This window comes from Silene latifolia, chromosome Y (genome assembly GCF_048544455.1).
Source record: "Silene latifolia isolate original U9 population chromosome Y, ASM4854445v1, whole genome shotgun sequence".
NCBI lineage: Eukaryota > Viridiplantae > Streptophyta > Magnoliopsida > Caryophyllales > Caryophyllaceae > Silene > Silene latifolia.
In genome coordinates, this window is record NC_133538.1 from 246350200 (window position 1) to 246422288 (window position 72089).

General features: G+C 39.6%; 3 protein-coding genes and 2 non-coding genes across 5 annotated transcripts in view; all 5 read right to left on the minus strand.

The window, feature by feature from the left end:
• Window positions 1-741, minus strand: part of LOC141630394 (uncharacterized) — a 786-nt gene extending 45 nt beyond the window's left edge. The window contains exon 1 of the mRNA XM_074443223.1: window positions 1-741. This exon is cut by the window's left edge and continues 45 nt beyond it. Within this exon, the coding sequence (XP_074299324.1) occupies window positions 1-741 (741 nt within the window).
• An 8991-nt stretch (window positions 742-9732) lies between these two features.
• On the minus strand, window positions 9733-11137 carry LOC141630395 (uncharacterized). Its single transcript, XM_074443224.1, has 2 exons — window positions 9919-11137; window positions 9733-9767 (listed from the first exon to the last, which is right to left on the minus strand). The coding sequence occupies exons 1-2, from the start codon at window positions 11135-11137 to the stop codon at window positions 9733-9735; spliced, it is 1254 nt and encodes a 417-aa protein (XP_074299325.1).
• Window positions 11138-13694: 2557 nt separating this feature from the next.
• On the minus strand, window positions 13695-24447 carry LOC141633118 (importin subunit alpha-2-like). The gene is made up of 11 exons (XM_074445600.1): window positions 24096-24447; window positions 18408-18504; window positions 18220-18311; window positions 17998-18129; window positions 17693-17878; window positions 17442-17605; window positions 17277-17355; window positions 15590-15718; window positions 15237-15364; window positions 14348-14707; window positions 13695-14201 (listed from the first exon to the last, which is right to left on the minus strand). The coding sequence occupies exons 1-10, from the start codon at window positions 24306-24308 to the stop codon at window positions 14350-14352; spliced, it is 1578 nt and encodes a 525-aa protein (XP_074301701.1). The 5' UTR covers window positions 24309-24447; the 3' UTR covers window positions 13695-14201; window positions 14348-14349.
• Window positions 24448-42181: 17734 nt separating this feature from the next.
• On the minus strand, window positions 42182-42288 carry LOC141636676 (small nucleolar RNA R71). Its single transcript, XR_012541274.1, has one exon. It is a non-coding gene; the product is annotated as a small nucleolar RNA R71 (small nucleolar RNA).
• Window positions 42289-48678: 6390 nt separating this feature from the next.
• Window positions 48679-48785, minus strand: LOC141636688 (small nucleolar RNA R71). The gene has a single exon (XR_012541285.1). It is a non-coding gene; the product is annotated as a small nucleolar RNA R71 (small nucleolar RNA).
• Between the last annotated feature and the right edge of the window lie 23304 nt (window positions 48786-72089).

Genomic DNA, 72089 nt, shown 5'->3' on the forward strand with positions numbered 1-72089 from the left:
AAGACCTGGACATTTATCTGCAGCTAAACTAAACACAGTTTGTTTAACCTCTTCCCTACTAATATTACCTATAAGAAATCTGTTATCTTCATCTGTAATTAAGCCACTAATAGACTTAAAATCTTCATTCTTGTTGAAATTACAAAGTTGATTTTTTGTAAACCTAAGTTTAAACTCATCAGAAATTTCTTGTTTAATAAGTTCTTGATCAGTAATACAAGCACCATTTTTATTAATTTTCTGCTTAATACCATTTCTACTACGTCTAATCGTGGCATAACTTTGCAAAAACTTGGTATTGTTATCTCCAAAATTCGCTTTGTTTATACGAGATTTTTGTTGCCAATAGACACGTTTATAGTCAAGTAGTGCATCACGTTTTTTCAGCCATCTCAATTGGGCTTTTTCTAAAACGGAAATATGAGAAGAGCCTAATTGTTTTTGTATATTTTCCAACTTTTTTTCAGCAAAAGAAAGTTGTCTAAAGATATTACCAAACGTATACTGATTCCATTTCTTAGCCTTTTGTTTTAAAAATTTGCATTTTTGAGAAAGACAGAACATATACGATTCTTTAAACTGGTATTGCCAACAACTTTTGACCATTCTACTGAAGTCATTCCGGAGAGTCCACATAAGTTCAAAACGGAAAGGGGGGGCTTTCTTGTGAATGTTGTCATGAAACTTCACAGAGATAGGACAATGGTCTGAGCTAGTAAAAGCATGGTGCACAAATTGCATATTTGGATAGATACTAATCCAATTAGGGGATGCTAATGCTCTATCAAGGATTTCAAAAACATTTTCAGAGCCAATTTTCTTTTTTCTCCAAGTAAAAAAATTACCGGAAAAAGGGAGATTTACACAATTAGTATTACTTAAGAAGAAACTATTTAATCTTAAACAACGCGCATTGGTAACTTTTGCACCCCCTCTTTTTCACTAGGACTCTTAATCTCGTTAAGATCCCCTAGTACTAAGAAAGACAAATCAAGATTGAGGACAAAATTTTGAAATTCATTCCAAAAGTCCGACTTTTCAGCCGGTTGCGCGGGAGCATAAACAAATATAAGACAAAACGATATTGTTCGTTAAATCACACATATCACAAACAATGAATCTATTCGACTTAAATGTGACATTTAACGAAAAAGTCATAGAGATAGTTTCTTTCCAAAATAACCAAATCCCACCTGAAAAACCAGCACTAGGAATGAAGTCGCAATTATTAAACCCAAAACTAGTTAGGGCCGTTTGTTTCGTGCACGGGTATGGGGTTGGAATCAGGAATCATACCCGGGTGGTATGAGTTTGGAACTTGATTCCGCATACCTTGTGTTTGGTTCATTTTTGAGTGGTATGAGTTTGAACATCAATTAAGGTTAAAATGCGTAAATTAAAGTATTATAAATAATAATTTTCAATATTATAAAATCATGAAAATGATTAGTTAACCAAATAAGTATATAAAAAATTGGATTTAAAATATGCTATAATTTGTTTTTTCATATTTTTGATCAATTTAGTTTGATACCCGTGGGTATCAATCTCATACCCACCTCCCTCCTTGGGTATGAGAAACCCATACCTCATGGGTTTGAGGTATGGGTATGAAACCCTTGTATTTGCCAAACAAACACTTGGTATGGGTTTGGCTCATTCCAAACCCATACCTCATACCTTTTTTGGGTGAACCAAACTATAAGATAAGGGTCGGGCTTAGTAGCAGGGGCGAAGGTAGTGAGTAGCAGCGGGTAGCAGCTGCCACCCCATCCAAAAATTTCTCTCTGAAAAACAGAGTATTTGCTACCCCCAATAGAAAAATTCGGTGGTCCAATTATACTACTCCGTATTATTTATTAACAAGGGAAGTAAAATCTCCATAAAAATAGTTGTTTCCTAAATAAACTCTTTTATTTTTTGCGACCATATAGAAAAATTCCTAAATAAACTCAACCATATAGAAAAATTCCAAATTTCTATTGAAAACGTGTTCTCACACAAATATATTCTTTGTTGTACTTATTCTAAAAAAAAAGCTGCTTGAGTAAGAATTCTTCTTCTTCTTTCCTAAATCCCGCCGTCAAATCACTAATAATGTGTCATTATAGATGATAAACAGAGTTTCCTTTGTTTTGAGGTAATTATGAACTCTTTTAGATTTTAATGTTGTGATTTGATTGAGAGTAGTACTTAGTAGTTATTGATAAATGATTGATAAATATGACAAATTTTTATAGATTGAATGCTTGGATGAAGAATTTAATCTAATTTGTGATAGATAATTATTTGGTAATTTGGGAAGTAGACAAGTAGTTTGGTGAGTTGAATGGAAGATAAAGAAGGGTGAATTGAATAAATGAAGCAGTGAATTCCTTGGATAATAAGGGAAAATGGAAATAGGGAGATATACAGATAAAGTCATAAAGGTTGGCTATAAAAAATGTTTATGATTTCTTTAAGAAGAAAAAAAAATGTTACAATGGTTAAAGTTAGCTATGAAAACAAGGTAACAGATTATAGATGGTATTACAAAGTAGGACCGGCTCAAATCTCACAGAGTAATTACTGAAACGAGATAAAGCATATGAAATATAAGGTTGTTTTTGTGACATTTCTAGTTTTTTTATTTTTTTTATTTTTTTATTTTTTTTCGCATTAGATTTGTAGTTTAGAATTTATGACTTGTCTTAATTTTCTGGCAGTATAATTTTTTTTAGACTATGATGTATATTTTTTCGCTACCCCATATTTAGAATCCTGGCTTCGCCCCTGCTTAGTAGACGATTTAGTGTCACATATAGCTAAAATTTTAATTCCATTCGACGAGCAAAAGAAATTAAGTTTTTCGGCAAAATTCTTTCTTTTGTTACCCCTAACATTCCAAAAGGCAATATTCACAGAAAAATCACTAAGTCAAAATGGTGAACCAATGACTATAATGTCACGATAAACTCACAATAGTAAAAAATTTTTTTTGCATAAGCGACTTTATAATGTCACAAGGTGTTAAAAGCAGCCATATAACCTACAAAGTTTATGTGCTATGTTACATATACAAAGGATTGTAAGAACAATATGACAAGATCCAAAACTATAATTGATTCTAATTAAGGCGATAAATTCCCGTTCAATCTGCCTTGCTCAAATCCTATTTATTAAAGGAACAACCACAGAGCATAGGTGTCGCTCTGTGGTTGAAAGTCAATAATTCAAAAGAGTCTTTATTTTTGCTAATTTTAAGGAGCCACGTTCATAGCAAGATTTAATTACCATTTGAGTTGTTGCTTACCCAATATAAATCAGTTCAAATAATCAATAACAATTACAATACAAAAAATTACAACAACTTAACTAATCAATGCAATTATATTAACTATAGTTTAATTATACAAATTACATCATACTACAAATATATAAAATAAAAAAATTAATTACTACTCCGTATTAAACAACTGTCGGCAGTGTGACATACAGTTTATTATGTAATTGCGTTTTAATAAAAATAATAATAATCTGTATGATAATATTAATAGTAGTAATAATAATAATGAAAATATATGAAATATTAGTACGCAAAAACAGTAAAATATCACAAAATAAGCCGTATTGATACACCTTAAATAAATATAGGAAAACTATTCTGTAAATGGCAAATTCAATTTTTTAAAAAAAATAATTAAGAATAATCATTAAAAAAAATCCTTAACACGGAAATGTTATAGATCAATAATTTGAAAATTAGAAATTATGCTAATACTATATTAACTCACAATGAAACTTTACAAAAGAAAAAAATCGAAAATTAATATTACTGACCAAAAAGTTTGTATTAGAAACATGCAAACACGGTTCTAGCCTTTTTTCGCTAACCAATATCAATTTCATAAAAATTCCGTCACGAGTTGCAAAATAATTTAATGGAGATACGGTAATTTATTTTTGATTTTAATAATGAAGCTGATAAGGGTATGTATGAGAGAAAGAGTGGTTAGGGATGCATTTGGTAATGAGAGAAGAGGAGGTGAGTTATGGACTTATGGGGTAATTACAAGGGTGGGTTTGAGGATGAAGGTGATTGAACTATAAGGTTTAGGTTTATTTACGGAGGATTGGTTTAGTATTTGTTTAGGTTTTGGGTTGTTTGGCTTTGTTAAACATATAATATCATCCATAAAAGTTGTTAATAAATTAGGATTATTTGATGTTATTAAGATTGAGGAAGATAGGGAAAACTAAATGAAAGTTGTATTGTATTACTGTGTGTGGGATGTGGGAATGATGGAAGACCATCGTAGAGGGTGGGTTAATTAGGGTTTTAGGCTATTAATGGCAATTAATTGGGCTTATCAACACAAGTAAGTAATCATTGGGCCACTTTAAAAAATGAAATATACAAATTACTCCTCTGTTTGATTGATAATTTACACGTACTTTATTTTTTCGAAAAGAAAATAAAATTACTATAAACTATTAACGGAACGGAAGAAGTAATATCTTATTTGATGTTCTATGCTAAGGTAAAAAAGTTGTAAACTTTGTCATAATATATCGCATAATAGTGCATCTTATATTTTACTAGAGTTGTTTAAGTTAATCATTATCACTTACTTATAAATTATTACTTTGTATATTAATAAGCTAATATCACGGGTATGATTGTATGAATATTTAACAAATCGACGTAGCCGCTTTAAACGTGCATGGGTCGCAATGTTCATTTTGTCCTGTTTCACTAATTAACAATAAGAACACAAGTCAAAATTTTCATTTAAAACTTGCATAGGTCAAAATTTTCATTTTCTCAAGCACGATATTGACAAAATGAAAAACATGTTCAACAATTTATACGGATCGCTACAATTCAAACCCGTGCAAATTACTAATTTGGTGTTATTTTACATCCGAATAATTTTGTTTCATATACATGCCAGGTTTTTTATAAAACTGCCCAAGTAATAAGATAAAGTGAAAACTTAAATTTAGCTTATAAGAGGAATATCGTGCAACAACAACTACTCGGCCAATTGACCCTTAATAAATCGTTTACGCTCATTAAAAAATAAACTTTTTTAAAATAACAACTACACGTGCTATAATTATTATAATTTTAATACACTGGCCCAAATTACAAATTTACACATATGTATAATATGTGCAAATTGCGTATTTTGAATTTATAATGCGGATGTGTACACGGGCCAGATTACAAATATCCTGATTAATTTCGTGCAATTTACACAATAAGTTTAAATGCACGGGCCCTGATTAACAGTCAACACGTATAAAGCAATCCCGTACAATTTGCACAGATTCATTTTGTCATATGCAGACATTACTTTTATATTTACACGGGAGTAATGTCTCCCATTTTAATTTTGTTAATATAATCTAAGTTTTAAACGTGTTGAAATGACTAAGGTTGAATATACGAATCTGTCAATCATTTAAATTGAAATTCTTAAATACGACTTTATACAAAATTCAACCAACATTTTAACATTATTTTAGACAACAAATTTGAACTATACCGTGCAATTTGCACGGGTTTAAAACTAGTTATGAAAGCAAATTCTAGACCAACAAGTAAAAATAACTTGGTGGTCACACTCAGCAATCATGGTAAACCTCGCTAAAAAAGGCCAACAATAATGCATAAGATTATCAAAGTGAAAAATACCATCCTCAATAAAGAACAATCTCTTTTCCTTGATACCTTTAGAATAGCTACACAATAAAAATGTGCCAAAAACTTGAGACAACATGAATTTCACAGTAGCATAAAAAAACGACAATTTTTCTGTCGAGGCTAAAATAAACACTCTTAGCTGAATACATACTAGCATTAGAACTTTGAACTTGGGGAGAGTCTAAAACCAAAGTTTCTTGAATGTAGACAAAATACTGATAAAAGCTCTCCGATTCTAAGTTGGAGAGCAAATCAATATCCACAAACAAAGAAACTGAAGAATTAGGGGAAAAAAGAGATTCCTAGTAAATGAAAACCTTAAAAATGGACAAATCGAAGGGGTAATGGCAACTTACTTCAGAAAGAGGTGACCTAATTGAAGATCCAGAACCCAAAAACAAAGACAAGATTGTCTCTCGGGAAACGAATCTCACCTCTACTTCACTAAACAACAAAGACTCAGCAACAATGACTACACAGGCCTCGGAAATCACCAAGCTATAATCCTCGCCATCGATGCGAACCAGTGACGACCTACAACCGGAAAAAAAGGGACACGAGCAGCCCAAAAAGACGCAGGTGACCAGACTTCCCGAATCTACGATTCTGAAAACCCCCAATATTGGCTTGAATCCGACAAAGGAAAAGCAAGATCTCTAAATCGACTCTCTCATTAGCGAGAAGCAAATAGGCTCTAGAAGGTAACGAGATGATGTTATTCAAAGAAAAGATCTTTGAAAGTGACGAAAGATGTTCATGAATCTTTTAATATTAATACTAAGTTTTGAGGAAATTGACAATGACGATGGGGATAAGAAAGAAAGGATAAGGGTTGGAGTTCTGTTTTCATCTTTGCATTTTTTTGGTTTTCTTTTTTTTTGGTTTTTTCATAATTAGAGAGAAAATTCTCTCTATGACTAAGATTTTTTTCTACTTCACCGTACTCCTATAAGTTCCCAACTTGTTTATGCAAATATTTGAACCCATCTTAATAGTACGTTTCATTGCATTGTTGTTGTAAGTTAACGTAATCCCCTAATTAGGGTGATCTCATATCATTAATATATATAGGAAAATACAAGATACACAATATTCACAATCTTAAATATTTACATATTTACAACTAATACACCCCCGCAGTTGGAGCGGGAGGAGGCCGGACGCTCAAGCTGGAACGAAACCGATCAAATAAATAACGTGGCAGCCCTTTCGTAAATATGCCAGCATATTGATAAGCAGCAGGGACATGTAACACACGAACGGTTCCAACTTGGACTTTCTCGCGAACAAAATGAATATCAAGCTCAATATGCTTGGTTCGCTGATGTTGGACGGGGTTGCTAGATAAATAGACGGCAGAAACATTATCACAAAAAACAAGAGTGGCGCGACGGATCGGAACGTGAAGTTCAAATAATAAATTACGGAGCCAGCTCGTTTCAGCAACAGCATTAGCAACACCACGATATTCGGCCTCAGCACTGGACCGGGAAAGGGTGGCTTGGCGTTTAGAGGACCAAGACACGAGATTGTCGCCCAAGAAAACACAATAGCCAGAGGTGGAGCGACGAGAATCCGGGCACCCACCCCAATCAGCATCCGAGTAAGCAGTGATAGATAATGAACGGGATGCGGTAAGAGTGATACCATAAGCAAGCGTACCTTTAAGATAACGAAGGATGCGTTTCAAGAAGTGCAAGTGCGGTTCACGAGGAGCACGCATAAAGAGGCAAACCTGCTGAACAGCGTAAGAAATATCCGGACGGGTAATAGTAAGATATTGAAGCGCCCCAGCCAGACTGCGGTAAAGTGACGGGTTGGAAATTAACGGACCAGCAGTAGCACTCAGTTTGGCACCAACATCTACAGGAGTAGAGGTGGCATTGCAAGAAGACATGGAGGCACGGCTGAGGATGTCCTCGGCATATTGACGCTGAGATAGAAATAACCCGGAACCAGTGCGGGTAACAGTAATACCCATAAAATGATGTAGGGCACCTAAATCTGTCATAGCAAATTCCTGGGATAGAGAAGCAATAATACGACGCAACAATGAGGTGCTAGAGGCAGTAAGAATGATATCGTCTACATACAATAATAAATAAGCAGTGTCAGTACCCGATTTATAAATAAAGAGGGAGGAGTCACAAGTACTGCTGCGAAAACCCTGTGAGAGCACAAATGTCGCAAACCGCTGAAACCAGGCACGAGGGGCCTGCTTAAGACCATACAAAGATTTGCGGAGGCGGCATACATGACTAGGTGCGGTGGCGTCAACAAAACCCGGAGGCTGATGCATGTAGACGGTCTCAACCAAATCACCATGAAGAAATGCGTTTTTGACATCAAGCTGGTGAATGGGCCAAGAGCGAGAAACAGCAAGACTGACTACAGTACGGATTGTCGTGGGCTTAACAACAGGGCTAAAAGTTTCATCACAATCAACACCAACCTGTTGAGATTTACCATTAACCACAAGACGGGCTTTGTACACATTCGTAAAGTACCATCATTTGTTAAATTTATGACGATATAACCACAAGCAACGAATGATATTAGCATAAGGAGGACGGGGCACTAAATCCCACGTATGATTCGCCTGTAAGGCGCGAAATTCATCCTGCATGGCGGCATTCCAGTTCGGGTCTTGGAGGGCTTGGCGGGGTGATTTGGGCAGTGGGGAAAGGTCGGGTTTAGGAGCTGTAGCGAGGAAGTTGGGGTCACGAGGTTTGAAAATACCATTCATAGCTCGTGTGGACATTGTGTGGGCGCGGAAGGGAGGGGGTGGCGGAGGTGGGGGAGGTGGTGTAGGCGTGGAGACGGCAGGTGTGGTATCTGGTGGAAGGGGGGAAGTTGGGCTTGCAGCGTTGGGAATAATGGGCGAGGCAGGGGTTGTTGGTGTCGATGTGAGGAGTGGAGTTGTGGGAGAGGTCTGGTGGGGTGAGGTAGGCGACGTAGGGGTAGCAGGGGGTTGTGTGGGTGAGGAAGGGGCTGGTCCGAGGTGTTGGTAAAGGAGGGGGTTGGAGGGAGTGAAGTCAGGGTCAAGGAAAGTGTAAGAGGCATGGTTAGCTTGTGAATTTTCCGCAAACGGGAATACCGATTCATCAAAAGTGACATGACGAGAAATATGAACTTTACCACTGACAGGATCAAGACACCGATACCCGCGTTGTTGTGACGGGTAACCGAGGAAGACACACCTAATAGACCGAGGGGCAAGCTTATGAGGACGTTTGGCAGACATGTTTGGATAGCAAGCACAACCAAAAACTCGTAAATGATCATAAGACGGATGTTTAGAGAAAAGAGCGGAAGTGGGGGACGCGAAATGGAGGAGTTTTGTGGGCAAAATATTGTGGAGGTAGACGGCAGCGTTAAGCGCTTCAACTCAAAACTCAGGAGGCATGGAGGCATGGGAGAGAAGAGTGAGAACTATTTCATTAATGCGTCGGATCATGCGCTCCGCTTTGCCATTTTGAGGGGATGTTTGAGGGCAAGAAAACCGGAAAACAAGACCGTTATCACTAGCAAATTTTTGAAACGAAGTGTTGTCGAATTCTCGGCCTAAATCACATTGAAAGGATTTAATTTTACATTGAAATTGTGTTTGTATATAGGCAGTAAACGAGATAAAGCGGGCAAACACATCAGACTTATTTTTGATAGGGTAAACCCAAACGAAATTGGAAAAATTATCAATGAGTAAAAGATAATACTTATAACCACTTTTGCTCAAAATAGGACTAGTCCATAAATCACTGTGTATAATGTCAAACGGAGCAACAGTAGCGGAAGTAGAATCGGAAAAAGGCAATCGTTTGTGTTTACTAACTTGACATGAATGACATAAATGAGAATTTGTCTCCTTATTACAACTAATAAGAGAATGACTCCGTAAGTCTTTGTAAAATATTGGACCCGGGATGTCCGAGGCGGGTACATGCCATACGTCGGACGACATGGAGACTAAGTGTGACCGGTGTAGGAAAAAGAGGACTCGACGAGAAGATGTGGAAGACACTGGATAAAGTTCGCCATTACTATCACTCCTCAGAATCGTCATCCCAGTCTGAAGGTCCTTCACAGAAAAACCAAGGGGGTCAAATTCAACAGATACATTATTATCCCGAGTAAATTGACTATTTAAATCAGGTTTTTAATGATACGAGGTGTATGCAAAGCGTTGGTTAAATGCAGGGTACGAGAGGGAGTTTTAATGGTTGAGTTACCACAACCCTGAACCGGAATACTATGGCCATTACCGACAAGTATAGAATGAATGTTACGCGCATTAGAGGGAGAATCAAACGTACCTGCATCAGCCGTGAGATGTGAGGAAGCACCCGTATCCATAAACCACGGAGCATTTATGGACATTGCCTGGAAAGCCTGCGCAAGATCAGTAGGCTGCACTGGTTCTGTGTCGACCAGGTTTGCTTGTCCAAAGCGAGGAGCAGTAGCATTAAAGCGGGCAGTACTGCGGGAGACAGAGGGAGCCCATTGCTGCCACGGTTGAACCCAACCCGGATAGGTGGGATAGGGGCAGGGGGGTGGCGACCACGGGTAGGGCATGCCCATTGTGGGCCACGAAACAGGGGCAGCAGCAGGTTGTGTTGCTGCGGTCTGAGAGGAGGAAGACGACCGCTTCTGATTGCTGCGATTATCGCGACGGCGGTTCCCATTACCACGATTAGAGGAACGATTCTGATTGGACGTCGGGTTGGGGGTGGAAGTGTCACCCCAACCGGAGTTGTCAGAGGGCGGGGCAGGAGCCGCAACCAGAGCAGCAGGAGGCTCTTCCCGAGCAGAGGTACGATGTTTCTCCAATTCGAGCATGCTCCGGGCAGTTTCAAACGGTGGGAGAGTTTGATTTATATAAGCAGCCACTGTATCATAACTGGGCGGAAGACCACGCACTAATTGAAGCACCAACCTCTGATTGTCAACGGCAGAACCGACATCTTTCATTTGTCCGGCAAGATCGCGTAACCGTTGACAATAAGCTTCAAGGGAAGGCATACTCTCGAGTTTTAGATTGTTGAACTCGTGTTCAAGGGCCGCTGCACGAGCCCCCTTGTTGTTGAGAAAAATATTCTCAACACGTTTCCACGCTGCATAGGCCGTCGATTCATCTTCAAGGATGCGAGGGAGAAGATCGTCACTCAGGGTGCCATAAATCCATTGGAGGACATGAGCATCGACTTCGCACCATTCACTATAGTTTTCCGCAGTAGGTGACGGTGGAGGTGTGCCGTCAATGTGCGAGAGAACTTTGTAACCACGAGCGTGAAGGGTGAAGAGTCGGACCCACGAGGCATAAGTGACTTTCGTCCCGTCAAGAACGCGAACCTTGTTGGTGATGTTGGAGACGGTATACACGGGGTGGAGGAAGGATTTGGCAGGCGAGATAGATTGGGAGGAGGCAGAGTCAGTCCCGCCGTTAGCCATTTGGAGAGATTTGTGTGGTGGCGGTGGGGAGGACGGCCGAGAGAAGGTATTTGCTAGGGTTAGAGAGAAAAACCTAGGCTAATGATACCATGTAAGTTAACGTAATCCCCTAATTAGGGTGATCTCATATCATTAATATATATAGGAAAATACAAGATACACATTATTCACAATCTTAAATATTTACATATTTACAACTAATAGTTGTAAACAAACCGGGGTTTCATATGTCCATGCATTGCGGTCGGTTTTAACTAAATTTTGTAAGTTGAGTTTGACTGCATTGTTGTTAGATTGGATTATCTGCTAGGCGTAGTATGTGTTTAGACAAAGGGTGGCAGTTGGCCACCGGCATAGTATGACGCAAGCACGGACACGAACAGATACGACTTAGTGCCAGACTAGGCTGGCTCATGGCACGACAGACTGCCGACTGCACTTGGTTACCATTTTTGTAAAAAAGAAAGGCTAGACACAGGTTGGCTGGTAGCCCAGTCAACGGCCAATTCATATGCCCGGTTAGCACGGCATGGGTGGCACAGCTAATTGTGACCTTGATGGCACTAATAATGATAATTGAGAAATGCAATGACCCATTATGATTAGATACATGTTTATATAACTGGGCATCTTTCATCTTTCATTGTTTAATTTTGGTCATATACTTTCCAATTTCCAATATTGGAGATCATTCTTCACAGATGATATACTACATAGAATCGCACTAATATACTACTCTTGTCATGTGCCGACCTAGGATCACAACTCACAAGTTCTCCAAGTAGCAAACAAATATTGCAGACTAGTTGCTGAATCTGTTCGATCACCCAAGTAGCAGTACCTAAAACTTCAACAGTGCTTTTAAGGTTTCGTAACAAACATACGACTCTTGTCCACACCATGCTAAAATCTTGCAAACTTCGTTCCACCATAGTTGCACCGCCTGACAAAAGTAGAAAACAAGGACGCACGTCCCTAGTACCTGAGCAAAATTATTGACTGCCTGACTTGTTATAGAAACTAGGTTTGCGCGGTATTTATAAATTTTTTATTTTGTATTACTTAATAATTCTAAATTAAAACCTTATTAATTTTTAATATTTCACGTTATTATATTTTGATATGCAAAAAAAAATTGAACTTTAAAGTTATTCAAGAAAATTAAGTAAAATTGAACCGTAAAATAATAGTGGTATCTCATTAATTGTTCATTTTTCTCGTTAATGTATTTTTCTTCGAGAAAGAAAAAATTAAAATTGAAAAATAATCCAAGAGAATTGAGTAATGTCTTGAATTATATTTTCTTTAAAAGTATTTTTTATACCACAAAGCTGATAATTTCAATAAAATATTTAATAGTTTTTAAATTTATATTATTTATATTTGAATTAAAATATTATAGTTTAGTGTTTAGTGTTTAGTGAAAATTATATAATTTGATAAAAAAGTTTAATTTTAATGAAATACATTATAATTATTAATTTCTTTATTTAGTGAAAACAATTAAATAACGTAATTTATTTTCGCAGTACGATTTTTACTCATTACAGTACTTTTTGTACATAAATTTCCATTTCTCTACCCTCGACTAAGAAACACATCAAACTTCTCCCTTCCTTCTCTCTTGTTGCAACCTTAATCTTCTTCAACCTCCTTAAAAAATTTCAATTATGAACGATTATTTGAATAGTAGGTATTTAATTCGTTAATCCCATATTAATAATTTAATTGATTCTTCCTTACAATTTTATTCTTTCTTTAATTAGGGTTTATGTCTGAATTAGTTAACGGCTAATTAGTGGGGTCGACTGTGGTCAGCGTCTATGGTGGGGTCGGCGGCGGTCAACGACAGGGTGTGGTTGGACAGTGGTCCGTTGGCGGCGTTTTAATGGGCGTTCGAACTGTGGTGCGGTGGTAGGAGAAAAAAATCGTGGTGGGGATGGTTCGGCCAGATGGCTATCCCTCCGATCAGTAGCCGGCACAGGTGACGTAGGTTGTGTCATTGGCGGTGTTGTTGGTTGATACCGCAGTAGTATGGAAAGTAGCAGTACGAGATACGGGTTTTGGTGTTTTTCTATGTACGGAGTATGTATAATGGAGGTAGTATGTATGCAGAAAAAGTAATAAGGGGGTTGTAGAGTAATTGCTTTTTTCCTTTTAATGTACCACTCCATTGTACTGGAACTCTGGAAATAAAGCCAAACTGTAACGCATCTAAGTTAAAGAAAATTGAAATATGACATAGTCATAATGTCGTTGAAAATTGTAATACATTGAAACTTGTATGGAGGAATGATTATAGATTATAGGTGTTTAATTTATAAACAAAAAAGAGTATGTTTGTGCAGTACATGTGTAATTTATGAACGAAGTGCGTAAATTAAAGAATAATGGATGTTTTAAATTAGAGAGAATATCTTAGAGAGAGACTAGAGAGGGAAAATGGGAGGATAAATAAAAGGGGTATAATTGTCAACAGCGTACTGCAATGAGTAAAGCGTACTGCGAAAATCAATAACTTCCTTATTTAAAAAGATTTTTTTTGGAGAGAGAATTCATGAATTCACCTATTTATTTAGTAAATAGGGGATTGGACACTCATCATAGTTCATTCTGACACGAAAAAAATATCATGATATTGTTTTTACAGTCAAACTTGTCCGAGGACGATGCAAACATGCAATTGTAACTCAACTTAAGCTGTATCTTAAAGTGAAAAATAATGATTAAAAGGGTATGACAGCTACAAGACCCTTCTTCCCCCAGACATATAAATATTGACACAAAAAACAACTGAAGGGTGCAGCGGACTCAAGAAGCTGCAAAGCAGACCATCATCATCGAATCAACTTATGCTCTTCAATCCAACTGTTCACCCTTGACCGACCCACTGGAGCAATCCCTAGACCACAAAGACACCAAACCCTACTATGGACTCCTTTAGAGTTGCTGTGACCTGACCCAACTGACCCGAATGGGTCCTTAACTTCAACCTGCGATCACCTGGACCCAAAACTCCATCTCACTGATTTTGATTTCTGCAACCTCAACATGTTTCAAAGTACTGCATCCAATTATATATTCAGATCAAGATTGTCATTGGCTGACTACTAAAATCAAATGGTAAAAATATACTTGGGGATGAGGGGAGTACTAAAAATGATGGAACAAAAATCATCCAGATCAAGATTGCATCCAGAGTAAATATACCTTTAGCCAAACTTAAATCCCCCAGATGGTGCTTCAACTCCCCAATTTTGAGAATCATCGGCAGATGGTGGTGCAGTTTCTTCCTCTTCCTCCAACCAGTAAGTTTCTAAAATTTTCACAGCCTTTTCATAGATCTCATTATTATCATGACTTTGAAGATTTTCAATTTTCTCCAATCCCTCGGCTTCATCTATCAACTGGGCATAATAATTAACTTCCCCTGTGTTGCCGATATTCTTCTCTGCTTCACCTACTTTCAAGATGTTTTCCAGGCCTTCTAGGCATACGGTAATGACCCTTGGGTCAGGGCACACAAGCAAGTCACATAATGGTTTAATGCAACCTTGACTAACAAGGTACCTAAAACAAAGAAAAGGCACGTTTAATAATCACCGAGCTGAAAAAAGATGAGATCAAATAGTACTACTCCCTCCATCCCGCTATTATCTTGCTATTATCTTCTTACTGTGAGTGTTAGTTTGTCTTCACTCTATTATCCTTCTTGAGTGTTAGTTTGTCTTCACTCTCTTCTGTTTACTTCACTACCTTCATCTTATTACTAATATATTGTGAAGTGGCAGTCATTCAATGCAGTTCTCAACGCAATTTTCAATTTTCATTCCAGGTCATTCGGAAACAGCCTATTGGATACCCTAGAAGGTTTTCGATGATAAATCATGTCAGCCGGCCCCAAATCTTTTTGAGGCTAAGGCTCTGATGTTGTTGGTGGTCATACGGAAACAGCTTATTTGAGTCACCAACACGGGTAAAGCTGGCTACATCGACATCCCACCCCCGCGCCCACCCCCTTATGCCGCAATTTGCGGGGCCTTTAAGTCGTTGGGCTAATGTTGTTGGAGGGAGTATAATGAAACAGTATGATGCATACTTTATTTGATCAGGAGAACCACCAGATGTGGCATTAGATATTGTCCAAGCAGCCTCTTTCTTTATGTCAAATTCAGCAGTTTGAAGCAAGTTGACGAGTGGGCCGATCAAATCAGCTTCAATGACAGCCTAAACATTAACCAATATTAGCCAGGAAGATATTCAATCATTGAGTCAGTAATCAAGCATAAATAGGGACTTCATTATGCAAGCAGTAAACCCTTAGTTCGTTAGAAAATAAGTTGACAATAAAATGGAATTCAGTAGATAAGAGTGAAAAGAGCAGAAGGTTTTCTTTTATTCTTGACATGCTCATGAAGCATTGGCAAAAACTAGGGGTTTGAAATGTATTACCTGAATCTGTTCTCTATTACCAGCCGTAATATTCGATATCGTCCAGCAAGCCTCTTTTTTAATGCTCTTCTTGTGATTATGAGTCAAGAGGTTCAAAAGGCATGGCAGTGAGCCACTGTTGATTATGAACTGAAACATCACAGAAATGCAATTTATAATAAAAGTTTTTCATCTAATAACAACGCCTACTTTACAAATTACACACTCCATATAATATTCTTAGCAACAACAATATAGAAGACAGAACAACAACAAATCATCCACTCGGCATGGCAACTACATACAAACAATATGTTACTAGTTCAGTTCATCGTCCATCACTCAAAAGGTAAAATGTTTACAGAGTATCACTAATCAAACCCTGCTAGTTATGAGGTTTAAATCCCTTAACTATGTGTGTTCCCATGTCACAAAATTACGCAAAACTCTGACATTATGGCAAACTAATACATGAAAACTAAACTATAATGCAACCTAGGTTCATTGAAGGGAAATTGGGAATATATAAATTTGACCGTCATTTTTCGATGCAGCCCGACAGTAGAAGAGTCTCCAATGTCAAGATGTTTTAGAGTAGCTTCACAGCTTCAAGCCTTCAACTTTATATTCCTTAGAAATGGAAGGGTTGGAAACAGGTTCTTATACATACAAAAATAAATCGATTTTTTGCTCGAAGAGAAGTGTATTGTTTGACAAGGCATTGGATATGATTGCGCAAATATGTGGGGGAAATGATATAGTTCGAGAACATAGATTCTACTTCTAAAGAGTGAAAGGAACAGGAATTTTCCTTAAGGAGTATAGAAGTTCCGCAAATAGTTTCAAAGAAAAACAATATTTTTCTTCTTACTCCTTATGTCATTTGTGTAACCGGGAATTAAGGATTCTCCTTCATTTATCATAGCCACGATCATGAAATGAAGTCTTAATTTCTAGATGTTACAACAACAACAAAGCCTTAGTCCCAACACAGTTTGGGGTCGGCTAGCATGAATCATCATCCGAATCCGCCGAGGTTTGAATCCGCCAATACGGTCAAAGGTAAATAAACAAAGTACGAAAAAATAAAATGATAAACGAAAGTAGTGTGTTTGTAAAAAAATTAAAGCATAAGAAAAGTGTGAAAATTGAGATTAAAGTGGCACAATGGGTTTGTAAAACAAAAGGAGTATAAGTCATTTTTTAAAAAAAAAAAACTTTTTAAGTAAAATGATAAAAGATGTTACAAGAAGTACTATATAAAGACTTGAGAATTGAGAACATATGAATTTTAAGAAACTAAGGCCAGTCTTTGGAGCTGTTAAACATTGGGGTCAACAATTTTCAAGTAAACAAAATTAAGTCTGAATTACTAAACGCCACTACCTCTTTTTATCCTATCTAATGACTCTTTTTGTTCCGAGCTAACTACAAGCCTATTCATATCAGAGCAATTTGATGCATTTTTGTTTTCACACTTTCCATTTCCTTTTCTAGAGTAAACGTTTCATAATATTTAGTCGTATATTAAGGGATATTGAAGATTTAATTTACTGCCTCAAAATGTGAGAGAGACTTATATAAAAACAGAGGGGTAACATGTAAGGCATCATATTACGAGAAAACTTCCAGAAAGAAACACAAATATTAGGAGCTGTTCTACATTGAGGTCAGTAATTTGAGTACAAATTGGCAGCATTGAGCCTACCTGTGTTTGAACATCATCTCCAGTAACAATATTTCCGACTGTTCGAAGAGCAGGAATCAGCACAGAAGGAGATGGATGCCTGGAGGAATAGGGATACCAAACAATTTACAGCATGAAAAGGAAGAAAACCCAATAACAACAGCATCAAAAGCAAAGCATACATACATGAGGAGCTCTACCAATCGTGGGCAAACACCAGCCTCAATAACAGCTTGAATTTTGTCGTTTGGGCCATCTGATAGGTAAGAAAGTGCCCAGCAGGCATCTGTCAAGACTTCATCATCATTCGAATGAACAAGACGTTCAAGGGCAGGAAGCGCTGGCCTGACCTGTTCAATTAACATATAGTTGTCACAACCATCATAACTAGCTTGAAGCAGTTACAATTTGCCAAGATTTATAGAAGAAAAAGAAACCTGGTCAAAAGGAGGTTGTGGCTTTCCTCTACAGAAGTTTGACAAAGTCCATGTGGCATTTCTAAGCATGGAAAGCTTTGAATGCTCATTGAGTTGAGCAAGCAGTGGAATCAATGCACCACTGCTAAGAACCAAGTCCCTGCATCCTGGGGAGTCGCCAGCAACATTTCCCAAAGCCCACACTGCCTGCAATTTTTTGATAATGTGAGGACAGAAACAGAGATTACAAAAAGTCCATTCAATTCTGTCAGTGGTTAGCATAATAACAAACTAACTAGAAGGGGTGACTGGTTATTCAGTGATACCTGCTCACGGACATCATCACTTGGAGAAGCAAGGAGCTTCGCAAAAATGGGAACAGCTCCATGATCAATCACGACCTTGGTGTTTTCTGAGGTCCCTGACGCAATATTTGTAAGAGCCCAAGCAGCCTCAAACTGTGAGAGAAGTTGCAACAATTCACGTAATGAACAATAAGAATATAGTCTCAATTGGCAAAGTTGTGGCAATTCATAATGAATATAAACCTGCAGCTGGGGAAAATCCTCTCTCTGAAGAAACTCTACAAAGCGGGGGACAACTCCAGCTTGTATCACTTCCTCAATCGGAGGGCTTCTTTCTGCACAAAATCAACGGAATATTAAAATATCAACCACATCCAAAACTACACATTCACAGTATAATTTAAACATATATTGAGTAATCACACCAATACCTATTGAAAGCAATTTCCGGAACTGCATAGTAGCCTCCAGCTGCATTTGGTTGTTATCAGAGTACACGCCAGCAACCAAATTAGGCAAACTCTCCAACTGCAATCAAAGTGGAGGCCATTTTAGAAAGTAGAAGTAAGATCCGTAAGTAGCTCCATAACCCAGTAGTGGACAGTGAAAACTGAACACATAGTTGCAACCAAAGTTCAAACTGCGAAGTGTAATATGTAAACTATTCTAAACGCCTAAATGCTAGTCACACATCTTAAGTTTACACTAGTACTTTCATAATGGAAGATATTATTTTTATGTATCAGCCTGCCAAAATTTCAATTAGCATCAAATAACTTTCCAAGGCCTCCCCTTGATATCAAAGTTCCTAGTAACTTAGTCATTAGTGTCTTCCATTCAAGAGCACTCTAAATTCCTGCAGCATAATTGAATGCACTTGATGATACAAACGAGACACCCCAATTCTCGATTAGCATTAAAAAACTTCAAAAACTTTTTGACAGAAGACAAATCAAAGCCAAAAAAAAAAAAAAATCTCCATGCAATAGACGCAATTCAAGGCGAAAGCAGTTTAAACGGTAGTACTTCCTCCAATTCTGATACACAACGCAGTTTAAAAGGTATAAGACGGCTTCACACAAGTTTAATAATAACTACTTTTATTAGGCCGTATTAGGCTCATGTAAGGCCGTATTATAAGGCCCAGTTACGCTAGGGTTTATTATCCCTATTATCTCATGTAATTTGTATTTAAAGGCCACGATTATCAATGAAAGGCAATACACAAATTACACAAATCACATATCTCTCATTTAACATGGTATCAGGTTCTCGTTTTCGATCGAAAACCTAACAACGCTTCCGCCTCCTTCTCTGTTCCTTTTCTGACTCCTAAAATCGTCCACACATTATGACGAAACCAGAGTCCGAAACCTCGAAAAACTCTATCGATATCTTGTCTCCTTTCTATCTTGGGAGACATGATATCCCTAGTATTGTTATCACTGACATTAAACTTAGTTCTGATAACTATGACGAATGGAGCCGTTCTATGAAGATGTCGCTTAAAGCTAGGCGAAAATTTGGTTTTTGCGACGGGACTGTTGATAAACCGACTGATACGGTTCTTCTAGGGCAATGGGAAGTCATTCCTTGTACCATTGTTCAATGGATAATGCGTACTCTCGATTCGTCTATCAAAAGTAGTATCTCTTACTTCGAAGATGCTCGTTCTTTGTGGGATGATCTGGCTGAACGTTTTTCGACGGTTGATGGTTCGAAAATTCACGCTCTTAAATCCGATCTCCACGACTGCAAACAAGATAAAGGTATGACTGTCACTTCCTACTTTGGCAATTTAAAGGTTCTTTGGGATTCTCTTGCCAATCACGAGCCGCCTTTTGCTTGTTCCTGTGGTCATTGTACTTGCGGTATCGGTAAAAGTGCACTTGCGCGACAAGATTCAGAGCGCCTTCATAAGTTTCTCATGGGCTTAGATCGGTCCATGTACGGTAATTTACGTTCTCAGTTATTATCGCTTGATCCCCTTCCTACCCTTAACCGTGCTTTTCAATTAACATTGCAAGAGGAGCGCTTACAATTAGGCGGTACTAGTACTCTTAATGAACCCACTGAGCTGGCTGCTTACGCCGTCAGAACTCCATCTAAACCTACTGTACCCGTTACTGATTGGCGTGCACTTAGAGACCTTGAGCGCCTCAAACGTCGTAAATTAACTTGCTCACACTGTACCGGTACTGGGCATGAGTCGCCGGCCTGTTTTATATGGACTCAGAAGTTCCCGGAGTGGTGGGGTGATCGTCCTCGCACCATTGAAGAGGTTAAAGCGCGAGCCCGCACTCCTACTGGTTCTGCCGCGTCTACTTCTGCCCGTGTCAATGCTGCTATTTCTGGACCGTCCTCCTCCAATGGTGATCGCCTTTCTGGTATGTACTTGGACTGGATTATCGATACGGGGGCTTCCCGTCATGTTACAGGTGACATAACATGGTTGACAAACACTTATTCCATACCATCGTGTCCCATAAATCTGCCAAACGGACATACTGTTACGGCCACGATAGCCGGGACAGTTTGGTTATCTGACTCTTTGTATCTTACGCATGTTCTTTATGTCCCAAGTCTCACCTGCAATTTACTTTCCGTCTCACAATTTGTTGAGGCTACTGGTTGTGAATTTATTTTTAATAACTCTTCATGTCACATTCAGGGCCCTTCTTTGAGGACGAGGATTGAAGCCGGTGAGCTAAAGGACGGACTCTATCTTCTTCGTGTGGTGGGACGGCCAGCTTCAGTTCATGTGGTGAGCGCCGCCGATTCTTTTGATTTATGGCACAAGCGATTGGGACATCCCTCTAATAAAGTGGTTCATTTACTTCCACAAGTTAGCAAGTTCCGTTCTCTTATTAATTCCCCGTGTGATGTTTGTCATCAAACCAAACAAAGTCGACATAGCTTTCATTTAAGCGATAATAAATCGTCAGACATTTTTTCTTTAATACATTGTGATTTGTGGGGTCCCTATCGAACACCCTCTTCTTGTGGTGCTAAGTATTTTTTTACTATTGTTGATGATTTTTCCCGGGCTGTGTGGGTTTATTTGCTTTTTGATAAGACGGAAGTTACCTCCACTTTCACGAATTTCTTAGCCATGGTTGACACACAATTTTCAAAACGTGTTAAAATGGTCCGGTCGGATAATGGTAGCGAATTTAATAAAATGGCCGATTATTTTACCACACATGGTATTCTTTTTCAAACATCTTGTGTTGGTACACCTCAACAAAATGGGCGGGTGGAGCGCAAACATCGTCACATATTGAATGTTGCTAGAGCCTTGCTATTTCAAGCTAACCTTCCTATTTCTTTTTGGGGTGAGTGTGTTTTAACCGCGGCATATCTTATCAATCGTACTCCATCTATCCTTCTCCACAATAAAACCCCTTATGAACTTTTATTTAACAAACCTCCATCGTATGATAATTTTCGAGTGTTTGGGTGCTTGTGTTTTGTTCATAATCAACACACTAAGGGAGATAAATTTGCTAAACGAAGTCGTAAGTGTGTCTTTGTTGGATATCCGTATAATAAAAAGGGTTGGAAAGTCTTTGATCTAGAGACCGGTAAAATTTTCGTGTCTCGCGATGTTTATTTTTATGAAAAATCCTTGCCTTATGAAGCCACTGATACACTTGCCACTAATGACAATGCCCCAAATACTCCACACATTGATGAATTGCACAGTGATACGGATGACGAGCCTGCTCCTTATTCTCCAAATGGCGGGCCTGATCCTAGTACCGAGGATGGCGGGTTTGTTCAGCCTAATGGGCCGGCTCCGAATGCCACTACGGGGCATGCTCCGAATGTCACCGATGGGCCTGCTCCAAATGAAACTGATGGGGCAGTAGATACAGGTACCGAGGGGGCTGACACTACGACGGGTGATGATATGGGTCGTGGCCGTCGAATTAAAATTCCGTCTAGTCGACTTCGTGATTTTTTGGTTGGCTCCGCTGCAGATCCCACCACACCACCGTCCTCTCCCGATAGCTCATCTTCATCTCCTTCCTCTTTCTCTGGTACGTCTTATGCCTTAGCTAATTACATTAATTGTAATAAATTTTCGCCTTCTCATCGTCATTTTCTAGCTGCGATTACGGAAGGAATTGAGCCTCCGTCTTTCCGTGTTGCTATCTCTAATCCACAATGGTGTAAAGCTATGCAAGATGAAATTGACGCCCTCGAAAAGAATAATACGTGGGAGTTATGTGACTTGCCGGCTCATAAAAAGGCACTCGGTTGCCGGTGGGTTTACAAAATCAAATATAAGTCAGACGGTGCGATTGAACGTTATAAAGCTCGTCTAGTTATATTTGGGAATCATCAAGTTCAAGGCATTGATTTTAGTGAAACATTTGCTCTTGTTGTAAAAATGGGGACGATACGAGCTTTTCTAGCTGTTGCGGCTATTCGTAAATGGGAACTTCATCAGATAGATGTGCATAACGCCTTTTTACATGGTGATCTGTCTGAGGAAGTTTATATGCGATTGCCCCCCGATTTTAGCAAGGCTCATGAAGGCAAGGTGTGTCGGTTGCGGAAATCCTTATATGGGTTACGACAAGCAACGCGATGTTGGTTCGCCAAACTTGGCGCGGCATTACGTGAGTATGGGTTTGTGCAATCTTATTCCGACTACTCCTTGTTTAGCTACGTGACGGGAGAGATATGCATTCATGTCTTAGTTTACGTGGATGACCTCGTTATCGCTGGTAATGATTCTGCGGCTATTGTCTCTTTTAAAGGTTACCTTAATCTCTGCTTTCATATGAAAGATTTGGGTACCTTAAAATATTTTTTGGGTATTGAAGTTGCCCGAAATTCCGAAGGTATTTTTCTTAACCAACGCAAGTATGCTCTCGATATCATTTCCGAAACTGGACTACTTGGTGCTAAACCTGCCGCCACACCTCTAGAACAACATCATCAGTTGGGGCGTGCTTCAGGTGAATTCCTTCAGGATGTGGAGTCCTACCGTCGTATTGTGGGTCGTCTTGTTTATCTTGCCGTGACACGTCCCGATCTTTCTTATGCGGTACACTCCTTGTCTCAATTTCTTCATCAGCCTCGAAAAGAGCATATGGATGCTGCTCTTCGCGTGGTACGCTATTTAAAGGGTCGACCGGGTCAAGGGATATTGTTAAAGGCCGATAATTCTCTTGCTATTTCTGGTTGGTGTGACTCTGATTATGCTGGATGTCCTATCACTCGTCGTTCCGTCTCGGGTTGGGTTGTTTTTCTCGGTGATTCACCTCTCTCTTGGAAGACTAAGAAACAACATACCGTGTCCCTTTCCTCCTCGGAAGCCGAGTATAGGTCCATGGCCAATGTCTTGTGCGAATTAAAGTGGCTCGTTGGTCTTCTATCCAGCTTGGGTGTTTCTGTCCCAAAGCCTATGCACTTGTTTTGTGACAATCAGTCGGCTCTTCATATTGCTCAAAATCCTGTTTTTCATGAGCGAACGAAACATATCGAAGTTGATTGCCACTACATTCGCGATGCCATAAATGATGGTTTGGTTACTACTTCCCATGTTGATACACGGTCCCAAGTGGCTGATATCTTCACTAAAGCTCTTGGCTCCGCCCAATTTGATGCTCTTCTTCGCAAACTTGGCGTTCTTAATCCCCCACGCTCCAGTTTGAGGGGGGGTATTAGGCCGTATTAGGCTCATGTAAGGCCGTATTATAAGGCCCAGTTACGCTAGGGTTTATTATCCCTATTATCTCATGTAATTTGTATTTAAAGGCCACGATTATCAATGAAAGGCAACACACAAATTACACAAATCACATATCTCTCATTTAACAACTTTTACCCGCTAATAGGGTTATGTTTAGATCCGTTTTATACTATATTAGTGTAAATCCGCCTTACACAAAACTAACTGATACTCGAATGTGTAACATGTATTTCTACTCCTTAAATCGTACAATTTTTTATTTTGGAAGGTATTTCTGAGACGGAACGAGTACGAAAACACGCAATAGCAAGTCGAACCGATACCAATAAATCAAACTTACAGAACCAACAGAACACACACAAAATCAATTAACAAAACGTAAATCAGCAAAACATGGAAAAAAAGCAAAGACCTTTCGATCAAGAGTAGAGGAAGAAAGAACAGGAAAAGGTTGTTGAGGAGTTTGAAATCCTTCACGACGCTTCTTAAGCAAGCTTTCTTCACGCTTACTCTTCCGAATCTCAACCATATTATCCTCTCTTCTCCGGCGACCTTCATCGGCATCGACGGCGACTTTGTACTTGTTACGGCGGACTTCCGCCCTCGCATTCGGTCTCAGCGACATAGTGAAACCCTAATTTTTTAAATTGAAAGAGGGAAGAAAAGGTTGAAGAAGAAGGAATAGTAGAGGAAGGAGACTAGAAGAGAGATAGTGAGTGGAGTACACTGGTGTATAGTCTTTGTTTTTTGCTTTTTAATTAATTAATTAACTGTCGTTTTCCATTCATTTAAACCATGTTTATGATCTTTTTGGTTTGAGGCGCCTTCTTTTTTTTCAAGTAGGGTACTTGCCTGCAAATATTTAAATTTCAATTATTTGTGTTATTTGAATTGTTTATCCAAATAAACACAAAATCTCATTTCTGACGGCACGTATCCCGTTACTTTGGAGTGACGGATATCATTTTCTCTCACAAATGACCCAAATAGAGGAGAGAGGGAAGCACATGGAGGTGCCCCCACCTTATCCCCCCTATTCGTTTTGTGAGTGGCATTACCCGTCACTTGCTCCGACCCGTCTTCAGCAAAACTAATTGACAAACAAACTAAGTCGGCCCTCTACGTCGAGTTGAGGTTTTTGCCATCTTTCTTTCCGAGTTTAATAAAGTTCACAAATTCTCATTTTTGACAGAAGTGTCCCAAATTTGTGACGGATTAAATAAAATTCACATGAGTAAATTTTTTATTTTCTTTTTGGTGAAAAGAAGCGAGATTAACTCAACGTAAACAAAACTAAAACAAACACGAACTAGAAAGCATAAAAATGAACGGTAGGAGGCCACGTCACGGTCCGAACTTTGAGCCGGGTCGTGGAGCGCACCCTTGTCTAAACTCACGACAAGAATGCTAGCGAGAGTGTCAACCACTAGTGTTTGTCAAGCACTAGGGCATTCGTAATCGGTATCGGTTTGCGTGAGTCGGGATCCTAGTCTCAATCATCAACGGTCGACACACACAAGTTTGTTAGTAAGTTATGAAGGCATGAGTCGTTCATAAGAATGCAAGCAACAAGCAATAAGAAGGCAATTGGGTGGGAAGCAGATTCATTGACTAGTACTCCCAAAAAAGAGAAATTTGATATTACAAGCCTGGTAGCAGGAAACATTGACTGTGCATAATAGCGATACGTTTTCTAAACGCCTAAAAACGTATCTTAAACTAAAGAGGTAGCTCCAAGATTCGACACGCAAAAATTAATCTTGGAGTACTACATGACTAAAAAAACAGAAACGAAAATACATAAGTAGAAACATAAAATCTAAGGGCTCGAAGTGAACGAATCATGCGCGTAATTTTTAGGGATTGTGCGGTGTTTTAGCGGCTCGTTACACTCTCCCCCACCTAATCTGTTGCCGTCCTCGGCAACGCTGGAAGTCTTCAAGGCTGGTTCAATCGGCTGATGCTGCTGGAAGTTGGTTGGAACGGATGTTTGCACGCTTGCTTTTGTTGAGGGTAGGATCTTCTGGATCTGGATGATACGGCTTCAAGCAACTCACATGGAACACCGGGTGACACTTCATCCAGGTAGGGCGATCGAACTTGTATGCCACTTCCCCAATCCGCTTGATCACTTGGATGAGCCCTTCATACTTTCGAACCGGCCGTTTGTCACGTCCCCTGAGGAATCTCATCTGTTCTTTATTCAACTTCACCATGACCATGTCGCCTACTTTGAACTCCCTTGGTCTTCGATTCTCATCTGCCCATTTCTTCATGGGGTGTGACGCCTTCTCTAGAGAAGCTCGAGCAATCTCTGCATTCATATTCCATTCTTTGGCGAACTCGTGAGCTTTCTTTGTTCGGCCGCCATAGACATCTGCAACTGTGGGAGGCAATAATGGTTGTTGATCTATAACAAGTTTAAACGGGCTCTTATTGGAAGAGGAGCTCGTCTGAACATTAAAGCAAAATTGGGCAACATCAAGGAGTCGCACCCACTCCATTTGAGTTGCTCCCACAAAGTGTCGCAGGTATTCTTCTAGCATACTGTTAAATCGCTCGGTTTGGTCATCCGTTTGGGGATGGTAACTTGATGACATCCGGAGACTTGAACCCAAGAGCTTGAAAAACTCTCCCCAAAATAGTCCCGTGAAGCGAGAGTCGCGGTCACTGACTATACTTTGAGGTTGCCCCCAATATTTCACGACATGCATGGTAGCTGTTTCTTCAGCGCTACAAGCCTTCGGAAGAATATGAGATACTACAATTTAGGAGGAGTTTTTGGAAAGTTTAGTTTAAAATGAAAAAAAATGCATGGGTAAATGAGCGGGAAAATACTATGACAATGGTTATTGTTTTATTAATTAGTATTAGTATTAGTACAGATAGATAAACTGAAAGTTAAGAACACTTCAACATATAAGTTGGCCACTTTAACAAAGAGCTATTCACACCGGCTTTTAAAACGTAAAAGGAATGATTTTGATACTGACAAATTATCTAAATTGTATGATTGAATAATATGGTCTAATCGTGTAAAAAAAAGCGATGCTTGAAAAATCTAAAACCATGGTAAACAATTGTATATACAATATAGGATATGAAAATTATTATTTTTAAAGAAAATGCAAATTTTTAAAGCCAATTATGATATTATGGAAACCTTAGAATATAGAGACTTTCGTAAAAGTAACAACCAAATCATGGTCGTATAAAACTCGTGCTAGCTAACATAAAAAAAATCTCATGTATTGTATTGACTATTTAGTTAGTGGGCCTATTTTCAAAGAATCCAAAAACAGCTACTCTCCTATAAGACCCTGTCATAGCATAAGACGGGTCCAATATGAGATTGTAGCCCAATAAACAAGTTATGTAAAGCAAAAATGAAAAACTGAGTTATTTCACGGAATAACACTCGTATATATTGAGCTTTCTTTATTTGTAAGGGCTTTCGCTCGAACCCTCTCATTCACGTGACTTCATTCACAGCATTACCACCACTACGGATCTATGATTAATGTCCTCCTTCACCGCCCTTCCCTCGTCGTCTCTTCAGTCTAGATCCTCATCGCCGCAACCTACTCCACCGCCTTTGCAATCTACATCCTCATCACCTTCACGATTATCATTCTCATCTGTTGTTCAGTCCTTTAATTACCTCTTAAAACTAATGATGAAGAATGTTGATAATCGATGTCAACATCGTCTACCAAGGTTATTAATTGATCTGCTAAGTTTCAGATTTATAATTGAAATTTCATACTTCGAAGCTTTAACTAATTTTTTAACTTAAAAACTCATGTTTATATATTGAGAACTTCAAGTTTAAGTTGAAAAGTATGGTTTCAAATTAAATTAAAAAAATTACATATTTAACTCATTATTTTAATTAGCTCAAATCATAGTTTAACATCTAAAAGTTTTAACTTCAAAATTAACAAATTTTCATTTTGATTATTTTCAATACAAGTTTAGAGTTTGTTTTGGTAAAAAATTACCTAATAGTCACTTTGTCTTTTGCTGGGTTAAAGCGGCCTATTGTTAGTCGAACTTAAGGTAGTGTGTATGAACTCGTAAACTGAAAGACAAAATAAGAAATGCAAAAAAGTAAAGGACACAAGAAAATGGTGATGCGGAAAACCCAAATGTGGGAAAAACCGCGGGGGGAGTCGGTATCCCGCCAAATGTATGCACTATGACTTCTGAGGTACTGAGAAGGAACAACGTAATGATACAATTATGACAGAAATAAAGTCGAATGCTCTTGTATGATGATGAATGATAATTTTCTGGAGTAGAGGTTTGAAGTGTGAGTGAGTGAATGATCGAATGTCCTTTGTTGCTTGTCCTTGCTTGATATTTATAGATGTTTTCTTTGACCCGCTCCTCCTCAACGCCTACTTTCTATTTCTGCTCAACTTCCCTATTTTCGTGGGATTTGTTACTTGACCGGGTTTTATGGTTTTGACTCAGCTTGCTTTGGACTTCAGTTGGTGTTCCTTTTGCTTAAGATATTTTCTTGCCATGTCATCAAACCGTTGCCTTTGCTTTGCGCCAATTATCTGCTGCCACGTCATTGTATAAATTTGTGGTAGAAAATTACCCAAACAGAGTTGCTTTATTTTTGTCAAGTATAGTTTTTAGATTAATACTACCAATTTTAGTTTGAAAATTGGTTGTTTTAAACAACAAATTAGTGGTTGTTAGATGAATTTCTTTGTGAAGAAGTATGTGAGGTGTGCAATCTGAGTTTGCTCATAAACACATTTGAAATGCTCTGAAAGTTGTAGACATGGAGGACCATGCAAAATTGCAAATGAAACAAGGTGATTGCTATATTTTGGACTTGGAAGATTTATAGTCGTCGATTCCGTATTCAGAAGATCAACCTTTAAATTAGTGTAGTACGAAGTATTAATTGGTTTTGTATTTCTTAATTTTATGGAATTTATTTTTTTTTGGGCTTGTGGTTATTGGGATGGTCTCATGGTAAGAGACCGCCTTATTAAACAATTTGTTATGTTTAATATGGAAGTGATGAGTTGGAAGAAAAAAAAACATATTATGGTGGTTGTTTTATTATATTGTACTAGGTTAAACCCGTGCAAAGTTGCATGTGTATTTACAAACATTTTAAAAAATTATATTACTAATATTTGTTTAAATTTTCTTACCAACATTATCTTAGTATAATATTGGTTATATGTATGCCTTGCAATCTTACAAATACAAAAAATCATATTGCTATTTTTATTGATTTAATAATAGCTTCAATGAGTATATAAAGAATGTTAAAAATTACAATTATAATACGCTTAAAACCTTTTCGATTCATTTTTCCTTCACACCATAAGATATTAAGACTACGAGTATTCTTATTTGTAATTACGCTATATCGACGACAAAGTTGTGTCAGGGAAATTGCCATGGCTGTCGGTAGGGGAATACTGCTGGTTAACACACAAAAAAAAAAAAACAATCACTATATAGGAGCATAAATTCTTATTTAAGACGGGCCTTTTTTCTGTATTTAGTTTAAGATGGGAAAAATGTCGCCATTTTCTAATAAAAAGTGACATTTAACGACAAAATGTTGTAACTAAAGTTACGGCTAAAATTGTTGTTCTGATAAATTTTTTATCAAAAAAATAGTCATATTTTATTGTAAATAGATCATATTTTATTTGTCGTAAACTTAAGACGAAAAAGACTTGTTGATATAGGCGTATAAGAATGATAAGACTAAAGTATTGCGTACTAAATTAATTAAATGCTAGATGATCATATATAAGAGCATATATAAGAGCATATATGGTTTTTATGTTGTTTCTTTGTAAAAATTATATTAAAACTATATGAAAACAACCATTACGATTATAGTCAACTCTTAAAAAAAATATTTACCGTGATTTTCACCGTTACCGTAGCTAAAGAATATGCGAATTATGTGGGTTGTTAACTAATTTCTAGTGAGATATTTTATTTTGTTATGGAGTCATATTATTTGGGGAAATTTCTGATTAATATTAGGTTTAGACAATAATCCGTATTACAATGGCTGATTGGTAAAATTGGGTTTTGTGTAAGGCGTAGAGTTTAGGCGGGAAAACAATTTTGTGGTTTATGTATTATTATATTATATCCCCATCACTTGTGCCCTCAAGAACTTATTATCTACGTAAAGGAACTTCAATCGATAACAATGATTCCTAGCCGACCATGGTCGGTAAGTTACAAGTGGTTGTTAATTACCAACCAATATAGGCATTAGACAATAATCCGTATTACAATGGCTGATTGAGCGAGTGAGTGGTCAAACATTATAGTGACACTAACTTTTTCTTTGTACAAATAGTGACACTAAATAAGGGGTTAATTTAAAGCCAAATTATTATCAGTTGATCTTGCTTAACTGTTAGAACACACTTGGTTGATGATGCCAAGTTTCATTATCATTTAATTGTTTGCTTCTTAGTTAAATTGTTTAGCAAATTGAAGCATCCAATGATTGTTCAAAGAAGCCCAGAGATGATCAAGATGAAAGACAAGTCAAACATGCCCATTGCCTAGAATGAATGTTGTAAACGAGATAGTTAAACATATCCTCTTTAAGCATTAGTGATTGCAAAATCATGCAACAGTTCATGTGACTGTTGCACCATGGTTTCTGGTACTAACGTATGGAGAATTTTCGGAAAAATTCACAAGTGTTCAAAACCTTTCAAAAGCTTTATTGTGTTCAAAAGGAATATCATTTTTCAAATCTGAAGAACAAATAGAACAAAAAAAATATGCTTGCAAGTTAAATTAAAGATACCAATCTTATTAATGCAAGTGGTTTTTCATGCTAAAAATAGGTCTTTTGCTTTTTCCATTTTTGGCGAAATTTTGAGTTCCCATAATTTATGGGAAACACTCCTTGCCTAGAAAATATGCAGCCACCTTGACCCTAACAAATATGATTGTTCTTCTATATTTTTAAATGATAATACATCTTACAAACCCATGGACATTAGAGTGAAGAAGTGTTAAGATCCTTCTCTTACCCACTTCTTCCCTCTATAAATAGCCAACCCATTTTATCATTTATTGCAAGACTTTTAAAGAGCATTCATTGTAAAACACTTTACAAATCTTTTCAGCATTTAAGCTTTGTTCTTCAATCATTTGCAAAAACGTTTTCTGTTTTCAAAAGTCTTCAATTGTTTTTCAAAGCTATAAAATCTCCAAATATCAGTTCGCTTCACTGTTGCATAAAAGAATATGTTCAATGATTCTCGTGTTTAAGTCTTAATTGTAATCTACATGTTCTTAAGTGAACCACTGAGATTCTGACTTTGTAAACCTATGGGATAGAACTTAAAGTCTTGAAGCGGAGTACCTTTAAGAAAGGGAAAGTCTTGAAGCAGAGCAGCTTTAAGCAATTGCAACCGGAGTAGGTTGGCGAGTTATTTTCATTGTAATGGTTTAGTTAAGTTTGAATAATTTCTAAACAAGCAATAAAATAACGGTTGGACGTAGGCTCGGCAGTAGGAGCTGAACTAATTTTTAAACATCGTCTTGTTTGTTTATTTACTTTTACGTTCTCTTATCATTCCTCTTTTATTCAATAATCTCCCTGCCAGTGTTGTGCAACAGTCACTCATACTGTTGTATAGACCTGCTATACCATTTGTGAACTTACAATCCATTAAGTTTCTCAAACTAGTACTTAATAGATCTTACTTGTGTTAGCCTCTAACCAAGTAAAAGAGAATTTTTAAAAGGTACACCTAATCCCCCCCCCCTCCTTTAGGTGTTTATCGTTGTTAATTCTTCAATTGGTATCAGAGCCTCGTGCTCTTGATATTGGTTAAAACCAAAGAGTTCATCCCATAGTTATGGACGATTCAAAATACACTAAGTATCCCATCTTTAAGGGAAAAAACTATGCTTGGTGGAAACACCGCATGTAGCATTATGTCAAAAGTACGGACTATGAGTGTTGGTTGATCATTCAAAAGGGTCCCCTCAAAATCGAGGTGACTAATGCCAATTGCACTAGTATCCTAAAAAGTGAGGATAAATATGTCGAGGCTGATTATAGGAAAGTCGAGAAAAACTCTAAAGCCATGTCCATCTTTCAATATGGCATCGGTGAACAAGAGATTAACCGGATATCCTGATGAAACTCGGCCAAGGAAATTTGGAATACCCTAAGCCTTGCTTATGAGGGAACGTCACAAGTCAAAAAGTACCGTGTTGATCTTCTCATGCAACAATATGAGATGTTCAACATGGGAAGAGATGAGTCAATTAATAGTTTGTCTTCACGCTTCTCTAGTATTGTTAATGACCTCAAGAGTCTAGGTAGAAATTTCAAATCCGAGGATTTAGTCCATAAAATCCTTCGTAGCCTATCTGAAAAATGGCAACCGAAGGTTACAACTATTGAGGAAGGTAAAGACCTTTCTTTGCTATCCCTTAATGAACTTATGGGCTCACTCATGGCTCATGAGTTAACTCTCATGAAGCACTCTGGTGAAATCTCTAAAGGGAAAGGACTCGCTCTCAATGCTCTCTCAAGTGATGAGGAGGATGAAGATGACGAGTTTGCAATGTTCACTAAAAACATTGTTGGCATGATTAATGGTCGAAACTCACAAAGGTTCAATAACTATACTAGAAAACGACGCTTTGCAAAGAGGAAGTCTAGTTCCACTGTTGGTTGCTTCAAATGTGGTGACAAAGGTCACTAAATCAAAGAATGCCCAAAGTGGAACGACATTAAATCCAAAGAAAAGCGTGAGTTTGCTAAGAGAGAGTACAAAAGCAAAGTAATGACAACCATTTGGGGAATGTCCGATTCCGAGGAGGACGATGTCCTTGAGGAAGAATTGGACGCCAAAATGTGCATCTCTTCTAAATCAAACAATGATGTTCCAAAGTCAACAAAGAAAGAAAATGTCAAATGTCTTATGGCTCACTCCGTGGACTCAGATTCAGATTCAGATAATGAGGTAATAAGCTCAAGAAAAAGGTTTGAACTTTCTCTAAAGACAAAGTTTGTCTCCTCCTAGACCAATTCATTGACAAGTGTCGTGTCCAAAATAATAAATTAGAGGCTATGTAAACTGAAATTGAAGGCATAGCTGAAGAAAATGTTGGTTTGAAAGAATGTCTAAATGAGGTTGATCAACCTAGTTCATCATTGAGTCTTGAAAAGGAGATTAAAAAGCTCCGAAAACAGAATTTGTTTCTTGCTAAAAGGGTTGATGAAATGCATGCAACAGAGCATTGCAATGTTGCATCTGTGTCTAACAAAAAAGATGAGTCCCTCGTCAAAACTATGTCCTCACTAACCAAAGAACCTGACCAACTTTTGATTGATCTATCAACATGTGAAAGGGAAAAAGGTGATCTTGTCAAAATTGCTGAAATGTTGAACGACGAGTCAAGTCATGTCAAAAGCTTTAGATCGAGTGCAAAAATCAAACGATGACCTCCTTGTTCAAATTGAAACTTTGAAAAAGGCTGAACAAACCCATGCAACAGATGATGCAACTGTTGCATCCGAGTTTAAAAATAAAATTTAGAGTCTCACAAAACATGTGTCTTCACTAACTAAGGAACGTGACTCTCTGCTAGCTGACCTCACTTTGTGTAAAAGAGATAACAAGCAACTTGAGCAAATTGGCTTACTGCTTAGTGATGAAGTAAGACATGCTAAACACGCTTTCGATAAAGTAGGTCAACTAAATCTTAATCATCTTGCTAAAATTTAAACATTAACTAAAGAGCTAGATGAGGCTAAGATGTTTTACCTAAAATTGGAAGGAAGTCAGAATGTTTTAGAATTTCTTCTAAAACAGTCACAAGAATATGAAAACCGTGCAAAAAATAATGGACTTGGTTTCAAATGCAACAGTAACACGCACTGTTGCACTCGAAATCAGGACCCAAGCAAAACTGATTTTCGAAGAAGAAAGTATGCTGGCTTTCCCGAATACATCGTTTATAATTACTGTGGTAAAACTGGTCATGAGTTTAATGGTTGTGAAAAGAGAGTCCTTGACTTAGAAAGAAACACTAAAGTTGCTAAACAAGTTTGGATTAAAAAGGAAGAAGTCAATAAAGTCGTTGTCAAGAAGGAACCCAAGCTTGTTTGGGTTCCTAAACTAAACGTTTGATTTCTTATAGGTATTAGCGAGAGGTAGCAGCAATTGGTACTTAGTGTAATACTACGGTTTTCTATATATGTGAGTACTCTATCGAGTGAGACTTACTCTATCGAATAAGTAACTTTTTACGCAAAACAGTAGCTGACCTGATGGGTACTCGATCGAGTAAGTGTGACACTCGATCGAGTAAGGGGCACTCGATCGAGTAAGTCACTTACTCGATTGAGTAAGTGTGTCTTACGGGATTGTTTAGCCGGGTTTTGTTAATAACGCGAGATTAATATAAAAGGCTTCCGTCATTATTTCTTACACACTTTTATCATCCTAAAAACCTTTCAAGAGAAGAACAAGAGCTACGTTGATCGCATCTCTCGCGTTGTTAGCAAATCCCAAGGCTAGGATTGTCGGATTGTCTTGTTCGTCATACCGTTGTGATCGTCGCGTCAAGGGTAAGTTCCCTGTATAATTTTTATAACGTTTTGTTGAGTTTGATTAAAACCCTAATTGGGTAATGTTGGGGATTTTGGGTGTTTTGTGTGGTGTTGGTAGTAATGGTATGAATGCATGTTATAGGAGGAGGATTCGTAGAGGAGAAGTTTTGATTAGCTGCTTGACGGTCTCGTGTGATTGTTATTTCAGGTAGGGTTTCCCTACTCAGTATTGATTACATGGTTTTATTGTTGTTGTTGATTGTGTTGTTATATATCATATTGGAATTGGTTTTGGAATTGGTCATGGTTGGTAGTATAATGTGATTATTGTATATCGTCTGTGGTTTGCGAGGTGCGTCCTCGGCTGAGTGGAGTCACTTACGGGAGTGGCTTCACGCCATTGATTCGCCTTCTATGGAACCCGCCACAGAAGGGATGTGCACATTTAGGAACTTGGGTTTATCGCTTGGATGAGATGAGCGGGACTTAGGTGGGAACGGCTGCGGTCCCCTCACTGGCGGTGTGGAATACTTGTTGCGATGAGTATTCTGGCAGGACTACACACTTTAGTGTGTAGTCAGGTGTGTGGTGATGTGACGGAGTGTGGTTGATTGGATTGGATTGTAATGTTATTTTATTGCAGCTGTTTGTTTTGTGTAATCAGTACTGACCCCGTTTAAATGTTTTAAAAACTTTGGTGATCCATTCGGGGATGGTGATCAGTTATTGAGCAGGTATGAGTTGATGTGCATGGGATAGCTCGGTTGAGTCATCACGAGCTATTTTAGAAGTCTTCCGCTGTGTCGAACATTCTTTTATTTTGATTTGTTGGTTTGACAGTTTTGAGAACATTTGTATTATACTTTATCAGTTTTGGTATTTGGTTTTATATCACTTTAAACTTAATTATTAAAGTACGTTTCTTTATGGTTTATTTGATATATATTGCCTCGGGTAACCGAGATGGTAGCATTCTCATTCTTTAAGTGGCTTGGGGTATTACACTTAGACAGTGGATGCTCTCGTCACATGACAGGAGATGAAAATCAATTCCTTTCGCTAGAAGCCTACGATGGTGGCATGGTGACTTTTGGTGACAACAAACGAGGTGAAATCATTGCTATTGGAAAAGTTGGTAAGTCAAAGTCACTATGTGTCGACAAAGTGTTGCTTGTCAAAGGTTTGAAACACAATCTTCTAAGCATATCACATTTGTGTGATTGAGGTAACATCGTTGAATTTTTTGCTAGTGAATGTAGAATAATTAATGGAAAGACTAGATAACTTATTCTTGAAGGAAAACGTGTCAAGGATGTTTACATGACTAACCTATATTCATTGTCGGGTTAACATTATCATGCATGAGTGTTTAAAAGATGACCCTTGGCTTTGGCATAAACGACTTGGTCATGTTAATGCTAAAATACTTAATACCATGAAGAGACTTGATCTAGTAGATGGCTTTCCTAACATCAAATTTGGGTTTAAATCACTTTGTGACGATTGTGTTAAAGGTAAACAAGTAAAATGCTCTTTTAAATCCAAAAAGGTCGCTAGCGCTTCCTTGCCTCTTGAACTCAATCACATAGACTTATGTAGACCCATGCGTATTGTTAGTAGAGGTGAAAGTCCCTACATTTGTGTCATTGTAGATGACTTTACAAGATATGTTTGGCTTCTTTTCTTAAGCTCTAAAGATTAAACCTTTGATGAATTCTTAATTTGGGTTAAAAAGGTCCAAAACAAATTTGGTTATAAACTTGTCTCTTTGAGATCCGACCATGGAACCCAATTTGAGAACTTGTCATTTGAATCTTATTATAATGAACACGGTATTAGCCATAACTTTTCGGCCGCAGGAATCCCTCAACAAAATGGGTTGTGGAACGAATAAACCGAACTCTTGAAAATATGGCTAGGACCATGCTCATTAGCTCTAAAGTACCACGGCACTTTTGGGCCGAATCCGTTAACACATCTTGTTACATCTATAATCGTGTCATGATTAGAAAAATCATTGAGAAAACCCCTTATGTATTACTACGAGGAAGAAAACCTAACATCTCATATTTAAAATGCTTTGGTAGTAAATGCTTTGTGCACAATAATGGAAAAGACAACCTAGACAAATTTGATGCTCGTAGTGATGAAGGAGTTTTCGTTGGTTATTCCGATCATAGTGATGTGACCATCATTTGAGCATATTTAGTCCCCGAATTAGCCTCGTTCCTATGCTTTTTAGTGCATATTTGGGTCATTTACTATCTTTAGTCCTTTGTTTTGCATATTCTTTGAGGTTTTGTTTCCATGGTAGGAGAGGAGTGCAAACCTTGCATTTTCATGACAAAATAGAGCTAAATTGATCGAATCTAATGACCAAGCATCAAAGAGAAGACAAGACTAGAAGGCCTTTGTACATATTATAGTAGATGGGCAATGATGAACAAATTCTTGCATCCCCGACTAAATCCCGGAGGATTATTGGAAGAAGAGAGGAAGAAAAGGAAGGCTGGAACCCAATCCGCTCGTCCAACCATAAAGACGCCCGCCCAAGATTGCAAAGATCCGAGCGTCTTTGCCATAGGGACGCCCGTCCAACCACGCCCCAATCCGCTCGTCCAAGCATCAATCCGCCCATCCAGCCACCCCAGAATCCGCTCGTCCCGACCCTTGGACGCCCGGATTGTCTTACAGGCCCATACGTCCTCTTCTTGCTCCATGAAAGATGCGCATATTTTTGAAAGACCGGCAAAAAGGAGACCCGCATCTTTTTCTGAGAGGAGCGATTCCTCAAGGACTTAATCGTCATTTAAGCCCTTAGTAAACCCTAATTTGTGTACCTAATCCCCACTATAAATACCCCATTAGTCTAATTAGATTAATCATGTTCTTCTTATCAATCTTTAGTGTAGGTTATATCATTCTAATCTCTAGTAAATCTTGTAATCAACTTCTAATCAAATATTAATACAAATCTCATTTCCTTAATTTCTCTTTTGTTCATCTTTTATTTTGGGTAATTGAAGATTATTTGGGTTATTGTTGGGAGATTGACAACCTTCCAATCATTCATCAAGTACTTCTATTATTCTTAACTTTATTTTGGAATCATTAGTAGGTATAATTCTCTTAATCCCTTTTTAATTATTGTTAATCATCTTCATTTATTCATCATGTTTTGCTTTGTTAATATGATTGACAACCTTGTTAACATGCTAAACTTGACAATGAGTGAGTAGTTTCCTTAACTAGGGTTAATGGGTAATTAGGGGAAACCAACATGGGGGATGATTCATGCTTAATTAAATATGTTTTCATAATTTATTTGCTTGCTTGTTGTGATCTCAACTTATGCACATGTTATGTTTGATGAAATGCGAGCCTATGAATCCTTGCATTTTTTACCCATCACTTACCATTTCAATGAGACTTATAAGACATAAACTAACTCGAGTCTCATTAGACCATGCATATAGTTGAGTAGGGAGGATTAAGTCGACTTGTAGGTGTTGTACAATCTAATCGATTCGGCTCCGGGACCCAAAACTTCCTAAGATTGTAAGATATAAACCAACTCGATCCATCACAACAATAATTGCTTGCTTATAATTTGAGAATATGTTTGTATGATCAATTCCCATGAATCCCCTATGACTCCATGACACCCTAGTGCTTTTAATCAATTGTTTACATCTCATTTTAATCATTTTGCTTGTTTACTTTTATTGCTATTTTGTAACACCCCATGGCAATTGAAGAGGTCCAGTGATAGGCTTAAATGACTAGTGCTTAAAGGGATTGGAAGTACTACTCATATTAACAAAGTGCACTTTCTTTTATGGTCATCCATGCGAAAGAACTCCAAAGTTAAGCGTGCTTGACTGGGAGTAGTTGTAACGCCCCGTAATTTAGGACCGTTAATAAATTTCGGAAGTAATTTATTAATCAAATAAAATTCGATATTAATGTATTTCAAGTAATAATAATTCAAAGAAATATAATTTTATTATATTTTGTAGTAAAGTATTTATTTTGATAGTTTTGAAATGTTTAAAAATAGTTTAAACCGTGTAAAAACTTTTTATTTCGAAATAAGGGCATATCGGGGGGAAAATGATAATTCTTTTGAACATTGGGTAAACGAATTTGGAAATGGGTCGTATGAGTATTCAATTTTCTTGTAATCTCGTGTTTAAAAACTTTGGTCTTGTCGGAATTTGCGTTTGACAAGCGGATTTAATTATTATCGAAACGAGTCAAAACCGACTCGTAAAATCCCGACTAAAACCCGACTCCCTCCTTTCCTTTCTCCCTTTCCCGCGGACACCCCTCCCCCTCCCCTTCTTTTTCTGATTTTTCTTTTGTTCTTCTTCCTTAACATTCCCAATCACCAAAATCACCTTTTTCATCTTAAAATCCAAGCAATTTCACCATAACTTTCGCATTTCTTGTCGGATTTTCATAAAATTTATATTTCCGGAATCCTCTCGTCGAGATCTATAACCTGGTATAATTTAATTTCAGTTTTCTTGAAGTTATTTTAAGACGAATTTTGGCATAATCTCGGTATTTATACTTATTGTTGTGTTTTTATTGTTTATTTAGGTGAAGAATTGGAAGACGAGTTTGGGGACTCGTATATTGTCGAAGATAGCGGATAGTTGCTAGTTAGGGTTTGGGTTTTAAGGTCCTAATTGCTCATTTTCTAGCTTAAGGTAACATATTTCGAGTTACTCGACGAAAAATCGTCACATGCTTTGATTTTTGTATGTTTTTGTGATTTTTAATTAAGTAGTTAATTTCACATGTTAAAATGATTGCATGCATGTTTAATCCATGTATTTTTGTTAGTTTTAGTTAACATGTTAGTATTGAGAACGATTAATTATGGTTCAGACGGTCTTATACTGAACAAAAATGGAGAAATGGAGGTGTGGGGGTGGCGGCAGCAGGCCCGGCAGCAGCCCGACAGGCCCACGGCTGGCCCAGGTCAGCCCGTTGCTTGTTTCGCGGTTTTCCATGCTTTGTTCGTCATTTTAGGTTCATTAATGATATAATTAGAATAAGTGACATATGATTAAACTTGGGAAATGAATCATATTAGTAGTTAAATTATGTTAATGGTAAAAATTATGCTTATATTGATAGTTATCACATGTTAGGATAGTTTATAAAATGAAATTGTAATGATTAGGCTCAAAATGAATTTTATAGCGATAATTGTAATGTTTTGATGATTGTGCCGAAAACTGAGCCTTAGTCCCTTTGACTGATTCGATGTCAGTTAATTGAGTGATTGGTAAGCCGCAATTTAACCCGTACCTGTCGCAGGGCTGGAGTTGCGGGTAAAAATTCGGTTGGATGAAATTTTGAATGAATTAGATAATCGGCCTTTTTCTTGTTTTAGGCCATTTATTATATTTTTATTTCACATGTGTAGTTAGTTGATTTAAGTAGCTTCTTATATTGTAGAAACGGCCCTAGATTCCCTGAAGCCTTTAATATGGTTAATATTGTTAGAATTGGAAATTGGTATTGAATACTTATTGAGGATATTGTTAGATTGTCTCATTTGAATAGACGTTTATATAGCCTTTCACATGATAGAATGTTAGCATTTATGTTGGTAAGTTGGACTCTTTGCCTCTTATGGTTAAGTGGGTGTCTTACTTGTCTTGTGTGGTGTGGGCTAAAGTATTCAAGTTTGGGACTAGTGGGACTAGGTCCTAGGTGAGTATTTCGGCCTTCATCATAGATAGGTCTTTATAGTCTTTGACGAGTATATGTTCACTGCTTGATAGCCTTTGTGTTCCTGACTAGTGGATTTATATCCAAGTTGGGGCATGACCTCGTTACTTATTTTGATAGTAAGTGGTCAGCTTAAGTACTAGCCAACCCTTTGGTGGACTCCTTAGGGTACTCACTTTGTTTTAGAAAAATTGTGGGTCTTGGGTGCGGTGGTGTGTATCCGCATGTCTAGGTCTGCGCAGATTTTAGGCTAGGGTTGTGTTGTGTCTTGGCCATGTTTTATTAATATTAACCGCTGAGCCAAGATACCGGTTCGATTACCTTCCCTACCTCGTGGTATAGACTCGAGTTACAGAGTGACTATTGACGGTGCTAAGAACTTATGCCTGTCTTTGATATATTGCCCTTTCTTGTATGGTGACTTTATGAACTGTAATAGGTGAGATGTAAGCCGGTTACAATTGATAAAGTTTGGATTACTGCTTGTTATATGTTTCACATGATAGTTTAGTTTGGTCAGTTAGGACTCATATGTTAGGATAATTGATAATTGAATTATTTATCATGTTGTTTACATGTTTTATTACATGTTACATTAAATATGACGATTCGTGGCTGGGAGGACTCGAAGTTACTCCCCACTGAATTGTGGCTTTCGTATTTGTATAAAATGCGATTGACAGGTACTTGATGCTTAGTTGGGGTTCACGGACGAGCTAGTGAGCAAGAGAACCTTGGACCTAGTTTGGCTATTCTTATAGTAAACCTTTTAACTTTTGGTTTTGTATTTAATTTGAAGGGACATATGTCTCCCTTTTCTATTTTGGGTTTGTATCATTACATTTTCTTATCGTTAGCTATGGCATGTAAATTAGTTCGTTAGCATTGCAGGTTTTGGCACCCGCCTCTTGGGAATGTTGGAAATGTTTGTGATTGGTTTATAAATTTTTTTGAAATTACAGGTTTTGTCTAGTTGAACCAATTACAAACACATCCTGTCAGTTTTTCTGTAGAATTTACGCGTTTAATTATCGCTAATTTTTAAGGGTGTCACAGTAGTCTTAAGATGGGTGACCTCCTGGGAAGGTTTCCGGGATGCGCATGAGTGAGGACAAAATGCGCTATAAAGGATCCGTGTTGATCTGTGGGCCATGTACACAGCCTGGTGAGCTATCATAAGTAACCGCTCCCGACCCGGTTTGGGTCGGGGTGTTACATATTTAGTTTAGTGATCTTCTTATCTCAACCCAAATCGTGACACCCCTATACACTGCTACTTGCAATCGAAAATCCTACATCAATACCCGTCCCTTGGGATCCGACCTTTACTTACCTCATTACTAATAGTAAGAGTTGTTTGTGAAGTTATAAATATTGTTTTGGTCTAGGTGCTCCTAACGACAAGTAACCGAAAATTAAGCTCCAAGTGAGTCCGACCAAAAATGGCGTCGTTGCCGGGGACGGTGTTAACTTGATTTGATTTTCTTAGATTGTTATTATTTGTGTCTTTCTTTGCCTTGGGGAAGTAAAACTCCTCAAGGTTTGTTCTAATTGTTTTCAAGTTGTTTAATATTTTGCATGTCTAGAAGATCACAAGGTAACTTGTTACCCATTGATCACGAAATGGAAAGGACTTTGACAACCAATAAAAGACTTGCTAGAGGTACTTTGAGAGGTATTGGTGAGGTTGTAGATATTCAACCAAATACTATTGAGTTCATCAACCCTTTTGCAAGAGAAGGTGAGGAGAACCCAACACCAAATCAATCACAAAATCAATCTATAATGCCTAAATTTTCATCACATTCCGTACCAACCGAGGAGAACTACCCAATGGTACTCCCACACCACAACACTTAACCGGAAATTTCATTGCTAAATCCGTATTTATCCAATTAGTCGAAAGAAGCCAATTTGGGGGGATGCCTAGTGAAGACCCTCACTCTCACATGGAAACTTTTTGTGACTATTGTGATGCGATTTCACAAACCGGTGTGACTCAAGACCAAATTCGATGGGTCTTATTTCCTTTTCCTCTAATCGGCACCGCAAAACAATGGTTGAAAAGCCTTGATAAAGCTACTCTTGGAATTGACTCTTGGAAGAAGTTGGCTCTAGCTTTCTACAAAAAATTCTATCCTCCGGAAAAGACTAACATGCTAAGAGCTCAAATTACGGGTTTTAAGCAAAGGGATGAAGAATCTTTGTATGAAGCTTGGGAGCGGTTCAAAGGAATTTGTCGCTCATGTCCTCATCATGGACTTAGCGAGTGGTTCTTGGTACAACAATTTCGGAATGGTCTTTATGAAGACTCAAGAAACATTCTCAACATGGGATCAAATGGTATGTTCACCGAAGTTGACGATAATCAAACTTGGAACAAGATTGAGGAAATGTTTCAGACAACTGTCCTAATCCATTTGAGTCCTGTTTCAGACGGTCCTTCCGTCTGCAAAAGATGTGGAGCTGAGGGACATGTTTCAGACAACTGTCCTAATCCATTTGAGTCATGTGCTGCCATTCAACATTATAGGCAGACAAACACTTACTATGAGTCGAATGTCCATCCGAATCTGAAGTGGAGCAGCCAAAATGTCTTGAATCCGACTCAACCTCCACAGCAGCAGCAGCTGCAGAATTATGTGCCCCCTCATAAGCAACAACAGTTCCAAAAGCCTCCATATGTCCCCCAGCAGCAACAGAATCCCAAAATTCTGAGTTTGCCGAGCTGAAGAACTTGTTGCTGAAGGAGTCCCAAGCTAGAGAGGCCGGGATGAAGATGTTAGAGAGCCAAATTACCCAATTAGCTAGCAAGAATACAACTTGAGTTCCGGGACATTTATCGACTCAAACTGATCAAAAGGAGACCTTAAATGCAATCACCTTGAGGAGTGGGTCTACCCTTGATGGGCCCATTATGGTTGAGGACGTCACTGAAAAGGATAAGGCGGAACCAAGCAAGGAGAAGGCTGTGACGAACAAAAACAAGAAAAAGACGATTAGCAGGTATGTCAGTCGATCGACTGACATACCCAGTCGATCGACCAGTCCGCGATAACCAGAAGCTACTGTTCCTGTAGAAGTTAGTCGATCAACTGACCAACCTGGTCGATCGACTGACAGCGCTGCTGAAGGTGATTCTTTTCGTCCTCCAATGCCCGATAACTTGAGGGACCACTTGTTTCGGGGTACTACTGCCCCGAAAATATTGAGGACAGACCCGACTGCTTATGGGTCCATTCCGGTTCCAAAGTACGACCCTTTGTCGATTAATGGTTCACATTTGAGACGGTCTGAAGAAGGGTCAAGGTACAACAAGGAGAAGGTGGTGGATTTTCAGCCTAAATCCACCGATGCCGGCATGAGAGATTTAGAGGAGAGGGCTAAGTTGCTACTTTCAGCCCCCTATCCAGAGAGATTGGTGCCGACGAAGGAACAGGTATCGTTTAATAAATTTGAAAATGTTGTTCGTAGTTTAAACGTACAAGTTCCGTTTCTTGAATTAGTCAATCAAGTGCCTGCTTACATGAAATTTATGAAGCAACTCTTATCTAAAAAGAAGTCACTTGAAACTGTGCACACTGTCGCACTAACTGAGGAGTCATGTTCTTATTTGACCCATACTGCACCTCTTAAACTAGAAGACCCGGGTAGTTTTTCAGTCCCATGTAGTATTGGCACCTTTCCTATTGAAAAGGCCTTATGTGACCTAGGAGCCAATATTAGTGTAATGCCCTTGAGTCTTGCTAGGAAATTAAAGTTGAATAGGTTTGCAGTCACGAACATGACAGTACAGATGGATGATCGCTCTGCGGTCCAGCCAATAGGAGTCTTAGAGGACATTCCCGTGCAAATAGGGAAGTTCTTCTTCCCTGTTGACTTCGTAGTACTTGATATGCCCGAAGATGCCCACATTCCTATCATTTTGGGTAGACCATTCCTGCATACTGCTGGTGCAGTTATTGATGTTCGTTCGGGTACTTTGACCTTTAAGGTAGGCAAGCATTCCATTGTCTTTGCCCAGACGGCTAGGAAGAAAGACCCCATGTGGCCCGTCACTTGCAATACGATTTCGAAGTAAATCTTATTTTATACTTCCTGATATGCCTATCTCTACCCCTACCTCCTGTTGTGACACCTCCGCCCCAGATTGGGAGCAAAGTGGAGGAAGATTCTTCTGTTTTAGACATTGAAGGAGCTGGTTTGGGGAAGGAAGAGCCACATGTTGCTCCAGCTGTGAAGGAGCCAATCGTTCAAAGAGGCGGTCTAGGATGCCTTAGCTATGGCACGGATGAGGAGCCCGAAGATGAGCCAGTCCAAGCAACAGAGTCTGATCTGGATTCCGACGAGTCCGAACAGGTCATTGAATGGGAAGATGCCCGACATGTTGATCCGTTGAGTTCTGCGGATGCTGGAGCTGAGAAGAGTGCAGCTGAGGAGATGAGCACTGTTGAGGCTACCTCTTGTAGCCAGAAGCCAACCAAGTGGGCCATACCATGGCCGTTCTTGATTAACTATTAGTTGATTACATGTTTACCAAACATTTTATTGCTTTTGAACCTTTTTAGTGCTTTTGTGTGCGCGAGACTTCGCCTTTTTATAAGTTTGCTTAGGATTTTATACACTTTAGTTGGTTACTTTGGGTTCTGTGCAATTTTTGGGCCCGTATTATTGTGCATTTGCAGGTTTATAGACCTTAATAGCTTGAGTTATTGAGCTATTTCGAAGAAAATCAGAACTTACAAAGAGAAAAGAGTCGATCGATCGGCCCGAGTGGTCGATCGACCGAGTGCGATTTCCAGGAGCTTGCTGTTCTGTTCACTGGTCGATCGACCGGGTGATGTAGTCGATCGACCATCCTGCACTACTGTACCTGTTCACGACCTCTCCCCTACTGTGTTTGGTCGATCTGCGGAATTGAGGGAGTTTTCTACTCCACTTTATTTTCCGTCATATTTCTGATTTCTTCCATTTTCTTATTTTTGCATACAATCATCGTTTCAAAATTGCTTTCTCGGTTTTATGCATGGTATTGTTGTCTTTTCAGGTACCTATTGGTAGCATCAACTCTTCGAAACCTCCTAGCTCACATTTGGTTTGGGGAGGTTTTCTTTTGCTGCGCTTAAAGTCTTGTGAGTTTTCCTGTCTTTACTTCATATCTTATTTACTTAATTTTCTCGCAAATTCCCGTTTTCCTTTTCTTCATTACATGATTTTGCACAATAGGGACATTGTTCGATTTGGTTTGGGGAAGGGTCTTGCGTTGCATTTCATATGTTTTTGCATTCACGTTTACATTTTGTCTTGCATTGTTGTTTAATTTCTCCATTTTTACAGAAAATTCAAAAAAAAAAAAATCTGAAAATTTCACAAAATTCAAAAAAATGCACGTTTATTTTAGCATATAGGTTGAGTCAGAACGGTAGTATTTCAATGATGACATTGCATTTGCATCTGTTTTATCGCCTAAGCCTTGCTAATTGACATGTTATTAGTAGAATCAATTGCATAGTCTACGAGTTCTTGTTAAATTATTTGCTGAACCTGAGACTTGACTTCGATTTTTGGCAAGCTACATCATTTTCTGAGTTTTAGAGCCTATAACTGGTGACATTCATGACCAGTTTATCTAGGATTGTGAGTAGTACTCCTTATGAGACATGTTACATAAATATGCATAAATATGAACTTAATCTGCCTAATACCTGTGTGCATTCGGTCTGTGGTTTGTTGACACATGTGGTAGAGGTTCCCTTTTCTCATTTTACCCATAAGCTCCACACTGCCAAAAATAGCCTTTTTGTCCCATTACTACATCCTACATTTAGCCTGCCCTTGTCAAGCTAGTAGTTTAGTTTTTGGGATTGTTACTACGTTTTTGGTGGCATATGCTCATTTTGAGATGTTGTTGAGAAAATGGAAGAGGAAAGAAAGGAACAAGACAAAAAAGAAAGAAAAAAATGATTCGAAAAAGAAAAAAAAGAGAATGTTGTACTGTTCAATGCAGTCGATCGACTGCTCTACTTGGTCGATCGACCGACGCCCGAGAAGAAAAGAAATCAATTCGCATGATTCAAGTCTTTATTCAAATGGCGATTTTTGCTCCCATGTTTCATTTGTATCTTATGGGGAGTTAGTTGATTATTTCGGAGATTGTGAGTTTTGTGCTTCTATAGCACCGGTTTTATTGTTGATTATGAGCAAGGAAGTTGGATGTTGTCATATGGCTTTGTTAGGTACTAGCTTGATCACCTGTACCTCCACACTCCCATAATTATCTTTGCCTCTTCTTGCCCATTACCTCACATATCCATATATATACCTCGACATGTGTCATGGTCATTTGTTTGGTTGGAGTGCGTATGTACGGTTGTAGAGATTTCTTTCATATTATATTGCAGGCATGTTCTTATAGGTCGTAGTTAGGTGAGTGTCACTAACAAAATGAATTCTTACTATCTTTCACATATATTCACCTGTATTTATTGAGTGATTTGAGCGACCCGTGAGAGTCCAATTTGATAAGTCTCTATAGTTGACGATTTTTCAGTGATTTTGACGACTACATAACTCGTTTGCATGATTCACATTTCTAATTGATTGTTGGTTTTTGCATTAAATTGGTTTAGGCCTTACTTGTGCATTTCACTCTGAGATTGAACTCGTTCCATTAGGTTTTTAGGATCGAGTCAAGTTCTTGCTTGGGGACAAGCAAGGGTTTGGTTTGGGGAAGTTTGATGCATGTCATTTATATGATGTTTTACACCCTATTTTACACGCATTTCAGAGCTCATTTATGTAGTTTAAGGCTACTATTTGCCACATTTCGTCTACTTTCGTATTTTTATGTAATATTGCCGATTTATGCGGAAATGAGTAGATATTGAGCCAAATCCGTCCCCGAGTATCTTGCATTTCATTTGACGTGAAGTATTTGCTCAAGGAACGAGCTTGGTGCGCATTTCGAGGCCCGAAAGACAAATCCACGAGAAGTTAGAAGTCAAATAGCAGCTACTTTAGTCGATCGACAGCTGCCCATATTCGATCGACCATACCACGACTTCCAGGAGCCACTGTTCAGAGCTTACCAGTCGATCGACCGGCCTCAGTGGTCGATCGACCAAGCCGCTAATCTGCGTGAATTAAAAGATCGAGAATAAGCAAGCCCATAGTAGTTAGGTTTTGGAAATAAGAACTACGTTGTATTCTATATAACGTATGCTAGGTTTGGAGAACATTCATGGAGTTTTTCATCAGTGTTAGATCACGAAATTGATTAGGGTTCTTTACTTTATAAATATTTCTTTCAATAAAAGTTACATTGGCATTCGGTTTTCTGATCTTCTTCCTGCAATTCCTCTACTGGTATTCCTTTATTCACTATTTTAGTTTTATTGCTTAATTCGTTTGTAGCTAGAATTGATAGATTAGTTTCCCGAAGCCATAATTATCGTTTTGTGCTAATCTTTTGTTCCGTTAATTTAAGCATGAACTCAGTAGTCTATTTCGTTAATATTGTTGTTGTTTTTATCAATATCATGAGTAGCTAAATTATTCGTGCTAGGATGTAGAGGAACTGTAGGTTAGGCGGCATTAGAATAGGGAACCCTGAATCGCGCCATGGTCGATCGACCGCCTACCCTGGTCGATCGACTGGCCTCGTGAGATATGCTTCGTTTTAATTAATTTAATTTCTATGTTTGACGAATCGAGTGCACGCGACTAGTTGAATGTCTAGGATTTGACCGACCCAATAAAGATCGAAAGATAAGGAAGGGAGATAGCCTACCTAATTTAGACGACTAGATTAACGAGATCGAAAGATAAGTTAGTTTAGACCTTTTAGTCACTTTTCAGAACGAAAGTTAGTATTAGTGATATTAGGGACCTGTAGCGAGATCGAAAGATGCTACCTGTGAGAGTGGACCGAGAGGACCTCTTATTTTCCCATCTCACGTGTTTGTTTTAGACCTACTTAGTTTGCTACCGCCGAAACTATAGTGAACCGACCATCCTTGCACCCTTTTTAATATCTGTTTCATCCATTTATTTAGTTTATTGTCTTTTGTTGCCATTAGTTATAGACCAATTCAATCAAACCCTCACATCATTGTTACCTTGGACTAAATTTAGACAACTAATAATTACATCTGCCTCTCTGTGGTTCGACCCTGTTACCACTAGCTTCTGTTATTTTTAATAGGTTTATAAATATTATTTTTGGTACTCACAACGACGGGTATCAGAACCCAACACCAAATCAATCACAAAATCAACCCACAATGCCTAAATTTTCATCACATTCCGTACCAACCGAGGAGAACCTACCCAATGGTACTCCCACACCACAACACTTAACCGGAAATTTCATTGCTAAATCCGCATTTATCCAATTAGTCGAAAGAAGCCAATTTGGGGGAATGCCTAGTGAAGACCCTCACTCTCACATGGAAACTTTTTGTGACTATTGTGATGCGATTTCACAAACCGGTGTGACTCAAGACCAAATTCGATGGGTCTTATTTCCTTTTTCTCTAATCGGACCGCAAAACAATGGTTGAAAAGCCTTGATAAGGCTACTCTTGGAATTGACTCTTGGAAGAAGTTGGCTCTAGCTTTCTACAAAAAATTCTACCCTCCGGAAAAGACTAACATGCTAAGAGCTCAAATTACGGGTTTTAAGCAAAGGGATGAAGAATCTTTGTATGAAGCTTGGGAGCGGTTCAAAGGAATTTGTCGCTCATGTCCTCATCATGGACTTAGCGAGTGGTTCTTGGTACAACAATTTTGGAATAGTCTTTATGAATACTCAAGAAACATTCTCAACATGGGATCAAATGGTATGTTCACCGAAGTTGACGATAATCAAACTTGGAACAAGATTGAGGAAATGGCGGTCCATAATTCACAATATAGTAGACCTCGCAAGGCTACTAGAGGAGGAAAGCATGAAGTGGACTCTATTACTCAATTGGGTGCTCAACTTAGTGCTCATATTGATACCATCAATTTAAAGTTTGAGAAGGCTATGGCTAAACTTGAAAAAGCCTCAAAATCACCAAAGCATCATGTTAATGCCAGGGTAGCATCTTCATCAATCCCAAGTGGGATATGTGAGAATTGTGGAACTTTGGGACATGACCAAAGTGAATGTAGGGGAACAAATGAACAAGTGAATATTTTTCAAGCATACAAGAGTGGTACCCCTTATTCCAACTATTACAATGAAAACACCAAATTCCACCCAAATCTCTCATACAAAAGCCAAAATGTTCAAAACCCTCAACAAACATACACCCCACCTCCCATGAGAAACCAAAATCAAAGACCCTTTTTCAACCAAAACCAAGGTTACCAAAATCACACTCCATACAATCAACAAAATGACCAAGGTTTTGATGTTCAAAAAGCGGTCCTCCAAATGCAAAAGAATCTACAAGAATTTTTCACTCAAATGCAAAAAGATAGCCAAGCAAAGGACATCACCATCAACAACATCCTAGCCCACACAAAAATGTTGGAAACTCAATTGACCCAACTAGCATCTTCAAACTCTCAAAGACAAAAAGGGCAATTACCACCTCAAGGTAATCCCCCAAGACATAAAACGGTTAGTGCCATTCACTTGAGGAGTGTTACGAGATATGAAGGACCAAAGAAGCAAGTTGAGGATGAAGTTGTGGAAGCTAGTGACAAAGAAGAAGTTGTGCAAAACTCTAAGGAAGATGAACCAACAAAAGAAGAAGTTTCAAGTAAAAGTCAAGAAAAGGCCAAGGAGAAGGAGCCCATTGTGATTATACTTCCATTTCCAAGTCGTCAAGCTAAGCCTAAGTTTGATTACCAACTTGGAAAATTCATGGAAATTGTGAAGAATTTGGAAGTCTCGATTCCTTTTACGGAATTAATCAATCACGTGCCGGCCTATGCAAAGTACATGAAGGACATCCTTACGAAAAAGAAGTCGATCCGGAAGCTTAAAACTATCGCCTTCACTAAGGTGAGTAGTGCAATCCTTCAAGGGAGTTCACCTCCGAAACTTAAAGACCCGGGAAGCTTCTCAATACCGTGTACCATTGGCGACACCACGATAAACAAGGCTTTGTGTGATCTAGGAGCAAGCGTGAGTGTTATGCCATATTCGGTTAGTAAAAGGCTAGGGATGGGAGAGCTTAAATGTACCAACATCACACTCCAAATGGCCGATAGATCGATGAAGACACCGTTAGGGATATGGGAAGATGTTCCCGTGAGAATCGGCAAATTCTTCATCCCGGTGGACTTTGTCATTGTTGACATGGAAGAAGACTCCAATATTCCGATCATCCTAGGTAGACCTTTCTTGTACACCGCGGGTGCGGTGATAGATGTGAAGCACGTAGAGATTACTCTAGAAGTGGGAGACGAGACCATAACTTTTAATCTTGACAAGACCATGAGAGCTCCCCGTTTGCATGAACCATGCTTTATGGTTGATCACTATAGCCGGAAGGATGATAAGAAGAAGTCGGAATTCCAATGGAAAAAGAAAGTTGATAATGCTCCATCAAAAGTTCAAGGGAATAGAAACAAAGAGAGCTTGAAAAGCTCACCCATGACAAGTGAAGAGGATGACATCATTGGCCAAAACAATAAAGAAGGAGAGTTGTCTCTATCAACTCAAGAAATTTTTAATGATCAAGTAGACGAACTTTGCGGTCTTTGGGATGATGAGTTCGAAGGTATATTCAATCCCTACATTGGTAATGCTATGAACCAAGACCATCACGGAGAACAACAAGTGCAAAGATCTATTGAGGACCTTTATCATGACAATGAACAAGCTTTTGACTACTTCTTCAAGGTGTTGAGTAACATCAACAACACCTTGAACATGCCCCCTTGACATCTCACATTGGATGAGAGTTTGGTGGAGTCCTCCCTAAACCACCATTTGTAAATATTCTAACTCCCTAACTTGCATTTCAATTTTTACATTGCATTTTTGTCATTTTTGGACTTATATTTTTGGGCCTTGATCAAGATATTCATCATTTTGAGAGAAGTGAGGGAGGGACTTATGATTTCATTAATGTGTAGTGCTTTGACTTAGTGTGGGGGTAGCAATTGCCTAGACTATTCATGCCTTTGTAGTGCCCCTACAATGAAGAATACGAGAATTGAAAAATGAAAATGTTACGGGTTATGCAGCACCCACGGATGGACCTGAATCCGTGTGGACGAGGAGGAATTCGAGCGGCCAAAAGGGAATCCGCTCGTCGTCAAGGAATCCGAGTGTCCAAGATACAATCCGCACGGCTGGCAGAGCTGCAGAATTCAAAAAAATGGTCTGTCACAGAATCCGAGCGTCTCAATTGAGAATCCGCTCGTCTGATTCAGGACGCTCGTCTTACAAAGAAGACACTCGTCTTTCTGCAGTTGATTTTTAAGGTATCTCCCTGTAACAGAATCCGAGCGTCCGTCCAGGAAGACGCTCGTCTCAAATTGAAGAATCCGCTCGTCTTTGTTGAAAGACGCTCGTCCTGTGGCGTCCTTTCCTGAGACAAAACGCGAAGAATCCGAGCATCCCAGTCCTTGGTCCGCTCGTCCCCTGCTGCTATTTCAAATATAACGGGTCTCTTAAACCCTTTTCCCTCATTCATTTTCATTTCTTCTACATTCAAATACTATCCAAAACCCAAAAACCCCAAAAACCCTCATCTTCTACATCAACAAAACCAAATTTCCTCAACCAAATTCAACAAAATCAAATCCAAACTTCCTCACAACAAAAATTAATCACTCCTTTTACAACAACAATTGATTCAAACACCAAAATCTTCAACTTTTGAGTCGATTTTTAAGATACAAAGCAACATTCTTTCATCTTAAATCGATTTGGGCATAACTAAAAATTGAAGATTTCAATCTTTCTTTGGTATAATCAAGAATGACAAGAACTAAAGGAGGTAACAAGGCACCCCTAAAGAAGACACTTTCAAAAAGGCAACAAACTCTTCAAGCAAAACAATTGTCAAAGGCATTGGTAGTCCATGAGGCAAGGTTGGAGGTTCAACAAGGTTCCCCTATGGAAGCTACAACATCAACAACTCCGGTCATTGAGAAATTATTCAATTATCCGGAGGTAATTTTCACTTCCGACTCTCATTGGGATAAATTTGTTCTCTTTGCTAAGAAGACCATTATGCCTACAAAATTTATTTGTGAAGATGCTTTGACAAAGTTGGGTGTTCTTGAACAAACCAAAACCTTCTTTGAGGCTATGGGATTGGGTAAATTGTTTACCATGAAAGAATTGACATACTCCTCCCTCACCTTGGAACTTTTGAGTTCCTTGAAAGTCACAAGGGTGGAGACTAGAACCACATCGAGTTTCGTCTTGCAAATGTTGATAGATGCATCACTTATGGCGAATTGAGTAAGATTTTAGGCCTTAGCGATACCCCGAAATATACAAAGATCCCCGACAAGTATGACCCCGCTCCTCTTTGGGAGGCAATTTCCGGAAAGAAATTTGCGCGCTTTCATGATTGTCGTGCTCTATTAGTCCACCATCCGGCCAATAGAGTGTGGCATAAGGTCATTGGGAATACTTTGATAGCAAGAAATGGCACTAATCATCTTACCAAGCTCGATTGTGTTCTTCTTGAGCCGGCCTTGAACATAGGAAGGGAATATACTAAGCCATATAATTCTCTAAGACTTTTGGTTGAACGATGGCTTAATGTCGATTGTGGTAAAGAGGGCACCGCTTTTATTGTAAATGGAGGACTAGTTACCCATTTGGCCAAGCACTTTAACCCAAATTTCAACAAAGACAACACTTATGTGGCGGTTAAAGGAGGTCATCTCATTGACATGGACACCATGATTCACAATTTTAAGTGGGTCAAGCATGATCCTCTTGACACCAAATATGGGTGGTTAACCAATGAAGCTAGATCCTTCACCTTGCCTTCAAAGATTTGCCGATTGAGTGTTCACCGACCGAACTACCTTCTTCCACTCTCCGAGGAGACCGAGTATATTATTCAACAACAAAGAGGCGAGATTGACGAGCCCTCCTCCTCCATTATCACACCACCCTACCCATTTGAGTATCACGAGTTCAAACCCAAGGATGTCGAGGTAGGAAATTATTACATGACTCTACTCATGAGGGAAATGCACAAGAAAGCTTACAATGATAGAGTCGATGCTTACAAGGCCCAATATCCGCCCCTCCTACATCTAGCTCGGCAAGGACTTCTTGATCCATCATGTCCTTTGCCTAGTTGGACGGATAGAGAAGTTTTCTTTCCTAGCACCTCTAGTGGTGGAAGACCGGGTGGAGAGAAGAATGTTGATGAAGAAGGTGAAGAAGAAGATGTTCAAGAAGATGTTTGTTTGGGCTAAAAATAGCGTAATAAAGAAAGCCCACTTAGTAAAATAAAGATTATAAAGAAGAGGGAAGGAGGAAGGGAGCCCACGCTTAGGAAAAGGGGAGATGGGCTTGAGAAGGATCAAGAGCCCACCGTGTAAGGTGCCCGCGTTAAAGAAAAGGGTGTCAGGGAGAAGTCAGGGAGAAGTTAGGGAGATCGGGGAGAATTGGTAAGGGAATTCGGATTTGGAAAGAAGTCCTTATGGAAGTAATATTCCCTTTCCATATTCAAGGTAGGACATATCTAGGGTTCTCACCCTATAAATAGCAAAGGAAGGAAATCAAGAAGGGCATTCATTCACTCATCCATATATTCATTCAAGATTATATTCAAGACAACCACATCACGGCATACCATTCACAAATATACTCTATACGAGATCTTGCAGGCCTGATACCTAACGCCAGCAAGATTAAGCATAAATGTTATCATTGTAATCATCCTCCTATTCATATAGTGCAATACTTGGCAGGGTACCGTCCCTCCCGCGGTTGTTCCCACATTGGGTTTTCCGCGTCACCAAAATCTTACGTGTCAATTTACATTGCGCACTTTATTTCCCGTTTACTTATTGACATATAAATCATCATACAATCAACCAACGAATATAGACTACATTGACCCTAAATCGACTTAGGTAAAAAAGACCTAAACTGTTTGGCGCCCACCGTGGGGGCATTGTGGTCGTCAATCGTTGATATTCTGAATATACAATGGAAAAGCAAGTATCTGAAGCCATGTCAGGGAGCAGGCAGCCATCGCCACCACCATCGTCTACCCAAAGTCCAACATCGACAGTAGCCACGCAGGCTCCCGGACATACCCCAAGAATCATACCAACAACAAAAGCCTCTCTACCTCCCAGGACCCCTGTTGTCTCGGCCTGGACGGATCGACAAAGGAACATCAAGCTCGGGCGTCACTCCGCCGCCTTGATCCCACGCAGATTCTCGTCACGGCATGGAAAATTTTAAAGCTATGGAAAACATGAGAGAAGATCAAAGGAGAGCAGATGCCGAGGTAAGAAGGAGAGACAGAGAGCTCTGGGCACAAATTGATCTCTGACGAAGATCCAAAGACTCAAAGCAAACAAGACAGGTGAAGGAAGATTTCCTTTGGTAGATCTGATGCAAGGAGTGGCGGCAGTGCGATACCAATTGAAATAATTACAAGATTGGATTTGGCTACGACACCATCAGATGGAAGGATAACCCCACGAGGGTTAGGATACCTCACGCCGAGATAGGCGGACCCACCAATTTGATAGGGATACAAACAGTGGCCTCCCCGTTAGCGATCCCGCAGAATCGATCGACACACATGTAGCAGATCCGAGTCAAACCAAAGCAAGTGAACTGGCAGCAGGGACAATCGTTACCGCAACCCCCTGGGTCGCCGGAGCTTATCGAACCTTCAAGAAATCGGATCGGGAGGAAATATGCAGACACAGTGACAGAGGACCCCGATTCACCAATATAACTAATCAGACTTGGAACTAAAGGAGATGCTAAGTAGGGTTCCGGGGCTACCACCCCACTCGAGAAAGCAACTCAGACAGTTTATGCCGACTCGCCATTCGCGGACACCATATCCGTCACAGCCATGCCAAAGGGGTTCACAAACCCAAATATGCCTCTCTTCGACGGCACAACAGACCCCTTTGATCATATCGGCCAAAGTATAAACAGAAAATGATGACGGAAAAATGACCATAGGACAAGTTAAAGAAGCTGCATGTGCAAAGGATTCGGGTCCACCCTAACAGACCAAAGACTTCGATGGTTTGTAAGCTCGCCAAAGTGTCGATATCTACATTTCTTGAATTGGTAAACGCATTTACTCAACGATTATAAGCAGAAAGCCAAAGCCACGAAGCACGCGGGGACCCGTGCGAGAATCGTCCGGGGCGGGAGAGAGCATTGGAGAATACAATACCAGATTTAACAATGAGAAGGTAGCAGTACGAGAGTGTGATATCTCAACAGCAGTAGAAGCCTTCAGAAGAGGCCTCCACCATGACTCTGATCTATACAAGCAGCTGACTATGCATCCTTGCCATAGTTTCAAGCGATGCGAGAGAGAAAGCGTGCCCGCGATCGACGGGAGGAAGATATCTTAGCCAGAGCCAGCTTACAGAGCACGCCAAGTATTTCTAGTACTTCAACCGTGGAGAAATCAGGAAGAAAGCAAACTACCAACAAGAAGGACGAGAGATACATGCCATATGGGAGAGGAGTCAACAGAATCGAGGAAAACCAACTACTCCCCACCTTGGCAGAATATGGGTTCACTACAGGTATCAGAGGAATCTTGAAGGCACTTAGAGAGATGGGAGACGGAGTCGGGTGGCCTAACCCACCAAAGAGGAGAGCAAGCCCGGAGAAAGGATAGCAAGAAGAAGTCCGAATTTCACCGTGATATTGGGCACAACATCGAGGACTGCTATACATTGAGAAGAGAGATCAAGCGCTGTACGAACAAGGAAAGTTGAGCCCCTGTTACCACGTGGGGGCAAACAGGATAAGGTAGGCTCATGGCCGCGAGACCCACCCACATGCACTAAAATTATAAACGTGATAACAAAGCGGCTCAAACTTAAGCGGCCAGACATACTCAGCAGCTAAAAGGCATGCCACCGAGACCAAAGGAGACAGACCAACCAATTCTTGCAGAATATCTCACGGTGATCCGCGGCAGATCGGCTTCGATGAGGGAGATACATACGATGAAAGAGAACACCATGATGCACTTATTATCACCTTGTCAATGGCCAACGCACGATGAAGAAAGGTCTTGGTAGATACAGGAAGCTCGGTCAACTTAATCATGCCGAAAACCATAGAAAACATGGGATTCGGCGAGAAGGATTTGCAGAAGAAGACTATTCCGCTAGTAGGCTTGGGGGAAACAACAACTCGCTAGGTGAGATAGTCATCCCAACCTATGTGGGAGGAGTCAACAAGCAAGTCGGTACACTGGTTATAGATGGCCCCTCTACTTACAACGTCATCCTAGGAAGACCATGGTGCACCGGATGAAAGCAGTCCCTTCAACATATCACCGGTGCATAAAGTTCCCACCCCATGGGGAGTATAAACGATAAGAGGAGATTAGGAGGAAGCTAGAGGCTGCTACATGAAGGCACTCAAGGGCACCGCCGGCCCTCCCGTATAGCAATTCTGACGACCTATCCGGGACGAATACATCGAGCCCCCAACAGAAGAGCTGGACCAGATTGCTGGATAAGTTGCACCCGAGAGAGAACCGTGCTCATTGGAGCGGGATGTACAGGAGCTTACCACGGCGGCTAGTCAAATTCTTACAAGATAACATGGATTGCTTTGCATGGTCACACGATGATATGGTAGGCATAGATCCATCCATCATAACACACAAGCTTAGCGTGGACCCAAAGTGTAAACCTATCCAACAGAGAAGGAGAAAGTTTGCAGAGAGAAATAAGGTAATCAACCAGGAAGTAGACAGACTCTTTGGCAAAGAAAGAAGATAAGAGAAGTGAAATACCCAGAATGGTTGTCTAATGTAGTGGTGGTGCCTAAAAAGAATGGGAAGTGGTGAGTATGTGTGGACTTCACTGATCTCAACAAAGCGTGTCCCAAAGATCCATTCCCGCTGCCTCATATTGATGTAATGGTAGACGCAACAATTTGGACACGAGATGCTAACATTTCTCGGACGCATGGAGTGGATACAATCGGATCAAGATGGATCCTACGGATCGGGGAGAAGACAGACATTTATGTCCGAGAGAGGAATATATTGCTACAACGTCATGCCATTCGGCCTAAAGAACGCAGGCTCCACGTATCAAAGTTGGTTAACCGCATGTTCAAAGAGCAAATAGGAAGAACCATGGAGGTGTACATTGATGACATGGTGGTGAAGTCAGAAAAAGCCAAAGATCATATGCGGCATCTAGCGAAACATTCAGCACCCTCGGGGAATACAAGATGAAACTAAACCCATCTAAATGCACCTTCTGGGTATCTTCTGGCAAGTTCTTGGGCTATATCGTGACTCAAAGAGGAATAGAAGCGAAGATCGAGCATATCAAAGATGTCTTACAGTTTGGAATCACCCGAGAAGCCTAAAGATGTTCAGAGATTAGCTGGAAAGGTAGCGACCACGAACGGGTTCATTTCAAGATCTTGGACAAATGCAGGCTATTTTACGACGTGCTAAGGAAAAGCCAGAAGTTTGAGTGGACCGCTGAACACGAGCAAGCCTTCAGAGACCTGAAGCACTATCTCAAGTAGCCCGCCACTGCTGTCAAAACCAAAGCCAGGAGAACCATTATTCCTATACCTAGCCGTCACAGAAGTAGCAGTGAGTCCGCCCGGTCGAGAGCAAGAAAAGGAACGAGGAAGCAAGTATACTACGTGAGCAAGTCTCTGCGCGGCAGAGACCAGTACACATCCTTGAAAAGTTAGTACTAACATTGGTAGTAGCATCTCGCAAACTGCGTCCCTATTTTGAGTCACACATCATACATGTTGTGACAAACTACCCGCTAAAAGCTATCATGAGGAAGCCTCGAATCGTCGGGAAGAATGTCTAAATGGTCAAGTACACCTCGGTGGATACGACATCCAATACGACCCTAGAACAAACAGCGGTTAAATCACGTGCACTTTGGCCGACTTCGTGTCGACTTCACTCCGTCATCCGAGATCCGGCAGATACCGAGATCCTCACTTTAGAAGGAAGTAAGGACGAGGTCCGCGGATGCATATCGACGGAGCCTCCAACCAAAGGGGAGCAGTGTAGGATTAAGTGCAATCACCACGGGGAGATACGATAGCACAAGTCAGAAGGTGTGAATTCAAGGCAACCAACAATGAAACGGAATACGAAGCCTTGATATTAGGAATGAAGCTAGCTCTGGAGCTAGGGGTCAGACACCTGCTCATATCCAGTGACTCTTTGTTAATAGTCAACCACGTGAATGATGAATTTATAGCCAGAGATTCGAAGATGATTGCATACTTGAAAGTAGCAAAGGAATTAAAACAAAATTTCGAAACTTGCAAGATTAAACAGGTTCCCAGAGACCAGAACGTGGAAGCAGACGCCCTAGCAACCCTGGGGGCAACATTCAAACCAACAGAGCTATCCAGTATTCCAATAGCACATATGCTGGAACCTTATATCCAGAAGGCAGACGAAATAGACAGAGGTGAATTGGAGGATCCACAAAGCAAAAAGGAAATCCAAGCAGTTACAGAGAAAGGTGAGAGCTCTCGGCCAAACAGGCAGGCGCCTGACCAAGTAGCCGACCCAGCAGACGACTGGCACACACCTTACCTAGACTGGCTGCGCCATAACAAGCTACCACGATAAGAAGGAAGTGAGAGCTTTTAAAATAAAGGCTTCCAGGTTCATACTCATTGATGATACACTATACAGAAAATCGCTAGCAGGTCCCTACTTACGGTGCCTGGACAAGGAAGAAGCACAGACTGTGTTGCATGCTCTCCACAGTGGCGAATGTGGAAACCATGCAGGGGGCAGGAGTCTGGCAAATAAAGCCCTCAGACAGGGATACTATTGGCCTACAATGAAGGCAGATGCAGCGGAGTACGCACGAAAATGTGACGCATGCCAGCGCTCAGCACCAATGATTCACCAGCCAGTAGAACCTCTACACTCTATTATTTCTCCCTGGCCATTCATGGCATGGGGCATGGACATAGTAGGCCCTCTACCACGGGCCACAGGAAACAGAACCTGGATGTTAGCAATGACAGATTACTTCTCCAAGTGGATAGAGGCAGAAGCATTCACGGAAGTACAGGACAAACAGGTCATCTCATTCATAAAATGAAACATCATCTGCAGATTTGGTATCCCATCAGAAATCATATGTGACAATGGCTCACAATTCATCTCAAACGATCTTTGAAGGATCTTTGTGCGGGTGGAACATCACCTTAAAAAGTCGGCACCCAGGACTCCAAAGTCCAATGGACAAGCTGAATCCAACAATAAAACCATTATGGACAATCTGAGAAGGAGGTTACAGGAGTTAGGAGGAAAGTGGGCAGATGAATTGCCACTAGTATTGTGGTCAGACAGAACAACGCCAAAGATAGCAACAGGTCAAACACCCTTCAGCCTGGTGTTTAGCGCGGAAGCGGTCATTTCATCAGAAGTTCTAGTTCCCACTCACAGGTATGAAAATATGACGAGGGAACTGAACAATGCAGAGATGACCAGAAGCCTTGACACAATTGACGAGTTGCGAGCAAACGCAAAAATCCGTCTGGTCGCCTACAAACGATAAAGTGGCCAGGAGTTATAACAAGAACGTAAAAATCAGGCTCCTGGAGGTAGGAGACCTGGTTCTCTGAGAGGTGTTCCAGAACACCAAGAATCGAAAAGCAGGCAAATTCGCCTACAAATGGGAAGGATCATACCAGGTAGAAGGAGTTGTTGGCCATGGTGCATACATACTGATGACTATGGACGGTCAAATCATTCAACGCCCATGGAACATACTTCACCTGAAGAGATATTACTTTTAATAATAAGTAGACTCTAGTTTTCAGAATAATGTACTATGAGAAGCCAAATCATTTTTAAAGATAAAATAATAAAAAAAAAATTCGGTAGCAGGCATACTGCCAGTTTCACTCTTATTTCTGGTGTCTTTAGTTGTTTTTTTTAACTTTAAATTACTATTGAATGGTGTGGTCTGGCAGCATCCTGGGACCACAATTGCTCTGGTACCCCATGAGATGGCGATAGGTACTTCACACCATTTTGATAGATTTTTCTATTTTCAGGCTTCTCTAAGTACATCACTTTGAATTCTGGTATCAATGGTACTTTGAAAGGATGTCTAGCAGGACTGTCAACTGCCAACGCGGGGTGACAAAGCACATGGCACTCCAACATGCCTAACCTACTTTCTCCACAAGGAGCACCCTCACCAAAGTGATTTGTGGAATATACGAAAGGGAGCATGGCGACAACTGAATACGCTTATCCGGCTACCCCGATACCACCCCCGGACGTAGCTCGCACTAATCGCACTTAATCGGGCCCCAAAGCATGCATGCAAAAACGAACATGGAACGTAGGGATATCTGCGCTACCACAATCCTGCAGCGTCTCCATTTGGTCCTAGAATGACGATAAACTTGCCTCAATGACTCCACTTGCTGGCATAAAACGAGACGAACACACCTTGCGTCATGAACAAGGTTAAGTAGTCCACAAACTGCGGCATACGCCTAAATTAGCCGCCCGGCCGACACGGCTAGCTTGGTCCGGATCGATCTTTCAGTGGCAGTGGTCTAAATCAGCCCCATGGGTTGACACGGCCACTCCTCCTTACATTGCGGCATACGCCTAAATCAGCCCATCGGCCGACACGGCGACTAGCCGAGTCGAATGTTAGCCTTCTCGGGGTGACAAGACTCGCCTAAATCGATCAAGCGGACCGACACGGCACTGAACTTCCTAAAAACAGGAGAATAAACAACAAACACACGATATGTAAACTAAAACCTTGCCAAACTATGACAAGGGGCATTTCAAAATATGGCCAAAATATGGCCCCAAGTTTAAACCGCCACCCTGGCGGAGCAAGCACAAAAACAAGTTTAAAAACTTACAAAGTCTGCCACCTCCGGGGCGCCAAAAAGTTTATCAAAACATAAAAACTTAATTGTCGGTCACATTAATGACCTCCACTGTACCTCCTCCGCTGTCGACCATTCATTTCTGTGATCGCACCAGCAGATATCCTCGCCGCCATAGCTCCCCGAGCTCCGTCAAGAAAGACATCCTGGGAATTCCAAAGATCACCCCAAGACTGCTCGGCCAACGCAGGAGAATTCACCTCACCAACCTCGGGCATCAAAGACACTCAAATCGGGTTGGGTGGGGTAAAGCATCTCAGTTGCTTCTCCTCTTCCTCTATGGCTTTCTTGGGTAGGAGACTCCTCGAGTGCAACACGCATTCCGTGATCTTTCCCCTCCGGGTGGCATATGCAACAACGTTGGTGGCCGGGGAGATCTCGGTGATCTTCTCCTCGGACCGCTTGAGAGAGTCGAAAAAGTCTGCGCACTTCGGGTTCGAGCCGGTGATCGGCTCCCTCCTTCAACTTCTTCTTGGTGATAGCAAGCTCGGTCTTGACTCCACCACACGCTCCTTCGATCAACCCATTCTTTGTGCGATTTGCAATCGTTTCCTTGACTCCCTGGTTCTTGGAGTGGTAGCACGACCGTGGTCCGCACTATGTTGATCATCTTCTGTTGTAGAGTCGATCAAGAGTCTCGGGGCATAGGTAATCGAAGTCGCAAAAGAGTTGGGAGGCAGAATTTAAGCAAGAAACAAAGCGGGATGATGACGGTAGAAAATGAAGAATATTTACCATGAAGGCGTTGTGCACGTCATTTTGACCATCTCCTCCGGGGAGAACTCCAAAACGTTTCCTCAATAGGAGGGAAGAGCGGTGATCGATCTCCGGCCAAGATCGACACCTTGTCCACATTCCCAAAGCCTTCTAGTAAATGAGCAATGATGCCCCCACTAGTAGAAGCACGGGGGTGGCGGGAGGAGTAGGCGGATGGCGAGATAACGGATCGACCTTCAGGGGCACGCGAGCAAGCCAGAACTAGAAGCTGCGGGAGGAGTCTCGAAAAGAGGCGGCAGGAGCACTCCTCTTGGAGGAGAGACCACATCGGGTGACAGAAGGTCTCTTTCTTTTAGCACTTTGGAGGATGAGTTCTAGTTGATCGACTTTTGAACCCGCAAGCATACACGATCTCGGGCGAGAATGCTTAAAACATCGCAGACAACGGCCTGCAAAAGAAGGGGTTACTAAGAATCCTTACAAGAAGACTTGCGTGGGCTGATTGAGGAGGATTGGAGGAAGAAGTAGGTGAAAAACCAGGAAGCAGGTCTGGGAATTTTCTCTCGGACTCGAAATCTTGAATAGCTTCTTTGCAAGCTGGGATCTTGGCGCCGATACGGGTGAGGTCGCAGGGGCCTGCACGAAGACGATGAAGTAAGCTAGTAAGCAGCGAGATAAAACAAATCAGGTAGCAGGAAAGCTACTTACTCGAAGTCAGAACCCATTTCTCGAAAATATAATCGGCAGGAGGCTGGATGGAGTCCTTCCTCACATAGAAGAAGTCCTCGAACCATTTCTCATCGCGAGATTTTGACACATGTTTGAAGGGAGCCTCTCCACGGCCCCGGAAGGAGAATTGACCCCTGCCCAGGGACCTGATGTTGTACATATAGGCGGATCGCCCCAGTGACAGCTTTGCAGTATTCGACCCGGCCGAGAGAGTAGAGAAGAACTCTCCAAATGGCGGCAGAGATTTGTGCCATGGCGAAATTGTTGGTAAAAATGAAATCTTGGACGAGTTTAGGGAAAGGAAAACGAAGGCCATATCTAAACGGTTACAAGTAGAAGCAAACCCACCGGACGGACGGGCGTCGACTTTGTCCCGGTTCGAGGACAGACTATCTCAACCCCATCACCAAGACCAAGCAAGTTCTTGATCGTCGGAATGTCGGCCGGAGTTATGGCGGAGTCACAATCGTGTGGGTGTTTGAAAAGTCCCCGAGAAGGGAAAGTAGGGTCGAGATTACGGTCGGAGGGCGTTGAGGTTGACGAAGACTGTCGAGTTTTGCCCATAATGGAGAGAGAAAATGAAGATTAAAAGGAGGGAAGGAGATAGATTACCTGGTGATGAAGACGGGAAAGGGAATAGTGAAGCCGATGAAGATTAAAGGGAAGAAGATTGAGGGTTTGAGAGAAGAGAGTTTTTTGAAATGATTTGGAGTGATTAATGAGAGTGGAAGAGAGACGTTGGGGTTATAAAGAGGAGAGAGGGAGTTGGGTGCAGAGAAAGAGGAGAAAGGCGGCTTGCATGGGAAGGAGTAAAAAGGCGGCGTAGGGTTTTAAACATTTAGTTACGTAAATTCCTTGTTCGATACTAGAAAGCGTACTTCACAAGAAATTTGGGGCAAACTGTTTGGGCTAAAAATAGCGTAATAAAGAAAGCCCACTTAGTAAAATAAAGATTATAAAGAAGAGGGAAGGAGGAAGGGAGCCCGCGGTCAGGAAAAGGAGAGATGGGCTTGAGAAGGATCAAGAGCCCACCGTGGAAGGTGCCCGCGTTAAAGAAAAGGGTGTCAGGGAGAAGTCAGGGAGAAGTTAGGGAGATCGAGGAGAATTGGTAAGGGAATTCGGATTAGGAAAGAAGTCCTTATGGAAGTAATATTCTCTTCCATATTCAAGGTAGGACATATCTAGGGTTCTCACCCTATAAATAGCAAAGGAAGGAAATCAAGAAGGGCATTCATTCACTCATCCATATATTCATTCAAGATTATATTCAAGACAACCACATCACGACATACCATTCACAAATATACTCTATACGAGATCTTGCAGGCCTGATACCTAACGCCAGCAAGATTAAGCATAAACGTTATCATTGTAATCATCCTCCTATTCATATAGTGTAATACTTGGCAGGGTACCGTCCCTCCCGCGGTTGTTCCCACATTGGGTTTTCCGCGTCACCAAAATCTTACGTGTCAATTTACATTGCGCACTTTATTTCCCGTTTACTTATTGACATATAACTCATCATACAATCAACCAACGAATATAGACTACATTGACCCTAAATCGACTTAGGTAAAAAAGACCTAAACAATGTTCAAGAAGAAGAAGCTCAAGAAGAGGAAGAAGAAAGTGGGGAAGAACAAGGAAGTGAAAGTGGGAGTGGAGATAATTCCACATCTATGGAGGAAGATGATGATAATGATAATATGATGGAGGATTAGCAAACCTTGTAGGCTCCTACACTCTTTCACCCCTCTTATGGTTTGTCTACTTCTTTTGTTTTCTTTATTTTATTTTGATCATTTGTTTGTGGAAGTCCTAGCAATATGGAGGACTAACACCTTGGCTTCATTAAGGTGTTCTTTTCATTGTTCTCAACTTGTAAAATCCAACATGACAATTTGTAGTTTCATGCATTGCATTCCATGTGCATGAACTACCCTGAAATTCAAGACGTTAGAAATAATGTCTATTTTGGTTTGGGGAAGTCCATGCATATGCATCGGGAGCTAATTTAAATTATGCTCTCCGCCATAACAAAAACACATGCATCATGTAGTGTAGCTTAGTATAATTTGCATTTAGTTTAGAAATCATGCATCATGCTTGCATAATTTCCTATCGTATTGGCCATTGAGGACAATGCCCATACTAGTGTTGGGATGGGAAATTCTAACTTGACTTTTATTCAAAAATCCAAAAAAATCAAAAATTTCGAAAAATCCATAAAAATTGAAAAATTGAAAAAATTAAAAACATGTTCATTTCCTTTTTAGTGTAGTCTTGTATATATTGTTTTGTATATATTGTGTTTGTTCATCCTTGTTCACATTGATTGACTACGCCACATCCGAGACATGAGGATATTGAAGACCGCATGGTATGATCTTTCCAATCTCCTTTTTCCTCTTTATGTTCACATTTATTTGCTTGCTTGTTGTGATCTCAACTTATGCACATGTTATGTTTGATGAAATACGAGCCTATGAATCCTTGCATTTTTTACCCATCACTTACATTTTCAATGAGACTTGTAAGACATAAACCAACTCGAGTCTCATTAGACCATGCATATAGTTGAGTTGGGAGGATTAAGTCAACTTGTAGGTGTTGTACAATCTAATCGATTCGGCTCCAGGACCCAAACCTTCCTAGGATTGTAAGATATAAACCAACTCGATCCATCACAACAATAATTGCTTGCTTATAATTTGAGAATATGTTTGTATGATCAATTCCCATGAATCCCCTATGACCCCATGACACCCTAGTGCTTTTAATCAATTGTTTACATCTCATTTTAATCATCTTGCTTGTTTACTTTTATTGCTATTTAGTTTAGTGATCTTCTTATCTCAACCCAAATCGTGACACCCCTAGACACCGCTACTTGCAATCGAAAATCCTACATCAATACCCGTCCCTTGGGATCCGACCTTTACTTACCTCTTTACTAATAGTAAGAGTTGTTTGTGAAGTTATAAATATTATTTTGGTCTAGGTGTTCCTCACGACAAGTAACCGAAAATTAAGCTCCAGGTGAGTCCGACCACATAGTAAAGCTTACAAAGTGTATAACAAGAGAACCATAAAAATGGAGGAAAGCGTTCATGTAATATTTGACTAATCTAGTCTCTTTGTTTCAAATAAACAGGTCAATGATGAAGAGGATGATGAGGAAGACAATGACTTTGAAATTGGAATGATACGACATGACATGGATCAATTAGTGGAAGAGGCTGAGCAACAGTTGGAGCCATTGTTGCTTGAGGAGGCTGGCCAAAATTCAGGGGGAACTAACCCTCCCTCGTCTCAAGATGGAGCTAGCTCATCTAGGGGGAATGAGGACTACAATGAACTACTTACTAACCAAACTGAAACCAATCCACAAACACCCTCACAAAATATTCCCTATGCAATAGTCACATCAACTGTTGCATCAGAACCAAATGAAGCAAACGAGGCCTCCAACACTCTCGTTCCAAAGAAATGGAAACATCAAAGTTCCCACCCTTTATCAAACCTAACCAGTGACCGATCCTCTGGAATCAAAACCAGATCTTCGCTCCAAAACTTTTGTGTTTTTGATGCATTCATATCACAAATTGAACCCATTAATATCATAATGGCACTAATGGATGAATATTGGGTGACGGCTATGTAAGAGAAATTGGAGAAATTTAAAAGGAATAAGGTATGACATCTGGTCCCTAAACTATCTCAACGTACTGTAATTGTACGAGATGGGTCTTTCGCAATAAGCTCGATGATGTTGGAGAAATCGTAAGGAATAAAGCTAGACTAGCGGTTCAAAGGTTTAATCAATAAGAAGGAATTGATTATGATGAAACCTTTTCACCGGTAGCTAGGCTTGAGGCCATACAAATGCTAATAGCTTTTGCGTCTCACCTCGGCATAAAGCTTTTTCAAATGAATGTTAAAACCGCTTTCCTAAATGGCTATCTTGAGGAAGAAGCTTTTGTCGAACAACCTCCGGGCTTCATAAACAATGAGTTCCCTAACCACGTTTTCAAACTTTATAAAGCACTTTACGGTTTAAAACAGGCTCCCAGTGCTTGGTATGATAGGCTTTCAAAGTTTTTTTTAGAAAACGGTTTTCTACGTGGTTCGGTTGATAAAACATTGTTTATCAAGTCGCAGTCAGAGGAACCGTTGCTTGTGCAAGTGTATGTCGATGACATAATTTTTGGTGCAACAAATAATGTCCTTTATAAGTACTTTTCGGATCTAATGACTTTCGAGTTTGAAATGAGTATGATGGGAGAGCTTGGATTCTTCCTTGGTCTTCAAATCAAGCAAAGTGAGAAAGGAACCATGATTCACCAGCAAAATTACTTAAGGAAATGATAAGTTTGGGTTGACTAATTCGAATCCTATGCCTACACCAATTATCTCAAAGCTTAGTCTTGACAAAGACAAAAATGATAAGAGTGTTAGTGAAAAGGTTTATCGAGGTACGATCGGTTCATTGCTTTATTTAACCGCTAGTCGACCCGACATACAATTTAGTGTGTGTGTGTGTATATGCTCGTTTCCAATCAAATCCTAAGGAATCACATTTCAAAGCCGTTAAACGGATTTTTAGGTATTTGATTAGAACGCAAGGTTTATACCTTTGGTACCCAACTCATTATGACATTGATCTTGTAGGATTTTCGGATGCGGATTATGCGAGGAGCTCGTTGGATAGGAAAAGCACCTCGGGTATTGCTACCTTCTTAGGACCGTGCCTCATTTCATGGGCATCCAAGAAGCAAAATACCGTTGCTCTATCTACGGCCAAAAGTGAGTATGTAAGTGCCGCTCTTTGTTGTGCTCAAATTATTTGGGTACTATAACAATTGCGTGATTATGGTCTTATTTTCGAAACCACTCCCATATTTTGTGATAATACTAGCACAATTAACATCTCGAAAAATCCAATACAACATTCTAGGACGAAACACATTGATATAAGGCATCATTTTTTACGTGATCAAGTCGAAAAAGGAAATATATGTCTAACCTTTTGTAGAACAGAAAATTGCGTACATTTTTACAAAACCATTAGAAAGGGAACAATTCGTAAAACTTCAGTTGTAAATTGGTTTGTTAGGCGACATGTAACATGAATTAAAATTATTTTCCTACATGATTGACTAGAGAAAAAGGATGTACATGTTATCAAGTTTAAAAATGTCAAAATTTATCATGTGCCAAATGGACCGAAAAAATTGCATTAAAACTTCACATTTTGCATTTGAATTATTGCATTGAGCCTCACAATAACTTTATGTCAAATCAATCAAATCCCACCTATAGCCATTTCCTACACCATCATTTCCCACATTTACACTCTACCTCACTTATTAACCACTCCCTCTAACCCAACCGTCCATCTCTTAAACCCCATGCAATAACCACACTTTCCCATTTACCCACAAACTTCAATTCAAAATTCAAAGAAACTCAACCTCTTTCATTTCCCTAAAACCGTCAACCCCAACAACCCTCAAATGGCTCCCAAAAAATCATTCAATAGAGAAGTCCAAAATCTTCAAAACTCCTTCAACCCAAAGTTCATTGCCAAGCAAAAAATGGCCACCAAATTCGCTGCAAATATCGATAAATGCGACAAACCCAACCCGTTCCCTACCAAGCCTCCAACAGTCAAGCCCAGTGTTGCACGAACGAAATCCATAGCTACAAAGGGAAGAGGCCGTGGTAGAGGAGGTCGTGGTGGATTAAAAAGGAGTCCCCAAATCTCTATGATGTTGGGTTCAAATGTTGATGTTGATTCCGAGGAAGATGAGCCCACACTTAATCAAATGGCAAGTGAAATCAACAAAGAAAAGGTGATTGTAGAAAATATTGTTGAAGAGGATGTGGTTGTTGAAAAAGAAAATGAAAATGAGGATGGATATGATGTTGTTGAGAAAGAAAAAGAAGCACAAAAAGAAAAAGAAAGTGAAAAAGAAGTTGTTGTTGAAGTGGAAAAGGAGATCGAGGATGATGGTGTAAATGAGAAAGAAAAATCGAGTAACAAAGATGAAGAAAAAGAAAAGGAGGTTGTGTTTGAAAAGGAGAAGGAAACAGTAGGTGAGAAAAATAATGATGATGCTGAAAAAATCGGTTCTCCGGTTGAAAATCCCGAAAATAAAGTCATACATGAAGAAGAGTTCATCCCCAACAATGAAAATATTGTTGAACCCAACAATGAAGACAAGGTGTTTGATGAATTTGATCCTCTCTCCACCAAAACCCCCAAAACCAAATCTCAAATAAAAATCACCGAACTGTTTGGTGATGATGATGATGACATTATCATTAGAACTCCTACCAAAACAAAGACAAAGCCTAAAACCGTTACCAAAAGAAAGAGGGGATCAAACTCCAAGGTGGCCAAAAAGCCGAGGTACCCGAAGAAAAAGGAGGTGGTGGTAGAACCGGATGATGAGGATATTATTGAGAATAAAACTCCTCTCAACACTTGCACGGAGTTGATGGTAACCATTCATGATGATGCATTAAAAAATGATGTCCTTGCTCACCTCAATACTCCCGACCTTCTGGATGACACTCTCAAGCTATGTCAAGGGATTCTTGCATGTTGCTTCCATAGCAGGAGGCGATACAAAAAAAATCATGGTATGACTCTTCTCCAGCTTTTGCATTCTTCAAAGCTGCTGTTTTTGGTCAAGGTTGGTTTAATCTCCTCGACAAATACTCTCCGGTTTAAATGTCGGAGGTAATTCAGTTCTATGCAACAGTCAAGGCTGATGTTGCATCAGGAACTCTCTCGGCATTCATTAATCAAAAACCCTTTGTCTTGACCATTGACCAACTTGCCTCCTACCTTGAGGTTGAAGCCGTGGGTCTTACCTCCTTCCCTAAGAGTACTTGGGGTGATATTGATGAAGCTATGGCTAGTGAGGTTGTGAGAACCTTTCGATCCGATAATGACAATGGGCCAACCATCATTTATGCTCATGAACTTCGTGCCCCCCCCCCCCCACCGTTTCACCTTTAACCTTGTTCACCGAGCCATCTTACCAAGCAACAATAGTAGGGGAATATGCTCTCTCTTTGAGATGCTTCTTCTCCACCATATTCTCAAACGCCGTCCCATCAACCTTCCCCAACTCATCATTCACTGTATCAATGAGACAGCCCCCGACCTTCAAAAAGGGAAATTTGACAAGAAAACCGTGATTCCCTATGGTATGTGATTGTCCATTATTTTTATGAAAAGGAAGCTAGTCTTGAAAGGTAGCCCTGGTATTGAGAAGTTGAGTGATGAAATGACCATGGGTTTACTTTCTCAAATGACTTTGGCTATTAGCAATGGGAAGTTGGTTCGCAAGTACTTGCGTATGGTTAAGTCTGGTGCAACAGTTGGCTCAACTGTTGAAATGGGTTCAGTAAATGCAAAGTTGGACAAGCTTGTGAACATGGTGTCCAAGTTGGTTGTCGACAATGAGACCCTTAGGGAAGAAGTTGCTGAGCTCAAAACCATTAATGAAGATCTCATTGAGCGTGTGCAAGCTCTTGGGGGAGATGCTCTCGATGATGAATAAGGCATCCGTGCCTAACCTTACCCTCCTAACATTTTGGCTCTTTGTTTTTAACTCTTATGCAAATCATGGACTGTTTTTCTCTCTTATTTCAAACATTTGATTTTGGTTTAATTATGTACTACTTGAACATGTTTATGTCCTTCTCTTGATGATGTCAAGAAGGGGAAGTAGTTAAATTATGTGTTTATGTGTTAACTAACGACTCTTAGACTAACGTTCACTGTGGAAATGTCTTAGCTATCATGATTAGATGTTTTACTTAGGCCATGCATGTTGACCCCCATTCATCTTGATCATGTTTATTTGATGCCCCTTATTATTTGGTTCAAAGACCGACTCATCATGGGTTTAGGGGGAACTAAACACATATTTAAATCGCTAGAGTGACAATTTACCCCCTTAACTTTGTTCAATGGTAAAATTAGGCCCCTTATGTTTCAATTGTAGAAATCAAGCCCCTTAACTTTAGTCAAAAGTGAAATTAAACCCCATTGTTTGAGTTTTCATCAAATTCCACCAAAATTCATTTTTACAACCAATTAATCACATATAAAATCTAATTTTATAACCTTATAAATTTTATACAATTTTATAATTGTAATAGCGAGTTTTTTTTTATAATTTTACAATTTTAGACAATTTATTCTAAATGTAATAATAGTTCATGTTATCATATTTTATTTTGTTTATTATAAATGAATGTAAAATTATTCGTTAGATGAATAACTAAACTTATATAGATTAATAAGGTTAAAATTAGTAATTTTTATGTATTATTAGTTGTGTAATATAAATATAAAATGAATTTTTGTTGAAATTTAAGTGAAAAATAAAAATCGGGGTTGAATTTCACTTTTTGTTAAAGTTATGGGGCTTAATTGCTACAATTGAAAGTTAAGGGGCCTAATTTCACCATTGAACAAAGTTAAGGGGGCAAATTGCCACTTTCGTGCATATTTAAAACTTGCCATCATCAAAGGGGGAATTTGTTAAAACACACTTTGCTTCTTAGTTAAATTGTTTAGCAAGTTGAAGCATCCAATGATTGTTCAAAGAAGCCCAAAGATGATCAAGATGAAAGACAAGTCAAACATGCCCATTGCCTAGAATGAATGTTGTAAACGAGGTAGTTAAACATATCCTCTTTAAGCATTAGTGATTGCAAAATCATGCAACAGTTCATGTGGCTGTTGCACCATGGTTTCTGGTACTAACGTATGGAGAATTTTCGGAAAAATTCACAAGTGTTCAAAACCTTTCAAAAGCTTTATTGTGTTCAAAAGGAATATCATTTTTCAAATCTGAAGAACAAATAGAACAAAAAAAAGTATGCTTGCAAGTTAAATTAAAGATACCAATCTTATTAATGCAAGTGGTTTTTCATGCTAAAAATAGGTCTTTAGCTTTTTTCATTTTTGGCGAAATTGTGAGTTCCCATAATTTATGGGAAACACTCCTTGCCTAGAAAATATGCAGCCACCTTGAGCCTCACAAATCTGATTGTTCTTCTATATTTTTAAATGATAATACATCTTACAAACCCATGGACATTAGAGTGAAGAAGTGTTAAGATCCTTCTCTTACACACTTCTTCCCTCTATAAATAGTCATTCCATTTTATCATTTATTGCAAGACTTTTAAAGAGCATTCATTGTAAAACACTTTGCAAATCTTTTCAGCATTTAATCTTTGTTCTTCAATCATTTGCAAAACCGTTTTCTATTTTCAAAATTCTTCAATTGTTTTTTAAAGCTATAAAATCTTCAAGTATCAGTTCGCTTCACTGTTGCATAAAAGAATATGTTCAATGATTCTCGTGTTTAGGTCTTAATTGTAATCTCCATGTTCTTAAGTGAACCACTGAGATTCTGACTTTGTAAACCTATGAGATAGAACATAAAGTCTTGAAGCGGAGTAGCTTTAAACAAGGGAAAGTCTTGAAGCGGAGTAGC

Bases quoted from the DNA above. Each gene is read 5' to 3' on its own strand.
- LOC141630395 (XM_074443224.1), bottom strand. From the start codon at position 11,137: ATGGCTAACGGCGGGACTGACTCTGCCTCCTCCCAATCTATCTCGCCT. The intron at 9,768-9,918 runs GTAACTCAACCA...TTTTCTGTGAAG, and splicing joins TATTCCGGTTCAGGGTTGTG to GACCTTCAGACTGGGATGAC.
- LOC141633118 (XM_074445600.1), bottom strand. From the start codon at position 24,308: ATGTCGCTGAGACCGAATGCGAGGGCGGAAGTCCGCCGTAACAAGTAC. The intron at 18,505-24,095 runs GTCTTTGCTTTT...CTTTGATTGCAG, and splicing joins CCTCTACTCTTGATCGAAAG to TTGGAGAGTTTGCCTAATTT. The intron at 15,365-15,589 runs GTAATACATTTC...GTTAATGTTTAG, and splicing joins GTAATAGAGAACAGATTCAG to GCTGTCATTGAAGCTGATTT.